The sequence below is a fragment of the Leptodactylus fuscus genome, chromosome 4, assembly GCF_031893055.1.
Source record: "Leptodactylus fuscus isolate aLepFus1 chromosome 4, aLepFus1.hap2, whole genome shotgun sequence".
In the NCBI taxonomy this organism is placed as follows: Eukaryota; Metazoa; Chordata; class Amphibia; order Anura; family Leptodactylidae; genus Leptodactylus; species Leptodactylus fuscus.
Genome location: NC_134268.1, coordinates 64348831 through 64420919, shown reverse-complemented (window position 1 = coordinate 64420919; position 72089 = coordinate 64348831). Strand labels below are relative to the sequence as shown.

The 72089-nt window shown below is 40.0% G+C and overlaps 2 protein-coding genes across 2 annotated transcripts in view; both read left to right on the top strand.

Moving 5' to 3' along the window:
• Window positions 1–13980: 13980 nt before the first annotated feature.
• LOC142200310 (desmoglein-4-like) lies at window positions 13981–41206 on the top strand. Its single transcript, XM_075270582.1, has 16 exons — window positions 13981–14144; window positions 25475–25510; window positions 26586–26723; window positions 27087–27248; window positions 27423–27567; window positions 28020–28186; window positions 29219–29353; window positions 29751–29936; window positions 31243–31514; window positions 32609–32760; window positions 32847–33053; window positions 33481–33714; window positions 35082–35209; window positions 37199–37244; window positions 38373–38608; window positions 40004–41206. Exons 1-16 carry the CDS (start codon window positions 14097–14099, stop codon window positions 41132–41134), a joined length of 3423 nt encoding a protein of 1140 aa, XP_075126683.1. The 5' UTR covers window positions 13981–14096; the 3' UTR covers window positions 41135–41206.
• A 28272-nt stretch (window positions 41207–69478) lies between these two features.
• DSG2 (desmoglein 2) overlaps window positions 69479–72089 on the top strand; it is a 20864-nt gene continuing 18253 nt past the window's right edge. Inside the window, exon 1 of the mRNA XM_075270576.1 lies at window positions 69479–69679. Coding sequence (XP_075126677.1) covers window positions 69629–69679 — 51 coding nt within the window. The 5' untranslated portion in view covers window positions 69479–69628. The remainder of the gene's footprint in view (window positions 69680–72089) is intronic.

Below are 72089 nucleotides of genomic sequence, written 5' to 3'. Positions count from 1 at the left end.
GGCACTCGCCAGGGTTGCCCGCTCTCCCCCTTGATTTTTGTCCTCACTTTGGAGCCCCTTCTCCGGACACTCAGAGCTAATTCTGCCCTATTAGGTGTTGAGATGGGGGGCAGACAAGTGAAAATAGCGGCTTACGCGGACGATCTCTTGTTTTTTCTGCGCGACCCGTCGACTTCGCTCCCGGTCCTGATGTCGGAGTTGGAGGTGTTTTCCCGTTTGGCTAACTTTAAAATTAATTATCAAAAGTCGGAGGCGCTTGACGTCTCGCTCCCCCCGGGCCTTAGGGCAGCTCTTACCCTTGCTTTTCCCTTCCGTTGGTCTCAAACTGCCATAAAATATCTCGGCGTTTGGATCCCTAGTTCTCTTGACGAACTCTTCTCCCTTAATTACCTGCCGCTACTTAGGACAGTCCGCCTTGATCTGAAAAAGTGGTCCAGAGGCACTTATACATGGTTCGGCCGTTGTGCCATTTATAAAATGAATGTCATGCCCAGATTTATGTATTTGCTACAAACCTTGCCCATCCATATTCCTCCTAGTTTCTTCAAATCGCTCTACTCGGATCTGATCCGATTTGTTTGGCAGGGTAAGCGCGCCAGGCTGGCGCGTACCACCCTGACCCTCCCGAAAAAACGGGGCGGCCTGGGTCTTCCTGATCCTCGCCGCTACTATGAGGCTGCTCTTTTGCACCGGGTTCTGGATTGGTGCCGTCACTCTCCCTTCAAGCAGTGGATCTCCTTGGAGGGTTCCTTTTCACATGTCCCGTTGCACCTGCTCCCCTGGCTGGACCCGGTCCCCACCCCTGCCCTCTCCTCTCACCCCACGATTGGGCCTACCCTCCGGGTGTGTCGACTGCTCTTTCGCAAGGACGGCCTTTCTCCCTCCCCTTCCCCCTTCTTCCTGTTTTGGGCTCTCCATCCTTCCCTCCGGGGCTTTCTCCAGGCCCTTTCCGCTCGTGGTTGAGGGCTGGTGTGCAGAGGGTCTTCCATTTCCGAGCCAATGGTCAGTGGCGCCCCCTTAGCGACATTCAATTAGACATGGCTCTCCCTGCTTTGGGGCCCTGGAGAGGGCTGCAGCTCACTCATTTTCTCTCCTCCTTCGCTGACCCGACCTCCTTTGATAGATCTCTTACGAGCTTTGAGAAAGCCTGTGTTGGCACTGGTCTTCAACGCCACTCCCTGTCAGAGTTTTATGCCCTTTTGGTCTCCCCTCCTCCGGACCACAGACCCTCTTTCCTCTCCAAGTGGGAGGCTGATCTTAACCTCTCCTTTTCGGACGCGGACTTCTCTAGAATTTTGGAGCTTGCTCACAAGAGCTCATTGGCCTGTAAATACCAAGAGGCGGGCTACAAGATCCTTACTAGGTGGTACCATGTCCCTTCCCTTCTACATAAATTTTTCTCGTCTGCCTCTCCTCTTTGCTGGCGATGTGGTTCGGAGGAGGGGACACTTCTCCATGTTTTTTGGAGCTGCCCAGTTCTGAGAGAGTTCTGGGATGGTGTCCATCGTTTAATGTCCCAAATTTTTCAGACTGATCTGCCGAATTCCCCGGCCTGCTTCCTCCTTCATCTGTCTGGGGTCTCCCGCAAGGCCTACCGGAAGTCTGCAGTTCGACACCTGATTAACGCAGCTAGGGCCTGTGTCCCGGCCTTGTGGAAATCCCCTAATCCCCCGTCTCTTTGCCACTGGGTTCGCAAGGTGGAGGACCTCCAAGCTATGGAGGATCTCACGGCGTCCTTACGAGATGCCTATGATGTCTTCCTTGGGGCCTGGACCCCTTGGATCCTCTTCCAGGGCTCTGACCAATACAGGTCCATTGTGGGCTGTGGGTGAGGTCTTGGAGTGGGTGTGTCCCGGGACTCCCCCCCCTCCCCCCTTTTCTCCTTTTTCCCTATTCCTTTCTCCTCCCTGTTGGCTTCCCCCCGTTTCTCTTTCCCCTCCCCCCCCCTCCCTAGCTTACCTCTTGTCCCCCCCCCCAGATGGTTTTCTCCTGTTTCATTCTGTTCCCCCTTCGTCCTCTTTCATTTTATGTAGTGACACGGTGTCGGCCGCTCCTCCCCCGTATTGTTGGTTGTGGTGAGGTTCGGCCTTTGAATTTGTCGGGCGACCCTCGTTATGGTTGGGTCCCCCGTGTTTTGTTATGTGATTGTTTTTGATTCATATATCTTTTATTTTCTCTCCTCTGTGACCTTGTTTTCATAAATAAAGAATTTATAAAAAAAAGAAATGAATGGATGCACCTGGTACTTCCGCTTTGATGGTGGCCGGCCGCTTAACCCCCCGCGTGCCGGCTACGTCCATTCATTTCTATGCGAGCGTGCTGTTCGGATCGGCTGATCGGAACAGTACTCGCTCATCTCTAGTGATAATGTGATCTTACACTAGTGTTTTGGGCACTGGCATATATCAGTAAAAGTGAGTAACATGAGTGGCTGGCACAATAAAAATATTTATATATTGAAACTCATGTAATTTTTCTGCTAAAAATGATTTTATTTTAATTGGAAAACAATTACCTTTTTACACCATAAATTATTATGGGGTTGGCCACTTTCAGACTAATATTGAGAGACAAATGTTATTGTTTGTATAATAAAAAGTTGTACAATTTTCCAATATACTGTACTTTCTGTATCAATTCCTCCCAGTTTTCTAGATCTCTGCTTGCTGTCATTCATTCTGTTACTTCTAGTAGATAAAAGTATCCAGTACTTTCCATAGTGCTGGGTTCTTCACTAAAACCAGAGACTGTCCATTTACAAATGAAACGCATGTCAATGACTTCACTGAGGCTTTTTTTCTGACAAATGGGAAATCAGTTTGATTTGGTTGGTTATGGGTGTTAGGGGTCATTCATATCAAGTTTTTAATATCCGTTTAGCTGATGTCATCATTGAATATAAACAGATGGCCCTCTGTTTATATTCAATGTTAGAAAAAAAGAAAAACTCCAATTCCATCCAATTTTTGTACACAAAAGTATAAACAACTCAAAGTAGATTTTTTTTTTGTAATCTACATCATTAGACTAGATTCACACAAGTTTTGGTTGGGGGTGTTCTTTATAATTTTAGACATTTTTGAACCTTTTTTGCAGCATGTTCAACTATTACTTTGAGAAACAAGGTTTTGTTGCATTGTTTTTGCCAGTTATGCTGATTTTTGCAGAACATGGTGTGTTATAGGTATGGTGATTTTAAAAACATACTTATAATAAGAGAGAGAGAGAGAGAGAGAGAGAGAGAGAGAGAGAGAGAGAGAGAGAGAGAGAAAATGCTGGGTATTTTTTACCCTCCAAAAATGCAAAATATGAACCATGTGTAAAGAAGCCTTTAAGGAAGAAGTACAGCTTTATGTGAGAACCAGAGGAGGAATACCTAGGCTGCAAGGAGATGTAAGATTAGATATGTTTATTAGGTTTAAAATGAACATGGAGATTTACTGATAACGTTCATGAATGAAGTGACATACTAGCAGTATGATTATTAGCCCTTGCACAAGAATTCAGAATGACTGAATTGTCCAGGGCATTTCTACAATCTACGGTAACTTTATTGAAGCATTTAGCTATAAACATATTTCTTATGTTGTATTAAATCATTATATACAATGATAGAGATGAGCGAACAGTGAAATGTTCGAAGTTCGAAATTCGATTCGAGTAGATGCTCAATACTCAATATCGAACCCCATTATAGTCTATGGGGGAAAAATACTCGTTAAGGGAGAAACCACTATTCAACTCAGGAGGGTCACCAAGTCCACTATGACACCCCAGGAAATGATGACAACACCCTTAAATGCAATTGGGACAGCAGGGGAAGCATGCCTGGGGGCATCTAACATGCCCGCGTCACTGTATTACATCGGGATCCCTGTCAGCTTGCGATATGCGGGAGCTGAATTTTTCCCATAGGAATGCATTGACCAGCGTTGATTGGCCGAATGCCATACAGAGTACAGCATTCGGTCAATGAACGCTGGTTCTGCCGGAGGCTCGTCTGTGAGGAGGCGGAGTCTAAGATTGGACCAGAATGGAGACTGCTATGGACCGATCTTAGACTCAACCTCCTCCAGCAGAACCAGCGTTGATTGGCCGAATGCTGTACTCTCTATGGCATTCGGCCAATCAACGCTGGTCAATGCATTCCTATGCCGAGATGTAGTAGTGCAGGCCATGCGCTCAGCTCAGCTACACCAGAGATGCAGCCGAGCTGAGCGCATGGCCAGCACTGCTACACCGAAGATGTGAACCCTGCTGCACACTCAGCTCTGCTGCATCAGAGATGTAGCAGAGCTGAGTGTGCACTGAACCCTGCTGCACACTCAGCTCAGACGAGCCTCCAGCAGAACCAGCGTTGATTAGCCGAATGCTGTACTCTGTATGGCATTTGGCCAATCAACACTGGTCAATGCATTCCTATGGGAAAAAGTCAGCTCGTGCATATCGCAAGCTGACAGAGATCCCAACCAGATAGAGCCCCAAAGAGCTGTATGAGTGACATTCCCACCTAAATAAAGGTAATCCCTAGCCAACACTGCCAGTACATCTATCCCTGTCTCACAGTCACATAGTTCACAGTCTCATATGAACCAGATATTAAATCCACTGTTCGTATAAATTGGAGGTCACCTGAATTAGCCAGCCAATTACTTTTTCCGATTTTATTCGATGCTTCCTTTGTCGTAGTTCCTGTCCCACCTCCCCTGCGCAGTTATTGGTGCAAAAAAAGCGCCAGGGAAGGTAGGAGGGGAATTGAATTTTTAGTGAGTTTGCCACCTGGTGTTTGACTGGAATCAAACATCTTGAACAGCCTGATATCCGATCGAACATGTACTCGATCGAATGCTGTTCGCTCATCTCTATACAAGGATAACACACCTAGTGGTTTTATAGTACAGATAATGCACACAGTGATGTCATACTTAGAGATAATGCACACAGTGATGTCACATTATATGTATAATAAACACAGGGATGTCACGGTACAGGGATAATGCATACAGTGATGTCACAGTACAGGATTAATGAACACAGGAATGTCACAGTACAGTAGGAATGTCACAGCACATTTTCCTAGTCATATAATAATAGATGATATGACTAGGAAAATGTGCTGTTTGTTTCTTAAATGGTTATTCTGCTACATTGAAGTTGTCCTTTATCAAATGGATAAAGGATTACTATAAGAAGGGGTGCATCCCCTGGGAATCACAGCGAACATATTTGCCCCATATGAATGGAGCAGAAGATTGTGCTTGTGTATTGCCATCCCATTAACATCTGAGACTGTGCTCCGCCTCCCTTCAGTAGTTGCACTAAGATGAATGGAGTAGCAATGCACGTATGCAACGTGCCACTCCATTCATACACGGCAAAAAACTGGTGGGGGCCCCAATGGCCTGATCCACACTAATCAGTTATCCCCCATCCTCTAACCTTGAAATCAAAGGGGTGTTAAGAAACATGGATAACTTATGATTCTGTATTCTGAAGTATAAAGCTTCATACTAGAACATAAGTTTAAGCATACAATGACATACACTGTGGCAACATGGATGAAATCCTGCGCATCTGAAACAGTCAATGGCTACATTATTCTTAAAGGTTAATCTGCAGGTGGGTATGTGTTTGACTGTATAAGATTGCTACCTTGTCCATGCAGTTGTCCACATAGATAAAACGCAATGCTTTCAATTTTGAGTAAAAGCATTTGGAATGGAAGATTGAACTAGTTATCCATAAACATAAAAGTCATCCAGACCTCTCAATTTTTGCAGGATAGCCAACTATCCCATAGGTATGGTGGCCTCCAAATGTTTCTAGAAATGACAGATAGGGATTAGGCATGTTGAATTTTAACATGTCCAATTCTTTGCTCCTGTGCAAGCCAAGTTGCTTTCAGAGGGCACATGCTGCTTTTGCTCTCCACTCTAGTCTCCACTCTAGTCTCCATATTTGGATTTGCCACAACATCCATGTCTAATCTTCACTAAACCTGATGAAGAGCATTAAAGCCCGAAACATTACTATGATATACTACTGGATCAAAGGTATCTATAAAATGGCCAACCCAAGCATGTATGTTGGTTGTGGATTCAGAAGAAGCAGCAGAGAGGTAAACAAGTATTATAGGGAATAGTTATTTCATATGGATTGCCACCTTTACCCTCACCCATCTTATCAACTGTGATACAGTGCTTCCCTGCACGCTATGGAAATTCAGTTAAACCAGTTACGTGATAAAGCAAACATTTTTTTTTACTATACATACTGTATATATTGGAAACGTTTTACATAGGTCACTTTTTTCTATTGTTCGATTAATTCACATAGTCTTTACCTTCTTCTGTACATACTGTTAAGACAACATTATAGAGGTCATCTTTTCTTTCCATTGTCCCCTGAGAGCCGCACTGCTCACTGTTTCCTCTTGTTACATACTTAGCACACCTTTTCAGTAACTCAGCCATATCATTTCTGACTTTAATTGTTAAATACACAGAATATTAATATCCATTCATCTCCTTTAGGTTTTCCTTATGTACCGTTACAGATCATTTACACGCTTTGTGTTTGTAGCAGAGCTCAGCTGTTGGAGCAGACTTTAGTTCTTCCTGTTGTATCTCTGGCAAACACATTATTGGTCACATGATTGGCACACATTTGGGAAATGTCACACTGTTAGTATAGGTTTCCTTTCTAACTGGAGATAAAATTTCAGCTGAAGTTGCAAAAACAAAATGTGCTATGAGGACCTAACCAAGATTGTAAGATATACAAATAATATAATATACCAAACTAAAAAAAACTAAGTGTTTAAATAGCAATATATTTACTAAAAGGAAAAGATCCAAACATTAAGGCAGCATTAAAGATCTAATACAAGTTATTATGGCCCAAAATGCCATGGTTATTAGAGGTTATTTCACCCAATAGACATTGGTCTAATAACCATGGAAAATCTAATAATTCTAATAACCATATAGAAAGTCTTCTAGTTGATCTTATTATGTATGAACTAATTCTTGTTTAGGAAATTCAGGTGCCGGCTTCTACACTTTTACTTGGGTGCTTAATGGAATTGTGGTTTATCACGGTTACATAAGTACCTATATAGTCTTTATGCTGCAGCTCTGCTTGTTCAGACTAGCTGCTGTGTATAAGTACAAGCTCACCAAAAGTTTACAAAAAATCCAGTGCACAGAGAGATGATTTCCATTACACTAAGGGGACAGAATGTAAATCAATTATACGCCACTAAAATTAATGGTGTCCCTATATGATGTCCATATGCAAGCACACTTAGGGCTAAGTATGTATGTTATTCCAATGCTGCTGCCAGACTCTTCTTGAGGTGGCTCATCTCCTAGGAAACAAACTATTGTGCCTAAAGATTCATGATGCTCAATCCCTCATCCTGCATCATCTGTCTAGGTTGAATTGGAAAGTCCCTAAACTCACACAAGACTGGTCAACTGGTACCGCCAATATTTATGTTATGTGTACAGGAGCCTTTAGGGTTTGACTTAAAACATGAATCCAAAATTAAAGACAATTCAAAATATATTAAAGCCAACTCAGCACCAATAAGAAGCAGTCAGTTCAGGAATCAGTGGCATGCAATACATCGACAAGACCGCTGCAACCAATCATTGGCTTCAGTGGCCTCGTGCCATATATACTGTACAAGCATCACCCCAGATTGGCTACAGTGATCGTGTAGATGTACAGCATGTCACCACTTCAGGAAACACCACAAAGTAACAACTGGAAAACTATTCACAGATTCCAGTCAGTGCTCTTTTTTGTGTCTTTACATGCCATTGAAATGCCAAATATCATCCGAACAACAAAATTCTTTCCATTGGTAGATTTTTCATATGTAGGTATAAATTTACATTTTTGGTTGGACAAACTTAAATACAGGGCACAGATTACTGCATGTAAGAGATTAGACAAGTATTTGTAAGATTTTTCTTGGTTAAAACAATTATGTGGCAGGATGAATTACAATCTGTCCAATCCGTTTTACCCCAGTTGGTAAATGTTAGAAGCAGTGCACTAACAACAATGAATATTAGATTGTTTGGAGATGCCTGTAAAAGTCAAATGTGTACTGGTAACTGTAAAATAAGTCAGTAATACAGAGGATAATTGTCTGATATTTATTTTTCCAAGATTGCTGCTTGCCTACTTTTTAGTTAAGATGTATTAGGCCAGCTGTAATCTGTGACTATAGTTTGGCTACCATGTCTACAGGGAGTCAGTGGTAGTCTAAGGCCCAGTACACAACTGCGTCCACATGAGGACCCCCCCGAACAAAAGCCTATATGCGTTAAAAAGCATTTACCTAAGAAACGTTCACGCCTGGTTTCCGCCCGAGACATACAGAGAGAAAACTACTGCTCTGTATGTTTGGGGCATAAACTGAGCGTAAACCTCATGGACCCCATTATAGTCTATGGGGTCTATATGTTTTCTTAGGTAAATGCTTTTTAACGCATATAGGTTTTTGTTCGGGGGGTCCTCAAGTGGACTCCCCGAACGGAATACAGAACACAGATGTGTACTGGACATTAGACTACCACTGACTCCCTGACTCCACTGACTCCTTTTATAGTCTATGGGGTCCATGTGGTTTCTTAGGTAACCACTTTTTAATGAGTATAGGATTACATTTGTGGGTCCCCAAGCAGACTCTCCGAACGGAATACCGAACGCAAATGTGAACGGGGCATAAGACACACTTCCTGTCTCATCATTGGTATGGGTTGTTCCCTCACCTACAGCTCTTCTTTGTTTAGACTTGCTACTGTATATAAGCACAAGCCTCCCAAAAGCTTACCATGAAGGCATTGCATTTAATGTCTTTAAATATGGTTAATAATCTGCATTATACTAAGGCAAGCCTACTTTATACATTTTTTCTGATCCATCATAGGATCAGAACAACGGAATTAAAAAGTAATATAATAGACAGATACAGACAAAGGACCACTCTATTCACTTAATGTAAAATCTAAAATTAAAGTATTCTTCCACCTTGTTTGTTTACTTTTCCAACAGAGGTGAAAATTGTAGGTGCAGAACTTTCTCCTCCATTTGTAAAGTAAAAAAGACAAAAGTAAGCTTCAGTTTTTTTGTTTTTAACATTATAGTGAATGGTGAAGGATGCGTTCTTCATTCTTTTACTTTTTCAGTGAATAATTTTTCTCTTGCAACATTCTATAAGAAAATATTCTCTAAAATTTGCTGTTTTGAGTTTTTTCTTCTACACTGGCTAACTATAGATAACAGTTTAACGTCAATGCTATCCTAAATTGTGCAGTATTATTACAATATTTAGAGAAAATATTGTAAAGTAAGACCATGCATTAGGAGAGCCAAAGGGCTTGGACTCCATAAACAAGGCCAGGTCTATAACTCCATAAAACACCAATCTCTGTATCAGGTGCTAATTAAATTTGGCTTATAACCCTATTTTGTATACATGGATGAAACTTCTTTATCTCAAACTGCAGGCAAATAGACCCTTCCAATGGAATAAGCTCCTTTATTTTCAGCTTGGGGAGAAGAACCCCTCTCCTGACTGTTGCTTGTATTAGTTGCTCACTCTACATATAAGACAGGATCTTACTGACATAATTACTAATTACTGACATAAACATAGGAGACAGTATTGAAAAGGATTGGCTGTAAATTCTTTTACACTCCTCGGAACCTGTACCCAAAGGGCTTATCCCTAAACTCTGCTCTCTAAGGCTCAATTCACATCTATGTTTGGGTTTCTATTCAGGGAGTCCACTTGCAGACCTCCTGAATGGAAACCTATCCACATAAAAAAGCGGTTACCTAAGGAAACCCACGGACCCTATAGACCAGTGGTCCCCAACCTTTTTTCCACCAGGGACCATATTCAGCAAGACAATTTTTCTATGGCCCGGTGGGGGCGGGAAGGGGTGTGGATGGGGGCAGGGAATGGGGTGTGGTTGGGGGGGTGTTTAAGCATGGGGTTGTAAATTAGAATCATGTACATTTGAAAACACAAGAGAAAGTTTGGTAGACAAGTGTTGGGTGGAGCCAAGACCCACTGCATGTCCTGCATAGTACTAGAATCCCGGACATACAGCGGGTCCCGGCTCAACCCGCACTTTGCTCACCTTATCCTGATGAGCAACAACCAAGCGCCAGTGATATTCAGTGACAGTACGGCAGGCCGCGTCCACAGTGGAGCTCTGAGCACGGCCCTCCGCTCTCCTTGTTATGTTGTGGAGACAGCTGGCGGGTCCTGGCTCAGCCGAGGGCACTCGCCGGCTCCACAACACTGATATCCAATGACAGTACGGCCGACCACATCCACAGCAGAGCTCTGAGCACGGCCCTCCGCTCTCCTTGTTATCCCACTTGTGACAGGTAGTGCGCCTGGGAGAGGTGAATGGCTGTCAGCCACTGGACCTAGAAGACAAAACGGCAGACCGCGGCCACAGTGGAGCTCTGAGCACGGCCCTCCGCTGCGGCCGCGGTCTTCCGTACTGTCACTGGATGTCAGTGTTGTGGAGCCGGCGAGTGCCCGGGGCTGAGCCGGGACCCACCATTTGCCCGAGATATTATACTATACTGGACAAATCCCTGGTCCTGGCTCAACCCCGGGCACTCACCGGCTCCACAGCAGCTGCTGACTCTTCGCCGCCGGTACGTGGACCGATGCAACATGCCCCGCGGCCCGGTACTGGTCCGCGGACCGGCGATTGGGGACCCCTGCTATAGACTATAATGGGTCCGTGTGGTTTCCTCTCAGTTTCCACAAGAAAATGAGGAGAGAAAAATGCTACTTGCAGGACTTTTCTCTCCACATATTTCATGCGGAGAGGGGAATGGAATGGCCCAAACGCAGATTTGAACCAGGCCTAATGGCCACTTTGATATCAGTCTGTAACTTGAAATTGAGAAGTTACAAAAACCTCCAGAGCAGGAAGAATACTACCTTTATTATTTGTTAGGTCGTTTAAAGTATCTAAGTACTTTGGTAATGGAGGACAGCATATCCAACACTGAAGCTTATTTGATGTGCAACTTAGGTCACAGCAAATACAGTCTAGAAAAGTAAAGTTGTCTTCAAAAGTTCTTGAAGGTCCAATGTAACTAAACTGGTACAGCCCTTTACTCAGTTTTCTTCCAAAAGTAGTGTCTGTAATATTATGTTTGTAATATGCTGTTTAGGTGATGCTATTCTTCATGTAGAGAAAGTTATCAAATAAATCTACAGCTTTCCTAAGCAATGGAAAGATGTTCTTATTTTCTATGTACAAAGATGACAGCTCATTGAATATGATGTAGAGTATCATACAAATGATCCAGTATTTGGCTGTCCCCATGGTGTGCCTTCTTTATGGGTCTAACAGAAAAGAGAGCATATTGCTATCCAGAGTTGAAAAGTTGAAGAACTGTGATACCAATATGGTCATTGCTGATTGGCTGTTTCTGCTCCAAAATATTGGTGCCATTGTAAAGTGAGCACACCCACAGTGAGCACACCCTCAGCGAGCACACCCTATGATTGTCAAAAAATTGACGCTATAAGATGACATTATTGTAACACGTGAGCATTGTAAAGAGAAAAATTACTGTATGTACAGATGTGCCCATCCATATCTTAGCTCCAATTATGCTCCGGTATCCCAAAAAACAATTCAATAAAATATCAAAACATGTTAGCAAAAACCTTGAGAGGCCATAGATCATAACAGAGCTACTGGGTGACCACACACATACACATACAGTCCTATGAAAAAGTTTGGGCACCCCTATTAATCTTAATCATTTTTAGTTCTAAATATTTTGGTATTTGCAACAGCCATTTCAGTTTGATATATCTAATAACTGATGGACACAGTAATATTTCAGGATTGAAATGAGGTTTATTGTACTAACAGAAAATGTGCAATATGCATTAAACCAAAATTTGACCGGTGCAAAAATATGGGCACCTCAACAGAAAAGTGACATTAATATTTAGTAGATCCTCCTTTTGCAAAGATAACAGCCTCTAGTCGCTTCCTGTAGCTTTTAATCAGTTCCTGGATCCTGGATAAAGGTATTTTGGACAAACAATTCAAGTTCAGTTAAGTTAGATGGTCGCCGAGTATGGACAGCCCGCTTCAAATCATCCCACAGATGTTCAATGATATTCAGGTCTGGGGACTGGGATGGCCATTCCAGAACATTGTAATTGTTCCTCTGCATGAATGCCTGAGGATTTGGAGCGGTGTTTTGGATCATTGTCTTGCTGAAATATCCATCCCCGGCGTAACTTCAACTTCGTCACTGATTCTTGAACATTATTCTCAAGAATCTGCTGATACTGAGTGGAATCCATGCGACTCTCAACTTTAACAAGATTCCCGATGCCGGCATTGGCCACACAGCCCCAAAGCATGATGGAACCTCCACCAAATTTTACAGTGGGTAGCAAGTGTTTTTCTTGGAATGCTGTTTCTTTTTGGACGCCATGCATAACGCCTTTTTTTATAACCAAACAACTCAATTTTTGTTTCCAAAATGAAGCTGCCTTGTCCAAATGTGCTTTTTCATACCTCAGGCAACTCTATTTGTGGCGTACGTACAGAAACGGCTTCTTTCTCATCACTCTCCCATACAGCTTCTATTTGTGCAAAGTGCGCTGTATAGTTGACCGATGCACAGTGACACCATCTGCAGCAAGATGATGCTGCAGCTCTTTGGAGGTGGTCTGTGGATTGTCCTTGACTGTTCTCACCATTCTTCTTCTCTGCCTTTCTGATATTTTTCTTGGCCTGCCACTTCTGGGCTTAACAAGAACTGTCCCTGTGGTCTTCCATTTCCTTACTATGTTCCTCACAGTGGAAACTGACAGGTTAACTCTCTGAGACAACGTTTTGTATCCTTCCCCCGAACAACTATGTTGAACAATCTTTGTTTTCAGATCATTTGAGAGCGGGCTGTCCATGTTCGGCGACCATCAAACTTAACTGAACTTGAATTGTTTTGTAGAAAGAAATGGTCCAAAATACCTTCATCCAGGATCCAGGAACTGATTAAAAGCTACAGGAAGCGACTAGAGGCTGTTATCTTTGCAAAAGGAGGATGTACTAAATATTAATGTCACTTTTCTGTTGAGGTGCCCATATTTTTGCACCGGTCAAATTTTGGTTTAATGCATATTGCGCATTTTCTGTTAGTACAATAAACCTCATTTCAATCCTGAAATATTACTGTGTCCATCAGTTATTAGATATATCAAACTGAAATGGCTGTTGCAAACACCAAAATATTTAGAACTAAAAATGATTAAGATTAATAGGGGTGCCCAAACTTTTTCATAGGACTGTATATTACACAATGTGGCAGAATATCATGAAATCATGTTATTTTGAAATGCTGGTGATCTTGTGACACTTATAGTATATAGTTATGTCTTGCCAATAGGAAAGTAAGGAAGGACAAACATGTACATTCATAAATAAGACCTTTCAGGTTAGTGCAGAAAAATGTATTGTCGCACTCTGAAAATCAATGTATTTGAGGACCTGAGGCTAAGCACTTATATAGGGAAATATACCTTACTTCTTTGAGGACCTATAAAATTAAGAAATAATCAACAGTAAATAAACTATATGGCTTGTGATAATGCTACATATGGATCATCACTGGTTACTGATACTTAGCGTAGAACAATTGGCACCCCAAAACATACTTTTTATTAAACTGAAATAAATTGCACAGAATGATTTGTCTATAATGATTAATTTGTAGATTTGTCATAATGCATTACTTGGGAATGGTTTCATAGCAATAAGATGCAAGGTGTGTCTGAATAGTGAATTATCCAGCTGAAATAATGATGCTGTCATGTGTTTCAGGTGAGACCAACCCAAGATTATGGGTGGAGAAATAGACAGTGCTGTACAGCATCCACGCTCATCCCTCACTGAAGGAAACCCTTAACATCTACTCGTGAGAGCAGCCAAGAGGGAGCATCCCTTCACTCTATCTGTGAGCTTGGGATACACAGCAGGTTCACCAGGACTGTGCAAGGACAGCACAGCACAAACACAATGGACTGGAAGATCTGTGCACCTTTTAGTGTCCTCATCATTTTACTGGTAAGTTTTCTTTACAATCCTATTGAAATGTGTCTGGTAATTTAGGGTAAGCCTAAGACCTAACACTCAGCTGATAGATATAGAAGGCATAGCAGAGCTGTCAGCTTCTTATGGCTTCACATTCACAATGCCTGATATATAGTTCTATAGTTCTAACCAAGAATTATGTATGCAGGTGCTGGGATCGGATGCAGCCAATGGCTATCAGTAAACCTATTTTGGGCTTTTTACATGTATATTTCCCGCTTACAGCATTGGTTCCCATTTATGAACAGCCATAGATTGTGAACATACATTTACAGTGTTTGTGCTCACAATATCCCACAGCTTTGTTTCTTTTTCATTAATTCCGTGTTGTTCTAGATGATTGGATTGTTTTTACAGGCAGACAATGCAGCAATTCAAGACCTCTTATATCAATGCCTCCTATGTGCACATCCAAAACTTGTTATTGCTATTGTATTGGTCCATAACCATTCTAGTTATCTAATATATTCAGTTCTTCTATAATAAAAACTAATTGGACTGATCAATTTTGATGGAATCAACATATACAATGGATGACGAATATAATTTTGCCATGTATTGTTTTGGTTTTTTCTGCAGATCACGTTTTTTATGTTTCTTGTGCATTGTTTATTAAGCCTTCAAGTGGCCAGTTTCTATGCATTATTCTTTGACATTTCCATAAACTGCAATATATTCTATTAGACTGCAGCCTAATGTAGGTGTTTGTTTAGCCCAGTGGTCAGAAGCCACATGGGCCACACAGCACCTCTACTTTGTGGCTCACCATAGGAGTCCTGAATTATTGCTAAATGCGATGGAATTAGCGTTATTGCACAAATGGTCTAAAACGATAAAACGGTGCCAGTGTGCATTGTATAACACTACAGTTAAGTTTCACACTGGAATATCTATCAGAAATTTTGCAATTTCTTGTTTTTTTCATATTTAGAATGTCTATTTTTCATTTTTGAAGGTGAATGTGATTCACAAGGTATAAAAGGTTACGGACCTTTGGCTTAGTCAAACATTGCTAAATTGTTGTCAGTACTAGAAAGGCTAAGAGTCATATAATAAACCAACAGCAATGATGCAAATAAAGAGAAACACCATTCGCACCACTTGCCGGACAGATCATTTTGCCTAACTACTACCTTACGTAGGCCTCCTTCATTAAATTTTTCACCATTTAGTGATTTTACAAAAATGCCTTGAATTTGAATACTTTTTACTGCATTTTACAAGTCTTTTGAATGACATTCCTTAGTTTGGTAAATTTGGAATTTTGGCATGATGGAAAAATGGCATGCTGCGTTATGAAGAAAATCTCACTGACCCAAAAAGGCAAAGAAAGGTCACTAAAATACCATTAAAAAACAGATTGTAGTGCAATTGCTCTTTCGCGAGATACTTAAATGTAAAATCTGGGCCTATTGTCTGAGAATGTATTTTCAGGGGTCCATTCCACCTTCAGCAAAACTACACATAAATCCTAGTACATCAGTAATACTTTGGTGCATGAGATAATATATTAATTCACTGGTTGGGTACTTATTGAATAATAGAAAATAATTTTCATGTTTTGTTGAGATGATGGGCGATACACAAGCCATATGGTAGAATAACCATTAATATTATGACACAATGTAATATGACCCGTAGTGTTGTCAGAGTTCATTGTAAACCTGTGTTATGTCGTATAGCCATAGCAAGAATCATAGAAACCTGGTTACATAACAATGCACATTTCATCCCCCAAGGATCCTCTGACATCTCCTTTCTAAATGATACAAACTAATACATCAGTTCTGTCAGTACATGTCACAGAACCAAAAACTGAATGCTATGTCATTCTGCCAAAAACAAGATTAAAACTGATGAAAACTGTCGCCATTTTATGTATCAACTCAATTTATCAATGTATCAATTCAATTTTAGGCAGAATTTTTTTTTTTAATTTGGGAAAATAATGTTATCATTGCTAAATGTAACAGCATAAATAAATAAATACATACATAAAATAAACAAATAAATAAATATATAAATAAATACATAAATAAATAATAAATAAATACATAAAATAAACAAATAAATAAATACAAAAATAAATAAAGCGGCTTTCATATGCATGGAAAATAATTGGCAGCATGCTAATAATAATGAAGCGATGACTGAACATGTTGAGAATTGATACAAGCTACGCCCAGGATTTATAATTACAGTTTTGTTAATCGGTGAAGCTCAACAATAGCTAGGGAAGCAAATGACACTATTTGTACAAAATGTGAAATGTGAGAGTCTTTGGTATGTTACGTTTTCAGGTCTTGACAACTGAAATACCGAGGCTGCAGTTATGAGTGATCCCTTCATTGTATACCACACTTACAAATTGTCAATTCCTCGCCCTTTTTGGATTGCGCAAGTCGATAGGATCTCCTATATGACAGTCAGAGATTAGTGAGGGCAATCTTCAAAGTCTAAGACATTTCTTCTTTACTTGACATGAATCTTATCTACTATGAATTACAAAAATGTGTTTGTGTGGTAAAGAATATAAATATATAGAAAGAGAGCTGTAGTTAATGTGATATACAGTATAATGACAGATGACATCATGGTAAAAAGAATATCGTTCTCTATGGGGAGACCTTCCATTTACTCATGTGTATCATATGGGTTGGAGAATTTCTCCTTTTCTTTTTATCTGAAAAAACATGTAGAATGTAGCTATTATCTTTAATTATGTGAAAGTAAGCGGGGGCCGGCTCATAACTCCGCCATCTACTGCAGCCTACGCTACACTACTCTGCATATAGTAAATAAGTCACTTATTTGTGTGGTCAGCCCCTTGGGTATATTCTTCAGCAACCTGCATACCGATGGATTGTTAACTTGTATCCATTTGAGACTAATTTGAGGTGCCTGTAGATATGACATAGGGGTGAATAGCTACAATCCATTCTGACATCCTATTTGTCACTTACATTGCAGTTAATGGCTATCTCCCAGCAGTAGTCATGTGATTTATGTCCCCATGAGTTTCAGACTAACAATACCCTTCAGTTTCAGAATAGGAGGAAGTGGTAGTCTTGTGGTATGCTGACTCTTGTAATAGATATCTGTAACCAGCATCCACTCACTTGTTCCATTCCCAAGCTGGGCGAATTCTCTAGAAGAGAATGCAAAGTATAACCAAAGAGACTGGAAATATTTATTTCTATTGGTTAGACCAAACAGGCACTTTCTATACTCCACAGTGAGAGGGGGATGGGGGGTTACATAGCAGCTGTCCAGTCAGGAAAGCAAAAAAATGTTTGAGTAGCATTGACTGACCTAGAAGTCTTCCTAAGACCTCGTGAGGTCTCCACAAGGAAACACAATATCCTAGTAGATATACAATAAAGACACTCACCTATCCAACCAATAATCTCTTCTGCCATGACCAGGGTCAAGAACCCCCGAAACAGCTATCTGAAAATGGGTGTATTTTACATAGTAAGAAGACCCTAGCTTATATCCTGTGTCTTGTTGGAAGCCTATGGGGGTTGCTACTTCTAATAGGTGGCACTTAAGGGCTCATTCACACAGAGTTTTTTGGCAAGGATTTTGGCGCTGAATCCGTGTCAGAATCCACGTGGAAAAAACGCCTTCCCATAGAATTCTATGGGTTCCGCTAGCTTTTATTTTCCCGCTAATGGATTTTTTTCCGGTAGCAGAAAAAAAGCTTTTTTCCGGCAGATTCCACCAGCAAAAACCAACGCAGTCAATGGTGGAATCGGCAAAAACCGCGTTTAAAATCCGCTAGTGTTTTTTTCAAGGTCCATACATTGTGCTGCAGGAAAAAAACATTTCCTAATTCCTGAAACTGATTTTTTTCCTCGTCATAATCCTCGCCAAAAAACTCAGTGTGAATGGACCCTTGGAGACTATTTTTTTTCTCCTCGATCATAGCAATTGTCATTCACTTGTCCTCAGGGAATATTGCTTGGCCTATAAATCTTCCTGTGCCAGTTGCAAGTCTCAGAGAAACAGAACTTCCCTAGAACTTCAGTAGCTTCTGTCTCAGCTATTGCCAGGTAGAGGCCTGATTTGTGCACTTTTCTCTCCTAGTATATCTGCCCTATACATTTAAGACAACTTGGTGAAAATGATCTATTCCTTCTTCAGCTAACTAAAGTTCTTAATATTGTATTAACAATACAATATTATACAATATAACAATAAATAAGCATGCCTTTTATTTCTTGCATTTTATTTTCTGTTCATTAAGATCAGATGTAGAAACTTTATCCAGACCTTATCATGAAGATACTTTTGCAAGCTCTCAACCCAAATGCAGTACATAGCCGTACCACTCCATACCAATGCAATAAAAAGGTTAAAGTCCTGTGCTTATTCACATGTCAGAGCCGTGAAAAAGTAACTTAGCGTCTATTATCTAGAATCTATTATTTAAAGATCGGTTACGTGGACCAGTAAGAAACCAGTCATGTGAATAGATCCATTATTTTCTAACAGGGCATATCCATTCAGAAAAACACTAGCAAACATTTCCAAAAGCCTGTCTTGTGAATAAGCACTAAGAGCTAGGAGAGAGTCCATTGTTTTGACTTTACCAAAATAAAGCTCTTATTGTGATTGACCTTATAAAATAGGGCATTACTCTTTATCCTATTAATTATTTTTACCAAAATAAAGTTTTAAAATTCCAAAAGCAAGAAAAATTATTATAAAATGTTGTCCTTGCCTAGAACGTGTCCTTATAGTAATGTTTTTGCTGGTGGCAATAGGCCCAGATGCAAAGATCCAGGATGCTACGATATAGGGAATACTTTGTTGCTGACCTCACACCAAAGCTGCTTTTAGATACCCATGAGATTATCTAAGGCATGTAGCCTGGAGATGTATGATTTACATTCTCTAAAAAACAGTGGCCCTGTTAATCCTAAAAAGAAATTACCCAGGTAAACATCAAATGTAAGAACCCCAGGATTCAGATTTATGGACCCTGTAATTTGGAGCAGAAGATCAGGGTTATCTGTTCTCACACACTAAATAGTAGGTTTCTATTGTAAAATTGTAAATGCTGCATATGTGCATGTTAATAGGGTAAATGAATTGTTATCTACTAGGATATATATTGACATGTACACAATAGCTATGTAAAAATGTATCATGTCATGTTATCGAATCACTTAGGAGGACAATATTGATGGGAGGTCAAAGCTGGGACACACAATGACTTCTAGATTTAGAGAAACATTGTCAGGCCATAGACTACACAGGGCCAGAAGCATCTCAGGAAGTGCAGCGATAAAGGCATAAGAGAGCCACAGCAAGTATTACCAATATCTCATGTGATATAACTGCTGTATGGCCAACTTAAATGGATTTCCAGTCATTTTAAACTGATAGTTTATCTGGGAAATTGTTAGTATAAGGCATAATGTAGTCGACTGAGTGTGCAGCCCAAGGGGATTCCAATTTTTAATGTCACTTGTATGTCACTCTAATGTCACTTGGATGACAGATGACATCCACGTGCCTTTAGTATTACAGTGATCTCAGCCATTCCAGTCCACCCCCATACGTTTTCATGGGTCTGGACAGAAAATGCTGCACGATCATCAGAATGGAGTGGAGCATTGTAAATCCCCTCTGCACACTTGAATTGACTGGGTCAGGCTTCTTACCCCACCAACTAACAGCTGCGAGGACCACAGCCCTTACAGTCACCAAGGCCCTTATGGTCTATTGATCTTTGGGAGTGCCAGGAATTGGACTTCCATGAATCTTATATTGAAGCCCTGGAAGCACAGAAATTCAACCCAGCCCTGCAGATAGATAGGTTAGATTCACCTGAATCAGACAGTGTTTCCCCCTTAAGAATTGGTGACTCCATTGCCAAGTTATCTCCTTTTTTGTCAATATGCAAATGGAATCTTTGGAGCAATGACATTTTTGTCATTACTCCAAAGAGTTCAGAAGGAATGCCCCCATTGCTCTAAAATAAAAATTAGACAAAAAATAGCAATATCTCCGAGCAACCGAGTCACCAATTCACAAGAGAAATACAGTGTTTGATTCAGGTGATTGTAACCTATTAGAGATGAGCGAACACTGTTCGGATCAGCCGAACCGAACAGCATACTCCCATAGAAATGAATGGAAGAATCTGGCACGCAGACTTTGCCGGCGGCTAGCCGCTTAACCTCCCGCGTGCCGGCCGCTTCCATTCATTTCTATGGGAGCGTGCTGTGAGCGTGCTGTTCGGAACAGCTGTTCCGAACAGTGTTCGCTCATCTCTATAACCTATCTATCTGCAAGGCTGGGTGGATATATTGTGTTCTGGTGACAAACTCCCTGTGAGGAACCACGGGATGTATGTGATAGGGAGAATATTAAATTAATGTACTCATAAAGTAGAATTGTTATGGCCAGGGTATTCTCTATATACTGGATATTTAGAAGCACCTGTGAAATTCCTATTATAGTAAATACCATCCTGCCCATTAGGATGTTATATGGCCACTACTAATAAGTGGGATTTCACAGTTATTTCTGAAAGCAATAAGGCTATCGCTGTTTATTATAAAGTCAAGACAATTCTAGTTAAGCGGTACACAATATTGCTGTTGGAAAATCCATACAATGTTTGTCATCTTTCAGCAGATCCGCCATCAAACTATTGAACTTTACGTAACGGTGGCTCAGTGGTTAGCACTGTAGCCTTGCAGCGCTGAAGTCCTGGGTTCAAATCTCGCCAGGAACAACATCTGCAAGGAGTTTGTATGTTCTCCCCATGTTTGTGTGGATTTCCTCCCATTCTACAAAAAAAAAAAAAAAAAAGTACATTGTGATCCCTATATGGGGCTCACAATCTACTTAAAAAAAAAAAAAAAATGTTTACCCTATTTATCTAATAGCAAGTATGAAAGAATTCAGTAGTTATTTATGAGGAGAACGCTCCATCTGCCTCTTCTGGCCATTTTCAAACTTTTCCATTTTTTAGCATCAGTAGCATACAATACTAACAGCTATTTGCTGACATTATTGAGCCATGATTGTAGTCACCAGGTGGCCACCATTTGAAGGAGGAGTCCGCAAAGCAAAAATATGGCCGCTACATCATCCAGTCTGTCTGGGATTACATATGGAGATAGAAGGATCACAGATGTAGTTCTCCAAGATGTTTGGAACAGCTTCCCTGCAGAGTTCCTTCAAAACCTGAGTAGCTAGAAAAATTGATGCTATTTTGAAGGCAAAGGGCGGTCACAACAAATATTGATTTCTGTTTCATTATTCACTTAATTTTAAAAATTGACAAAAAGAAACTATTAATACTATTTTTGAAAACATTCTTACTTTGTAGTAAGTAGTCTCTGGCACCAATACATTAGTAGTAGAGTCTTTATGTCCCATAAATTGAGAGGGGGGCTTTCTTATATCATATTTATCGAAGGCCCATTTTAATGCTGAAAAAGAAAATGTGATTCATCAAACTAGTTTACATTCTTCCATTACGCCATGATCCAATTCTGATGCTCACATGTCCATTGTAGGGGGTACAGGGGTCCATACGATTATTTGGCAATCTGCAACGTACTGTATGTTTTTTCTTTAAATAATGTTTTATTTCATTTTTTCAGTACATGTTACAGTACATAACACTACAATAAACACACATTCCACAAATCTTAGGTAACATGGAAGCATTGAGAATGTCAGGCACTATAGTTACTGGCATGCAATACTAAGTTTGATAATCCATCAACCAATAAAATGACAATAAACTCTACTAAAAGTCAAGAATGTAGATATCATATATGAACGCCTCCAGAGAAATAACAACTATTTTGAGCTATACATGTAGATTATATTAAACCTATATCTTAAAAGCTGAAGTACTGTGTATTCTGACACCTTTTTCTATAACCAGCAACGAATTTCTAAAACTTTGAGCCTTAGTTGCTCATGACCTGGTTGCTGGTTCACTGGTAAGTTTTTCTAAGGACCCCTTTTGGAGTGGACGGACCACAGTATATGAACTGACTGCTTATTTGCTTCCTAGGTCCTGGTATAGCCCACACCTTGACAAATTGAAAATACAAGGCATATAATCTAAAAAGAATATCCACTAAATGTGAATGCTCCTATTACATTACAACAAAATATGTGCCACATTGTAGTTACATTAACAGTATAATTGCTCTGTTAACTTCCCATACAATAATGATAAGGGCCATAACCAGTAACCATGGGACACAATCTCAAAGTTTGGAATGGGGTTCCTCTCCATCATGACTATCTTCAGTTGTTTTCAGTTTTCCCTGCCCCTTCTACTGTCCTTTTCCGTTATGTAGTGTACAATATACCATAATAGCTGTTAGGACCCATGGCAGCTGTTATGTCTGCTACCCTGGTAGTTACACCAATGAATGCTGACAAGTTCCCCACTGTACTTTGTAAAACATCTCAGGACAATGTTATGAATTTACTTACTCTCATAGTGTTAGACATTAGTGTACTAAAATTGCTTTAAAGAAAGCTATTGATTCATCCCTGAATATGTAAATCTATATTTTAATGTAATAGAATAGTTCATATGAGATCATATAAATGATTGCTCTAGTACACATACTGGTAGTCCTCCTACTAGTTGACAAACACGACTATAACTAAGTATTCATTGTGAAGATGGGAGTGGTGGGTGGAACCCAAGCCTTACTCACCATTCATCAAACTCCCTTGCAATTGATGACTGATGAAAGCTGCACAATGCCAATAAATGATGCTTTAGCAGCAAGTCATGAGAACTTGTGCAAGTTTCAATGCAATTGCGTATTTCACAGTAGTAAAACTAGTTAAAAAAAGCCTTAGAAACCCATAAAAAATATATTAGATTACACCAATTAAAAGACATAATATATTTATATTTATGTTAAAAACAATTCTGATCATTGAAATAGCTATTGCTGTATTAAAATAATGAGAAGGACTAGTAATATTTAGCCTGAAGGTCTTCTAGAAGACATATCAGTGTGCTAGACAAGATCTCTGTTTGTGTCCACATAAGTTTTCATGCCTCATTGCTCCTATAACTAAGTTTCATCATAAGGACCTCAGTTCTCATAGTATTTAATGTGCTCCCATTCACCCTCTGATGTTCCCATTAGGGTGAATGGGGGCACAGATTTGTCTGGACACACCTACATTCTAGTGGTATAGTCGCCAGCCACTGTGATCCAGTGTTATCGTGTCTATTATATTTCTACTATTGTCATGTACAGGTGTATTATATAGTCTCCTATAGGAAATCCTCTACGTAGGTTGTTGCTAGTGGACAAATGCCCTTCATAAGGCCTAGTAGTATTTATTGTGGCACCAACCAGCTGCAAATTTGTTAGATACAGTCATAATTACAAGGTTGTTTTTCCTCATTTGAGCTTCTTCCACACCCTCCACCTTTAAGCAGGCAGGCTGTGGCTTAAAGGTTTTGACTCATAAATGTACGGCTGGTAAAAATGGGTGGTGTGCAAGATATATGCCTCTGGCATTCATCTAAAGCATGATTCATAATAAAGGGTGCGGATTGCTTTTCTCTGATGAGACCTGTGTTTGTGCCCAACCGAAAGCTTTTTAGCTCTAAGCAATTTCTCTGCGAACTTTGTTGTCGGTTTCCTTACTTCAGTACTTGATGTTATGCAGTACACATTGGATTTGTTGGCATCATGTTAACTGTATGATGTTTGATCATAGGGTGAGATTTATCATAAGGAGAATTTTTATAGTCAGTTTTCCTGGATCCTGCATTGGCACAATTTGCACCAAATTTAGTAAATGTCATCTAATTGATTGATAAATTTGTCACATCTATAAGTCTCACATTCCTATCCTGAGATGTTACTCCACTTTCTACACCACCCACTTACTAGAGTAAGATTGTGACAATTTTTGTGACCTTTTTGTGCCAGATGGTATAACCATGCTAACTTTGTAGGGGTGAAAAAATGCAAAATGAAAAAGTACCCAATTTTTTTCAACAAGTCACAAATCCTTATTTGCAACCTTTTTATACTAAAACTTTGAAATGAAGAATTTCAAACAATTTCTATTACTGTCTATATAAGGAAAATATATACTTAAAACTTAAAAGAAGGCACTTTCTGAACTTTTTGTATGGTAACTTTATGTTCACTGTAAGTCTTACCAAGTTATATACTAATAATGAAGTCTATGTATATTCGTAACTTCAAAACATACCACAAAAAGTCATGTCTATCAGAGCTACACATGACAAATCTGAAGCCCTGAGAATTCTCTACTCTCTACCAAAACAAAAACTTGGTATATGTTGCGGATGGATAAACACGGTCAAAGCCTTCATCATATTAATGTGCCACATCATCATAAATTAGCTATATTTTCTCTGCAATCGTGCACCTAGGTACAAATCTACACCAGCCCTTGTTGGCATAGATTTTGCCATCATGCAGGTGGTGTCCCAAATTGCCCAGACATATTCCTTTTAATTAGTCCCGAATTGGCTATTTACAACTATAAAACAAACCGAGTATTTGTGACTATTTTACACCACCTAGGCCCGGTTCACATCTGCTTTCGGGTTTCCTTTCGGGGAGTCCACTTGGGGACCCCTGAACGGAACACTGAACGCATTAAAAAGCTGTTACCTTCAGGAAACCAGCAGACTCCATAGACTATATTGTTGGTTTGAAACATTTGGTTTCTGCACAAAACATGTAGATAGAAAAGTGCTGCTTGCAGGATATCAGTATGCACACTTATGTAACATGTATGGTACTGGTGAAGATAGTCTTTAAAAAAATAATCTCCTATGGAAGAAACTGAAAAACAGTCATTTTAGTTGGTGAATTTCTTCCATCTTTTATCAGGGCTTCAATGGGATGATTTTAAGTGTTTGGTTGTGGTCTCTTAGCAATCCTACAACCACAGACCATACATTGAGTATAGTCAGATTAGTCAGATATCTGTGTGCAAATCTAGTTTCTTCTCACTAATCATCATATTACATATAATACTGTATATCACACATACAACTTACCTTTAGTGTCAAGGAAAACTGTCTTGTGTTTTCTACTCTAATTCTCTAGATTCTATCCATGAAACCTGCCCCTTCTGCTGTCCTATTTCATACTGTGCCTTATGCATACTGCAACACCATGTATCATCTTTTCCTATAGGTAGACTGAGCCTAAAATAATAAGAAAAGTGTTCTAGCATATTCACAGGTTACAAGAACAATTGTATTTCCTGTAGTAACCAAAGTATTTTCTGTTCTCTAGATATGTTCACAATGCAGCTGTAACTGGAGCACCCAGGTAAACAATAATATTTTTTACATCTATTACCATGAAAATATTGCCCCTTTTACAGCGGTTTTCCGGTTCCTAAAGCATGTTTCATACCTGAAACTCATGATGACCTCATGAGTATCTGATCTGTGGAGTCTAACACCCAGACCCTACACAGATCAGCTGTTCCTGCAGTCCTCCGGATGCCAAAAGCTGCTGCAGCAGACAGGATGTGGATGCAGTCTGCACATATTCAAAATATAGTTGTGGAGCTGTAGCCCCATCCACTGTATAGCAGCGTTGTCAGGGAATTGCAAGTCCACTTCTATTATTTGAATAGGAGCAAACTGCTTCTGCTCCTTTTCCACTGCAGCAGCTTCTGACACCCAGAGGCACCAGATCAGTGGATTAGTGCAGGGTCCTGATGTCGGATCTCCACAGATCAGATATTGATGACCCATCATGTATGAAACATGCATTAGGGCTGGATAACCACTTTAACTGAATGGAAAGTATTGTGCTATGTTATATAAATCCTGAATACACTGTATCAACATAGGTAAAATGTAATCCACCTTGAGTATAAGTTTTACAACTAACAAAGGATTGTCTACATTGAGAACAGTAGTAACAAACCCTCAACTATGAACTAATGCTGGCCATACACATCAGAGAGTTATGCCTCCCAAGAAAAGCAGGGACACTGCCATATACATTGCATTGAGCATGTAAAAATCCAACCTGTTCACCCCCTGCAGAGGTTGTGGGGCTGTCCCGTATTATTCATAAGTTTCTTGGCAGTTGAAATTAACGGGAACTTTAGAAAATCATTTTAACAAACTGATAAAGAACTGAAAGTCTTCATTGGTGGGGGTCCATGTGTTGAGACTCCCATGGCCCTCCTGCCAAATAAATCTTCTGACATGTCATTATAACATGGAAAAAGATTCCAAAAATGACAGTCCCACTTTAAAGACTCTCGTAAACCTGCAAAAATTAGGTTATTAAGAGAATACTTGTGATTACAATGTGCAAGCTCAACCAAAATCCATTTTAACAAACTATACATATCTGTAGTCACATAAATATATCTTTACTGCAGGTAAACGAAGGAAAAGATGAAAAAGGTAAAATAATATGGCAGAACATTCAATTAAAACGACAAAAGCGTGAATGGGTCGTGCCCGCAGTGAATATACGAGAAGGAGAAGACAACAGATATAGAAATCCTATCGCAAAGGTAACGATTTATCCTTGTTCATATACATCAAGAAGACTAGTAGGGTGTTAGATATTGTCACCTGGATTATAACTCTGTATACATAGAATGTTCTCGTTCCCACTGCATTTAAACAACGGTTTCAAACTTGCCATTGCTCAAGATGTTATTTTATGCAAAGTTCCACTTATTTGCATACTCATAGTATATGCAGAGAGACCTGTATACACTCCTATCTAGTGATATTCTACTATATAACGATCTAGTTAGTTTTCAGTTTGTCTTTGGGTTTCAGACAAGAGCAATCATTTTTATACATAATTGTTCATCCTGCAATGTGATCATTTTCCCAAGATACAAAATGTGTTCTCTTTGTGTTGGCAGGTCCATTCTGACATGGAGCTTAAAAAAGGTGCTATATTTTATAGAGTGTCTGGACAGGGTGTGGATCAGCCCCCCTATGGGATTTTTGTAATTGACCCTAAAACAGGATTCCTGAACGTGACTTCAGTTATTGTGGACCGTGAAGTCGTATCAATGTTATATGTAAGTTAACACGATTTATTGCACATGAAATAAGAGATTTATTGAGTTGGAAATGCTTTATGGCTTCACACATCAGATATTGAAGCAAATATGTTATCCTCTAGGTCTCCCTTAGTTTCCATATGACTGTGTTAAACGTTTATCCTATTTATTGTATGTTAATGTCTATTCTAGCTTACAGTCCATGCTGTGACAGCTTCCGGTATGGAGGTAGAGAAACCACTCTCGCTGCGAGTGAGGGTTATGGACCTAAATGACAATCCACCAATATTCTCTTCGAGTGTTTTTGCCGGCGCTGTAGAAGAGAACTGCAAAGCAAGTAAGTGAAGGATGTTTTAAAATGTTTCGGCTTCGCTGAGCAATGCAAAAATAAAAGATTCAAGTTGAAGTGTGGGCAATACCATAAAGGCAACCTCTGTGACTGTTTAGGGTGTTCCTGTTCCCTTCCCCATAAATGCTTCTCATCTCCACTAAATGCAAATATTTAGCAAACACATGGAGAATTCAAGTAAATGCAGATGACCTGCATTACCAAGCACAGCCACTATGCAATGGATGGCGCTGTGCTTGGTATTCAGCCTCAGCGCTCACCAGAATACTGCAGTCTATTCAAACAACTGATTGGTGGGGGCTTTTGTGCCGGACCCCAAATGATTAGATATTGATGGCCTAACCTAAAAAAAACGCTTTAATCTAAGGTCACACTTTGCAGAACAGACTTTGGCATAAAGCTCATACATTCATCTTCATTCTCTAATTTGTGTATTTTAGATACTCTAGTAATGCAAATCCTGGCCAGTGATGCGGATGAAGAAAATACAGTCAATTCTCTAATTGCATACAAAATACTAGAGCAGAATCCCAGTGACCCTCCAATGTTTATTATGAACCAACACACTGGACAAGTCTTCACCATGTCTAATCTTCTGGATAGAGAGGTAAGATTTAGATTGATATAAAAAATAAAAAGCAGGATACAATAACTTCCCCATTGGGGGCTTAGTCAATGGGGGGGAAATAAATTGTTTCCTACTGTAGATAATGCAAATGGCGGAGGCTACAGTCATGTGCTCTGCTGTTTTACATCCAAACACAAAATTGTACGGAGGCGAGAACCCCTCAAATGTACAGCATCATGGACTTAATGGTGCCCTAATGTAAATAATGATAGATGATAAGAAGCCTATATAGTTATCTGTTTTAACTGCTATATAACACAATTGACTATAGGATGAAAAGAGAGGAGGGGTTAGGGCTAGGGCTGCACAGGAACTTTTGGCAATGCATCATTCTAGCCAGACTCTGTGAAAAACACTGCGGAAAAAACATGTTTCGGTTGTAGTCTTATCCGCAGGGTTTTTTTTTACTCCAGCTCGGTACATGTGGCCTTGGTCTCAAAGGGTTTTTCAATATCCTAAGGATACTATAGAGCAGGGGTAGGGAACGTACGGTTCTCCAGCAGTTGCAAAACTACAACTCCCAGCATGCATACTTGCTCTGCTGTTCTTGGAACTCCCATGGAAGTGAGTGGAGCATGATGGGAGTTGTAGTTTCACAGCAGCTGGAGAGCCGAAGTTTCCCTACCCCTGCTATAGAGCATCAATATTTTACTGCTGGAAAATCCCTTTAAGAACAAAAATATAGCAAGACCAAAGACACATAATGTGAGTAAATCCAATTGCCTAGAGTTGGATTTTTGTGACACGTTGTGGTTGTGGCATCTTGCGGGTTGCAATGTGTCCACATTCACTATTATTAGGTACAATGTAATGAGACTGATGCAATCTTGCATTGTGTAGCTACATGACAGACATGACAAAAGGTATTTTTTTCCATGTGTTTAGTATTTCTTTAAGAATAATTCAAACCAATTTGAAAGCATAATGTTCTATATAAGAACTAAATAATATTTATGATGCTGTGATGTCTCTTCAGAGTAGGACTTATTCAAGTGGTGTTTTGTATTTTAGATGACAAGTTCCTATAGCCTTCTTGTTAGTGGAACAGACTTGAATGGAGCAGCAGGTGGATTATCTGGACAATGTGGAGCCAACATTAAAATTTTAGATGTGAATGACAATATCCCAAGACTTGAGTTTGACTCGGTGAGTACACCTTTCAATACAGCTTGTAAATATCATGTTAAAATTGTTAAGGCAATGCAGAGAACATGAAAACTGTTATACATTCAGATCACCTATTGATATAGAATGAAGTTAAACTTTTCCTTCTATATATGTCACTGTATATAGGAATTAAAAGGCATCTGGAAACAACCATGAATTTGCAGGGTTACATAGTACGGTTGAAAGAAAACATGTGCTATGGTTTTATAAAAAGACATACACAACTCTAGCCAGAATACTACTGCAATAAAATGGAGGACATTAGCAGGAAGCAGACATCTAAACTACTGACACACATTTCTACTATTTTATGTAATATCATAAAAATCAGATATACAGTAAATAAATAGTTCTTTTTTTTTTTTTAATATTTCAGTACAATGTCCAATTCAAGGAGAATTATGTTGGTTTAACTGATCTGAGGATGAGAGTTTTCGATATGGATGAAATGTATTCTGATAACTGGATTGCAGTGTTCGACATAGTATCAGGCAATGAAGGAGGATGGTTTGCAATTGACACAGATCCTCAGACAAATGAAGGCTTTTTGAGAATCGTCAAGGTAACTATTGGCTTGGTTGGGGTTCAAGACATCTTGGCTGACATTATGGTAAACATCAAAATCTGAAGCATTCATTTCATTGACCTTATACGATAGAGATGTAAAAAAAATCATCAGCTTTTAACATTATACACCATATTGTTCTATGTCATTTATTGTTATTATATAATATATGTCTGCATGTCACATAACAGATGAGAGTGGGAGGTTCTGATAATTGAGCACATTAGTCGTAGGCCTAAATTTGTTCAGTTTCTATTCAGTACAGTCACTCAGAAGTCATCAGTAGCAAGAAATGCCTGAAACAATGCCTGAAACTGAACAAATTTAGGCCTAAGACTAACATCCTCTTTTATCAGAACCTCCCACTCTCATCTCCAAAATTTCTTCTGAGTTGCACCAGTTCTCTGGGATGATCTACAATTGACAGTCAGATTAACTCCCAACTTCTACAGTTTCAAATGCATCTTAAAGACACATTTCTTCAGTCAGGCCTATCACATTAAACAATCTATAAACCTCTGTAGTTGCGCTCTCTAAAATTAACCCTCATCTGTTCATACTCACCTCCCCCATTACATTACCCTTACATTGTAAACCACCAATAAAAAAAGTTATTAATTCTGTAAATGTCACATATTGCTTGTCAATATCTGGGGGGGAAAAAACCTTCCGAAAGAAGTGCCCCTTTACTGATCTGTCCATCATATAAACTCATATTACAGAAGAAAAGTCCTTTAAGGGCATAGCTCACAATTAGTTAAATGAACTCCACGTGTACACATTCCGTCGCTGGATTAGGCCCAAATGAATGGGCCGGAGCCTCACAACGCGGACGCAGCCACAGAATCCACAGCAAGATAGGGCAGCTTGCTTCTTTTTCTGCTACTAGCAATGGGAGCCATTTTTGGCAGCGGATTTTGAGGCGGATTCCCTAGCCCTTAGGAGGCAGCATAGTTTGGGTCTTAAATGTGACAGGTCACTTTATGCACAAATATTTACCAGCTTCTGGGCCTGCTAAATATCGTGGCTCCATACTATTTTTACGACTGAGCCTTAACTATATGTTCAGGACACCACTATAATACATCGCTATGAATTGGTTTGATCAGCTTTCAAGAAACACAATATTCTGTTCTACTTGTCTATGAGTGACCACACAAGGGTTGCTATATGTATTGCATTCGTATCATAAAAATTTTGAAACCTTAATAAAATTCCAAGGATAATTAAGGTTGGACATGTCTATGTCATACACATAAAATAATAATCTTTCTAATTGTGTGTTTTTTCTTGTCTTATATAGGCATTGGATTATGAAGCAATGAGTTCAGCTAATTTAGGTATTGTTGTAACCAATCAGGCAGCTTTCCATTATTCTATCATGTCTGAATACCAAGCAAAAGTGACTAACATAAACGCTCAAGTAGAAAATGTGAGAGAGGGACCTATCTTTGTTCCATCAAACTACAATATAGAGATTCCGTCTGGAATGACGACAGAAGAGTTATTAAATTATGTATTGCTCACAGTTTCAGCTATAGACCAAGACACTGGAAAAGCAGCCACAAATGTTGTGTAAGTTACCATTTTATTATATCAACGTTTGCAATGAATAGTTGGCCACTAACTTTGCAACAAACTTTACATAGGTAAATAAAGAAGCAAATATAAGAAACTCTGTAATATCCAGTAGAATCTTGTAAAAGAAAAATACCTCTTTCTTCACTTATCAGGCTGTTTTCCTCCTTTTCCTTACTCACTCCTAAACTCTTCACTTATTCTCAAATTTCTGAGGGCTCCATTTTGGTCTGCCAAGATGGACTGTCAACTCACTTAAAGGGGTTGGCCACTTTCAGACCAATATTGAGAGACAAATGTTATTGTTTGTATAATAAAAAGTTGTACAGTTTTCCAATGTACTTTCTGTATCAATTCCTCACGCTTTTCTAGATCTCTGCTTACTTCTAGTGAATAAGATTTTGACTATGGTCATGTGATATACGGTCTATGATCACGTGATGAACACCCAGGTGCCTCTCGTTATAGTCATAGCACGGTAGTCAGACATCTGCCTGGTAATGAGCTGTGTGTCCATCACATGACCATGGACTGTATATCACATGACCGTGAGGAACTGATACAGAAATTATATTGGAAAATTGTATAACTTTTTATTATACAAACATTAACATTTGTCTCTCAATATTGGTCTGAGAATGACCACTCCCTTTAAGTATCAAGTTATACGTGTCCATGGAAGGCTAGGGAGAGGAGATGGGGAGAAAGAAGGAGCTAAGTGGGAGAAGAGAAGAGACACAGACATGATGTGGCCAGTAATAGTACACTTTGCCATTTTAGGACATCCTAAGGCAAAAGAGGAAAATCACTTTTTCACTACTTCCAATTGGAGAGTAGCTACAAAGAGAGTCCTCTCTGGAGGACCTGGTTTTCAGTGGACAATCCCTCTAAATGAAACTTTATAAACACTTACAGGATTCTATTAAGGATGATGCTTTGTTGCAACCTAAGTTTTCACAAAAATATCCATTTCTGTTACTTACTTATATTTACACAATCATATATCTTAATTGTGTTTTTTGTTTAACAAGAAAAACAACATCTAATAAAAGCTAGTTTGCCAGTGTTGTTAATAATGTGACTCCCAATAGGTATAAACTGGATGAAAACTCAAAAAAATGGCTTATAATTGATGAGAATGGCAATCTGAGAATGACTTATGAAATGGCTCGAGATACTGCAAGTGGTAATCCAATAAACGATGGCAAAAACGTCACAGCTACAATATTCGCAGATGACAATTGTAAGGCTATAACCATTACTCATGATTATTCTTATTTGTAAAATAATACGTCTTCACTTATTTTACATATTTGTGTTTTTTTGCAGCTAATCCTGCGCTAACATCTACTGCTACAGTTGGAATAGGAATGAGTACATCTTCAACTCAGTCTTGCCCTACGATTACACAAGAAAAGCGTATGATGTGTTTAGGCAATAAAAAAGTTATAATACAGGCATATCAAAATCCAGACCAAAGCCCTTTCACATTCGAAGTTACGCCAAATACCTACTTTACTGTTACGCCATTGAATGGTAGTTACTACTGTTACTAGTTTTCTTTATTCTATAAGCAATAATAATAATTACAATATTAATAACACCTACGCTACATGATATTGCTTTATATTGATTTCAAATATCATCTTCTGCATTAAATATTCTATTGCTAATAGATAGACTGTTAGGTAAGTGAGTACTGCATCGAGATAGATCAATGAATAGATGATAGACAGGCAGAAAAGTATGTATGTAGATAGACAGATTTATACAGACACACGTACATAGACATGTAAAGTAGATTTAACGTAAATAGATAATTCCACTGTTACCAGTTTTCTTTATCCTTTATACAATAATAATAATATTATACCTTCTATGGCTATCTAACAATACTCACATATGTACACATTTGTATCTAAAAAATGACTGAACCCTTTTTTTTCTTTATTCTTTTTTTTAGCCACAGCTATTACTTTAACTGGAGCCCCAAATCTTGCTAGCCAGAATTATTCTGTGCAGATGATCGTTAAGGATAAAAATGGTGTTTCTTGTCCAAACCCAGTTAATGTTGTTGTGGAAGGCTGTGAATGCAGCAATGGTGTCACCTGTGATGCTGTAAAACAAGCAGGCAAGAGCGTATCCCTTGGCCCTGCTGCAATTGGCCTCATGGTTCTGGGATTTTTGGCTCTTTTGCGTAAGTAGTCACAGTTTACCTCATCTCACATTATAAAGTAAATAAGCTTCAAGTCAGTTCAAGTCCCTGCTTTTTCATCATATCAAATAACAGTAATTTTATCCAACTCCCACAAATACATGCATGCCCAGCACAGTCAAGTGTGCATGTTTAATGTACTGAAAGGAGGCGTAAAAACTGCTTTATCATCAGTGGGAGACTTGGTAAATTTAATGAGTAAGGCCATGTTTTACCTAATGCATTTGTGCACCATTATGTTAGTTTAACACCCAATGGGCGGATAAATCTGATCAATAAAATATCAAAGGTCAGGTGGAGGATAACTAAATAAAGTTCTGTTCACATCTGCTGTCTCTGAATTATGTAAGAATGTCTATGTACTGCTTTATAAATGGTGATATTGCACTTGAAATTATGGCATATAGACTGGAGACAAATAGATATTATAATAGGATGGATGGATGGATGGATAGATGATAGATAGATAGATAGATAGATAGATAGATAGATAGATAGATAGATAGATTGAACCTATCCTGGGGAAAGTGCTAACCCCACAATCCCTTGGTCATTTGCCTCCGCATATGTAGAAAACCAGCTCTGTACAAGAGTATGGTTATCAACCTATCAAGAGACAATCGAACTAACAAAAGACATTCACTAACTTACAGATAATAAGACTGTTTTATGTCTTTTCTATTAAAATTCATATATAAAATATTTTGAACCATTCAAAAATCTAAGGCTCTGTTCCCACGGAGTAACGCGCCGCTCATTCTCTGACACGTATACACGTGTCAGAGTGAGGCGCTTCAAAACAGATCCCATGGACTTCAATAGGTGCCGGCTTAGGCGCGCTACACATTGAAATTAATGGGTTACAAAACCTCGACTTGATTTCAATGTGTAGCGCGCGTAAGCCGGCACCCATTGAAGTCAATGGGATCTGTTTTGAAGCACCTCACTCTGATATGTGTTTACGTGTCAGAATGAGTGGAAAGGGAGCCTTAGGCCCCATGTGACATCCCGCAGCGCTTTAAACATAAAGTTCGCAGAGTTTTCGTCCATAGACTTTCTGTTACAATTATACCTAAGGGGAAACCGCTGGCGTTTCCATAAGTATAATTGACATGCTGCGATTTCCAAAACTGAGCCGTATTTGGAAATCGCGGCGTGCCCGCATGGCAGTTTTTACCACAAAATGGGCATGGGATTCGTTAGAATCCCATCCACTTTGCCCATACTGTAAAATGCTGCGATTTTTCCCAGGCAAATTGCGGCGTTTCGGTCCCATGGGGCCCCAGCCTAACAATAACTATTACTAAGTATATTGCTAACATACATGTTACTTTATTCTTTTTTGACAGTGGCTCTGCTGCTATTGCCGCTCTGTGTATGTGGATCTGGTGCGGGGGCTAAATTTATCCCAATTGCACCTGTACATGATGGAGCTTTTCATCAATGGGAAACAGAAGGTGCCAAGCCTCAAGATGTGGTCAGTTATAGTTTTATATATATTCACATGCAGGAATATAACCAGCTTTAGCAGCAAAGTAGGATACCTGTACTACAGTAGCATTACTACAGTGGTTAAAGAAGACCTTTCATCAGATTGGGCACAGGCAGTTCTATATACTGCTGGAAAGCTGACAGTGCGCTGAATTCAGCGCATTGTCGGCTTTCCCGATCTGTGCCCCGGGTAAAGCGCTATCGGTCCCGGAACCGTAGCGCTTTACAGTCAGAAGGGCATTTCTGACACTTAGCCAGGGACGCCCTTCTGCCCAGCAGCACCTATCGCGCTGTACTGTGGAGCGGGAAGGAACTCCCCCCTCCCCTCCTGATAATACTCGTCTATGGACGAGCACTGTGAGCAGAGGGAGGGGGCGTTCCTCCCCACTCACACTGTACAGCGCGATAGGCGCTGCTGGGCAGAAGGGCGTCCCTGGCTAAGTGTCAGAAACTCCCTTCTGGCTGTAAAGCGCTACGGTACTGGGACTGATAGCGCTTTACCCGGGGCACAGATCGGGAAAGCTGACAGTGCGCTGAATTCAGTGCACTGTCAGCTTCCCAGCAGTATATAAAACTGCCTGTGCCCGATCTGATGAAAGGTCCACTTTCAGTAGAAATGAGAAAATACCATCTGTTACCCTCAGCCTTTTCTTTACATGCTGGATTTCAGTAGGGATCTACATTGTTTGCTCGCAGTGGCTAGAAATCTGACTTGGTCATGTGATGAGCACAGGTGTGCAGGCGTGTTACAGTATGTGTATTTCAGCTGTGCCTTGCAATGAACCAAAGTTCCTATGACAGTAGACTCACACTTACGCAGGGAGTGCTGGACTGCTACAACACCGGTTACACATGGAGATTGCTAGACCCCATTGACTATAGTGCAGGGCTTTTTTCTCTGCCAATTGCCGATGGAGTCTCTATGGGAAAATTGGTACTATATCCTTCAATTTTCACTGTCCACCAAGCATAATGTTAGACTTGCCAATGATGATGCAGTATAAGGGTGAATTCACACTGAGTAAACGCTAGCTTATTCTGAACGTAAAACACGTTCAGAATAAGCGGCGTCTAAAGCAGCTCCATTCATTTCTATGGGAGCGGGGATACGAGCGCTCCCCATAGAAATGAATGGGCTGCTTCTTTCACTCCGTGCAGTCCCATTGAAGTGAATGGGGAGTGCCGACGTATACGGCAAGCTCTGCTCATGCCGGAGTGTACACGCCGGCACTCCCCATTCACTTCAATGGGACTGCACGGAGTGAAAGAAGCAGCCCATTCATTTCTATGGGGAGCGCTCGTATCCCCGCTCCCATAGAAATGAATGGAGCTGCTTTAGACGCCGCTTATTCTGAACGTGTTTTACGTTCAGAATAAGCTAGCGTTTACTCAGTGTGAATGCACCCTTACAATAGAAGATGACACCTCCTGCCTAGAAAACGTTCCCATAGACTTCAATGAGTCAGCTTAAGACTGCTCTCTACTAAAAACCATATGCCATATAACTAAATACTGTTAGCAGAACAGAAGAGAAGCTCAGGCAAGATGACATCCCCATTATCATGTACAGATGATTTAAAAATCGATAATCAGAAAATAAAAAGATATAACGCTGTAGAAATAAATATATATTATTTATTATATATAATAATAATATTCTATAAATATATATTATTATTAATATCCAAAAGGTGGATAAGCGCATTTTTGGGGAGATTAGAAGTTGCTATACATGTAAAAGTGGAACAAACTTCATATCAACGAATATGGTTTTGAAATGGGATTTCCAACAAGCTTATATAGATGGGATTGTCAGGTGTCTTCTTATCTTTGCCGATATTGTGTATCATTATGTACTATTGTAAATGAATAGTGGAAGCATGTTTTATATGAATATATACCGTAACGTATAGTATTATAATGAAATATATATGAATAGCCACTAATAGTGAATCGTTCTTTGTTTCCTATTCAGGATATGACAAGCCCATTTATTACTACTGGAATGCCTGAATATTCTGGTAAGTTTAATAAAAATCCTATTTATTCAGACCATGATGCATTTCTATAATTTTCTGGCCACAAATTGTAAAAATGCACACGGTAGAAAAACACAATGGAGCTGCTTGAAAAATGCCATTAACCAAGAAATGGATGTCTGTGTGTGCCAGACTCTCCATTTTATGATTAGATCCCAAATATATCCATTACGACTAAATTGCCCAAAAATGTTTTGTGGTGGAGGAAAGGTACAGTCCCCATCTATACTCTGACCAGCAGAATGGGTGATAAATACGAGGTTGGTTCACAAGTACCAAAAGTTTAGGGGCCCTTTATTAATATTTGGTCCTCCCACAATAAATTTTGACTAGTACAATCCCTGTAGGTCGACATGTTGCCTAAGTAGCTATTAATAGAATTTCAAGGATTTACTTTACTGCCACATGGACTATTGTATGCAACAATCAGGTGATAACTCAAGTGACCATCAGATATTGTGTGGTGTGATGCTGTGTTATCTATATACTGTACTTTATAAGTGTTACCTTTCATTGTAATCCTGATACAACTACTGAAAATTGATCTCCATAGTACAGGAAGTGTCAGCCTATTATGAGTCTTATTTTATAGAGTAAAAACTGCAAGATTTCAGGATTGGTTTTAAAATGGATCGAAAAATAGAAAACTTTAAAAAAAATCACTATGTTTGACATAAGAACTTAAATTAAACAATAGGCCATTTTATGATCAGAGATCCCTTTAATGTTTTTGTAAATCCACTAATGTAATAGTCCTTTAAAAGATAGATGAGACAGCAGCTGGGATATAGATGTAGAAGATGTGTATGGTCTCAGAAAGATTAACTATACATTCAGTTTATCAAAAGTAACATATAACACATAATTTAGTTGATTGTATGGCATAATCTACATCACTCTATAAACACCCCAAACATTAAATGTTAAGGAACAGTTTAGGATAGGTCTACATATGTAGAATGCATGCAAATTGAATATATGCAGAGATTATGGAGACACATACTTTAGGTAAGGTGTATAATGAGGATACCTATAATAGTCATCTTAGCCAGTAACATGTTCGAAGGTTTGGTGTGTATTTTCTTATTTCTGTAAATTCTTATTTTACAGAAGTCAATGCCGGTAATGTAATCCAAGGAGTTGGTACAGCTGCAGGAAGCACAGTAGGAGCAGGAATGATGGGCGGAACAGGAATTCACTCTGCTACTACTGGGATTGAAGGAACCACTCTCCTAGGAGAAGGAGCAGGGTGGGGCGGAAGCAATATAGCCAATTCTTACATTGGAACCATGCCACCACACTATGAGGGATTGAACATGGATTATGTAGACAACTACTTCACTAAGGTAAGATGCACAGTGATACTAAATATGTATGCTGTTGAAAAAGAACTGAAGATGTTCTTTTTCTTTGTATCAAATGTATATTTTGCCTTACCCTGGATCAACACTGTAGGGATTGTAGGGTTATAGGTTGGACTTGATGGACTAATGTCTTTATCCAACCTCATCTACTATGTAACTATGTAACTGTATTCATATCAAACCTATTTTTCATCAAACATAATAACAAAATATTTATCCACAATTTAGTAAATTATTACCTCATGACCACAATACTATGAGATAAGTCAAGCAGATGTCTCACAAATTGTGAGACTTTTTCAAGTGTTATTGCCATTAGGATATATTTATATTGGCATGTTTAATTCATTAAACAAATGCCAATGATATTTCTTCTTAGCATGAACAGTTATTTCATGGAAGATTGTAGCATATTTAGGGTAAGGCCCCACGTAGAAAGCCTCAGCAAAAAAGCACTGCGGGAAAAAACGTGGTGGAAACACATTGCGCATATAGATAGATAGATAGATAGATAGATAGATAGATAGATAGATAGATAGATATGGAAACTGACAGTGTTTCCATAGGTATTATTGACATACTGCGGTTTACAAAAATGCAACCATTTTGGAAATCACAGCATTTCCACTGCAGGTATTTTTTCTGCAACGTGTGGATGTAATTTGTCAGAATCCCATCCACTTTGCAGGGACTGTAAAACACTGTGGTTTTTGCCGTGGTGATTCAGCCACGGCCAAACGTCAGTTTATACGCCTCATGAGGCCCCAGCCTTGGGCTGCTTTCACATTTTTTTACTTCAGGCATAGAATCAGTTTTTGTCAATAGGCTCCTAGCTGTCATAGTAACAGATTACCACTTAAATGATGGCACCCATATGCCAAGGCAACACAAGGGTTCATTCCCTTGATCAGTGTGAGCACTGATCGCCGGCTTTGCCAACGGGACTCTGCTGTGTAATACAGTGATGACCCGGCAACTATATTTAAACACCATAAAAGTAAGGTGGATGTTGGGAAGGGGTTAATAGGTATTTGGGATAATTTATACCCTATATATTGTACCACCAGAAGAACCACGTTGTTGGTTTAGACATTTCTCAAGTTGTATGAACCATCCAAAGGTAAAACACATGTTTAACAATAAGACTGATTAAGGCAAAGTATTAGAATCTGGGTATTACAATTTACCATAAAACTAATAGATAAAAGATAAAGTACGAGTATCTTGTGGTTTAATATTTACTACCTTGCTAAATTTGGAAAAAGATGTCAATGGATCAAAGAAATAGCATGCAGAAATAGTTACACAAGCTAAAGATTGTATTTAAAGTGAAAGAATATAAATATACATGGAATTACATGATTGCTATCATTTTAGAAAGCAGATTCGTATGCCAATGAAGATGAGAGTCGCCCGGCAAATGATTGTCTACTAATTTATGATAATGAAGGCATTGGAAGCCCAGTCGGATCTGTCGGGTGCTGCAGTTTCATTGCTGATGACTTGGATGACACCTACTTGGACACATTGGGACCAAAATTTAAAACTTTGGCAGAAATTTGCATTGGTTCAGAGATTGAACCAATGCCAAGTGGTGAGGAGCCAAGATTGTTTCCACACGTTCCAATGGTAGAAACGGAAACAAATGTTATAGTAGATGAATTACCAGTCAGTGTTCCAGTTAACCGATCTATGCCAGTTAGCAGCTCTACATATGTGACTGAGAGCACAATTTCATCTGCCAATCTTCAACCAGTAAGACCTATGCCCGAAACTTTAATCCCAGGTAATGTAGTTGTAACTGAGACTTACACAACATCAGGGGGCACACTGAGACCAGTTACCCGTAATATAGATCCAGGCCTTCCTACTAATATTTTAGTAACAGAAAGGGTGGTTGGATCTGCAGCACCTGCACATGGAGTATTTGCTGACCTAAACAATGGCTCTAATGTGATTGTGACAAAGAGGGTCGTCCAACCAGTCTCTGGTATAGAACTACCAAATCTGTCCAGTCTAACAGATGGATCAAATGTGGTACTAAGAGAAAGAGTTGTTGCACCAAATAGTTCAAGACTGTCTAATTCATTTAACATCCCAGATATAAATTTAGGTGAGGCACAAAATGTTCTAGTAACTGAAAGAGTGATACAACCCATCTCTAGTATTCAAGGAAATCTAAGCATTCATCCAGAAATGGGAAATCTAAGCATTCGTCCAGAAATAGGAAATCTAAGCATTCATCCAGAAATGGGAAATCTAAGCATTCGTCCAGAAATGGGAAATCTAAGCATTCATCCAGAAATGGGAAGTCTAAGCATTCGTCCAGAAATGGGAAGTTCTCAAAACATATATGTAACCGAAAAAACAGTTCGATCTGGTCCAGCCATTAAAACCCAAATGTTGAGCGCAGAACCTTTGATAACTCAAACCGTAGGTTCCACTTCCCCTAGTCTAACCCGCAGCAAAGTAACAAAGTACAGCACAGTTCAATATACTAAACAATAAATTTTATCAATTGCACTGGACATTGGTTTTAATAAAATTGAATTATTTCAACTGAAAGTAACACATTGATCTAGGACAAGAAATCCTAAATTTAATTCCTTCGGTCTTTTATTCGACTATTTAAATTGAATTGTCCTAAAAATAGTTTTACAAGTCTTACAAATATAAAGAAAATAGGGTTAGGATAAACCAAATTTACTATTTGCCAATTCCTTTTAAATTCTTCAACAAATTTGTCTTTGTTTTTGGGCAATTTTAGTTCATGCCCCACTTTATGTAATATATGTAAATTAAAATTGTGTTACTGTGCTGTAAATATTAGATTCCAAACATATTGCATTTACATTGCCTCCTACTATGTGTCCCCAACTATAACTTCTATACCACTATGTAATAAAACAGAAAAAAATGTTTAATGTATTTTCTTAATAACAAATATTTTTATACACCTCTGTTCCCTTATATTTGATTACTTATATATCTGGGGATGTTAATGTAACGACCCTTGTAATGTTTTTTTTTTTTTACTTTTAGAAAATGTTTAGTAAAATTATTTAAGTCCCATACTAAATGATGTTTTTAGAAAAAGCGAAACAGCAACGTTTAACGCTATCCGTATCTATTCTCTTCTAGTTATTGTATGATGGATTTGGAATAACTGAGGCAGTAAATATTTCATTTATGTAGTTTGTTCTAGTAAAATAAAATGGCTCTTAACCAGCTCTAGCATGAACAAAAGCTTAAGCTGCATATGATAGTTGTCGACTATTCATCTCGGTCAAGATCCCCTGAAACATTTGGGCTGAGATGATGATGCCACATCCGCCTGAAAAGGGAGATAAGCAGTGACAGGACACTTCTAGTGCCACTTATCCCCCGGATTACTTGGCTGACCATAGCAGTAGAGTAGGTCTGGCTGATCCCATACACATAAAGTATCTGGCAAATGCTGCATATATTACACCTAATCCAATATATATATAGATATAATAAGACAGCCTACATTTTTTCCATTGTCTGAAACTATGACATCAATTTTGTTACTTACGCTACTTTAAGGGGATTCATTTAAAGACTAACACAGAGGAAAACCAGTGCGGCTGACAATACAAACAATAAGATCTTTGCTTATATTCCTTTGTCCTTGGCTGGGACTTGGTTTTTCATTATATTAGTTTTAAGACCCCTGTGAATACTGTAAAGCAAATTGAATGTGCCCCATGTTTCAGGTATTTTAGGGGTGCAGTACTCAGAATAAGAACAGCCAGTTAGTAGCGCATCTAATGCAGTATTTGGACATTTTCCCTGGAGAATGACCACAATTTTTTTTAATTGTATGTATATATATATATGTATTGCTGTGTCTGGTTTTGTACTTAATTGCTTTATGCTTTTATTGTCTTCTTGTATGTCTATTTTCTCACTTACCTATAATGGCATAGTTTAAAGATTCCCATCTTAAGAAGTTATTTCCTATCCAACATGGTGGTCTGAGCAGCTGTGGACCTCCACTGATCTACACGCTACCCCCTATCCTATGGATCAGGGATTACTTTTAAGTTGGGAATACCCCTGTAAGTAAAAAATTGGGCATCAGCACTGCTTTGTAAAAGAAAAACAGCATTTTTCCATAAAATAAAATGATAATCAAACTCCAGCAAACAATAAACATTAACAAACTAACCTTCTGTGCCACGACATTGGCCGCTTTGATATATGTCCAATCTTACAAACATGAGTTTTCCTGCCCAGCCTCCTCCAAGACATGGCACCTGGACAGTGTTGTCAGTGTTGTCATCATATAGTTTATCAACTCATCTGTAATATAAATGCCATTGGATGGAAAGTTAATAAACATACAGAAAGATAGAAGGATCATTTCTGACTGATAGGATTGAAAGAACAGTGTCATGTAGACATCCATCAAAGTAAGTTGAATAGGAGAAATTTGGATGGTGAGAATATTTAAAATTTTGGAGTCTGGGAGATTGGTAGATTGATAGAGGTTTGTCCATGTTAAAAAAAAGTGAATTTTCAGGTTTTGTTTGTTTTTATGGTTATGGTTTAGCTTGTGGTTACAGTTGATTAGTTAATCGGTAGAGATCCTATTGCAGATCTGTATTTGCCACATAACAGAGGCTGAAATATGGTTTTATATTTCAGTATATCAGCCAGGCAGTAGACATGGCTACATAATTGGAAATGTATTCTCTTACGTTTAAATAGACAATGGGAGGGATTTATTATGTCTGATGCATTTTGCAACAGTCTTAATATTGTGAGTGCTGGCGACAGATACACTAGAATTAGAGGATGTGGCCGACCTTGATCCTTTGTTCAAAAGTTGTGAACAACCTACAAAATGAGCAAAATGGTCCATTTTTGACTTAAATGACTTTAAAAAAGGACAACTTTTGTACCAGAAAACAATTGATATTTTAAGCACATAGTTACCTACACTTTTTAACAAAAACATTTAAATAACATTAAATAAATCATAATTTATACATTTATATATAATTTATAACCCTTTAAACCAAACCAAAACACTACTGGGTTGGCCAGAATGTTTTTCATTTATGACCTACCCTTAGGATAAGCCATAAATATTCAATCGGTGGCTCTTCACAAGGATCAGCTATACGGAAACCACTGACAGTTATACTATACACAGCATGGAGCAGGGAGCAGCTGGATACGCTCCCTGTATAGTGATCGGGCACTAATACTACAGCTTAGGTCCCATTGACTTCAATAGCAGCTGAGTTGCAGTGATGCTCATGTCCAGTATACAGGACAAAGAGTCAATTGCCTCTGGCTACTGAGCATTGTATAGTACACGTGTTGGAAGAGGTCCAATAAGCTGATCTGCGTCGGTGTCCTAAGTTGGCCCCCTCACTGATCAGATATGTATGGCCTATTCTATGATCAGGCCATAATTAATTTTAAAAAACCTCTTTAAATACAGAAGGTGGTACTGTGCCATATTGGGTAGTGAAGAAAATTGTAGTATCAAATGTACATATTGTTAAACTCAAACTAATTTACTTGAATGTATTTACAATTTGTAACTACTACTAATATCTAGGAAAATATCCAAAAGAAACAAAAGAAAGTGTAGCAAATGGCTTGAGGCAGTGACATTGTGCTGGTTTGACGTCCAGCTGACTTGGCCCTAGTGCAAAATATAAATTATATAAGCTGACCTCTGATTTGGTTTTTGGCAAGATAAATATCCGCCAGTCAGATGGTTTAGAGTCTCCTGCCACGCTTCAAAACTATTATAATAGCCTTCAATAATACATAATATTATCTGTAGTTGCCTATATATGGTTTTTCATTGCAGAATCGCAGCCTTTTTTTGTTGCATATTTTGCTGCGTTTGAGCAGTGGATTGAGCAGAAGGTAAAAGTACTAGAGAATCCTAGATATTTCTCATTCTTTTTTTAGGCATTTTTGGCTTTGTCTCAAAAAACTGCAGCAAAAAAAAATGCAACAAAAAACTGTTTCCGCAAGGTGGGGCCTTAGCCTTATATAGCCCTTTTTGGATAGAAATGCTCTTTATTGCATCCTTTAACGCATAACTAAATTGGTACCAATAACCCTTGGCGTTGTGTGGTAATGTAGAATAAAGATCAGATCAAATAAATTAGATAATAGCATTGCTATAATTTGCCACAACCTTTCAAGGCATTATTCTTACAGCTGCTGTTTGATAAAGTGCAAGGAAGTAATTAAAGGGATTTTTAACTCCTAAAATAGTTCTTACTTGTCTCCTACCTTCTTATATTCAGCACCATTCCTGTGGTGCTGGCTACTGGATTGCCCTCTGGAATAATGTGAACATGGCAGTCAATAACTGGCTTGTAACTCTAGTGACTAGTGGTGCTGGAATGGCGTTGAATTTGAAGTATGGAAGAATGTTTTAAACCTTTGTAGAAATTTAGAACGTTAGCATTTAGGATAGTTATTTTGCTTTGATAAAATGTCAAAACAAAGAATTTATCTGTAACAATAGATTGGATACTTCTTATAAAAAAAAAGCATCTGCATTTGTATGAACTGAAACCTTATGCAATATTTTTGTATTTTGCAAAATATATTAATAAAGCACTTTTAAATAATTCTACATTTTTAGTTTCATCATTGACTTTTTTTTAAGGGTAAAATGCAAAAAAACACAGACATTCTTGTTGTGTACTCTAGACATGAGTGACTCATAATATTGTGTGCAATGCTATTTTCCCACTTTCATACACAATGGCATAAGAATTATGTGTGCAGCCATTGCCAGGTCTTTGTTCCGAATGATGAATTTAGCTCTTAAACATCCCATAAATGTTTATCCCTTTTATTGAGCAGTCCTGCACCATCTGTGTGACCTTGGGCAAGGAACTTTGTGCCTTGACTGCCAAATACACTGAATGGAAGACATTCATTTGTAATCTATATTTACAATGCAGCTGTGTATCTCAGTGGTGAAAGTCAGAATACAGCTCGGTATGACTCCGAGACAGCAAATACTAAAATATCTTGTCTTTACAATCTGCTAACATTATTATTACAATACATGTGTAGGCATGTGCCTAACCCATTACAAATGGTCTCAAATAAAAGGATTATCTTATGAGAGAAAATAGTGAGGGTGTGTTCATGCTAGCCTTGTCTTTTTGCAAAAAAAAAAAGTGTAATAACAAAAAAAAATGGGGGGGAGATACTTAGATAGATTCATTCATTACTATGGGATGCAATACTGACAAGGTATGTAAAACTTTTAAAAAAAAACACTCACACATACACACTAGTGCGGATGTGCCCTTATAGAGTACCTGTCACCAATCCTGGCATATCTGTTTTACTAAAAACTTGATTTTTCCATGATATAATTCTGGAGAAATTTTTCTTATAACTCCATATAGTGCAGCTCCTCTGCTAAAATTTTATGAATAAATTGTCAACTTGGTGTCACCATTTGAGGGTGTTTCCCTGCACATTCTGACACTGCTGCCTGTACCAGACTATGGAAGGACATATCCCTCTGACCAATGTATCCATACATTTCTAGGGGGAATAAACAGGAACAGCACAACATGCTCCTAAAGTGTTATGTATAGGAAATAAAAATGTTTACTAAAATAGACATGTCAGAAGAATTGACATTACATTTCACTGAGTTAATGGGGGATTCATCAACAGTGGCATCGATTTTCGACTATGTAGTGCCACTTGCAGCTAAAATAGCCTTGCCAGTTTTCCGAAAGTGGGTGAGCATAGCCGGGCCTTCATACAATGCAGTGTTTTAATAATTTATGCATGAAGAGTGGCATAAAGGGCATTAGAATCTATAGCACAAGGGTGCCAGGGGAAGTAAGAATTAAGAGTGATCTCCATAGGTGCAGGAGACATCAACATGGCTTAAAATGCAAAAGGAGAAAACTATTGAGACTGGCATTTCATATGCCCCTATTAATAAAGGCCGCAACTGGCACAAGGCATGACTCATTTATATAGAAGCACTGGCCATAAATCAGTCGTATGCATTTGGATGGTTATCTACATCAGTTAGGAACTAGCGTAGATTTCGATTATATCTCCCGCTACAAAACTGAACGTGATTATGTCAGGCCGAGGTGGTGAGTGAGGCATAGAACGGGGGTTGTGGCGCATGTTTAACGCAAAAAAGGGCTTCATGCCATATTTGACTGGCATAGAGGGATTGATAAATTCCCCAATGTGTCTTGTGCATATAACCTTATATGTCTACAGATTGGGCTGCCTAAATACCTGTTAGATAACATTTCTTTGCTTTCTGTTGGTTAGTGGCACATATATTCTCCTCTCTACAATCCGATCCACAAATTAAGAAAAGCTGGAACCACAGAAACATAGAAGAAAACAGAATAAGATGACATTGACTCTGTCCTTATACTTATCAATTAAGGAAATTAATTAAAATGAATACAAGTTTTCATTATTTTGGACAAAACATTGCAAACTTTACTGATATTGTTCATATACGTAACTTCCTATTAACATAGCTTTTCTATTAAGACCATTCATTTTAGAAAACATTAATTACTAAGGTATTATTTTTATAATTATTCTTATTAATATGACCATATTTCTTTATGAAGCCATTATCTTATTATACCTTTAGTTGTAGTTTAATATACTCCTGCTAGCCACTGTCCATTATAACAATCACAGTTTCCCCAAAGAAAGCAAAGCCGCAGGTACTAAAACTAACATTTTATTGTAATGACCGGGCTTTTGTTTTTGGAAGACATCACCAACAAGTGAAGATAGTATTGGAATAGATGCACACAACAGGTATGATATTCATTCTTCTCATAAAAGCTAATCATAATACATTACAATGAAACTAATAAAGCTTTCATCTCTCTGGACAGATCTCATCTCTTTCATCTCACTGAACAGCAAATAATGGAAAATAACACCATCACTATGGTAAATCATTTTCATATTTATACAATATCTTATATGTAACATCTAAGTTGTGTGGTCTCGTTTCAATATTTTTACCTTATCAGGGGTACTGCATGTCTGGCTAAAAAAAAATTGTTTCCCCGCAGGCAGGCAGAAGACACACAGCGAAGGTCACCTTTGCAAACCCATTCAAGTGAATGGGTTTTAAAACTGACTGACGGGTTTCCGTCTCCTGTCCAGTTTTGCAAGGCATAAGACGGAAACCTGCCGGATTGCACAAACTAGACAAAGAGCGCAGCTGTGAACAGCCCCTTAGAAAGGTCCTGCTTTGCAAAAAAGATGATTTTTTGTTTTTGTTGCAGATTTTGCTACGCTTTTTTTTAACCAAAGCCAGGAATGGATTGAGAAGTATTAGAGCTTTTTAGATATGTCCATTCCTTCTGCAGTAACTACTAGGCTTGGCTCAAGAAAATCTGCAAAATCTGAATAAAAAAAGCAGCGTTTTCACAACAAGGAGCCTCAGTCTTGTAGAAAAATATTGGCAGTGGACATGCTGCGATTTCAAAAACCATTGGGTTTTTGTAAATCTCATCATGTCAATTACACACATGGAACGCCAGCAGGTATAATAGAAGAAGAAGGTCCGTAGAGATAAACTTTTTCTGTGAAAAGTTAATTCCCGCCACAGTTTTTTCTGCAGCACTTTTTGTTTTGTTGCGACCTGCTACATGGGGCCTTACCTGCGTTTCCACTGTGCTATATTCTGTAGCAGTCTCTGAAGGTCCATCTGGATCCATGTACCTGGTGGTCCACTGGATTACAACAACTTTAATGATTGTAGTTTGGTCTAGGCTAAGGCCCCAAGTAGTGAGGCACAGCCACAAAGTGATGTGGGAAAAACCAGAGCAGTAACACTTTGTGGTTTTTCCTGCAGTACTTTTAGTCAAAAGTCCCATGTAGTGTCCCACAGCAAAAAAGCAAAGTAGGAAAAAGCGTGGTGGAAAAGCATTGAGGTTTTTCCCACAGTGTTTTTCACAGAAAGTTTGCAGAGGTTTCCTCTGTGGACTTTCTGCTTCAATTAAACCTATAAGGAAACCGCTAGCGTTTCTGTACGTATAATTGACATACTGTGATTTCCAAAATCCCAACGGTTTTGGAAATTGCAGCGTGTCCGCAGCGCATATTTTCCCTCAATGTTTGGATGGGATTTGTATGGAGCATAAAACGCTGCATTTTTTTCCGCAGCGATTCCATCATATGGGGCCCAGTCTCAAATAGGTTTTCCCACTAAAGCTACTTGTCCCCTATCCTGCGGGATCTCACCCAAACTAATCTTGAGAACAGGGATCCTGTGTCTCTCCGGATAAACAGAGAAAATATCACAAATTCACCAATATGGGACTGTTGGATATAAACAAGTTACAGTGCCATTGTCAATTTCATACAAGGGAATTAAAAGCAATAGACAGACTCTCCTTTGATCCATACATTAAGAAATACAGAGCCTGAGTTCAGCAAGAGCCTCAGCAATTGGACCCTCTCTAGTTAGACATGTGTCCTCAATATTGTGAATGGTTAGAAAGTGTCTTTAGTGAGAAATCTGCTGTCTGCAGTCCCTAATGTAAAAATGAGATTAATACAATTCTGACATAAAGTATACATGAAGCAGGATGAGACTTCTGTCAAGATAAATTACTTCACAGACGTGAGCAAGAAGAGACAGTGTTGCTTTCAGTCTGTATATGACCAAGAGCACTTCTACAACCTGACAGAAAATTTATGAGAAAAGAGCAGTGACTCTTGCACTTCTACTTTTGTTTTAAGATCTGGTATTTATACAACCAGTGACCCTGAGGATGTTTACAGACCAGCTTTAAGATAGCAAAACTTCAACCCTACACAAAGCTGAGGAAAATTCAACAAATAGGTAATATGAGGCATTTCCAGTGACAGTGGTGGTGCAGGTCTCTATACTCATTCTTGCAAACAACGGAAAGCAAGAGAGACTCCGCCCTAAGAGGTCTACCCTATAAGGTCTGCCCTAAGAGGTCCACTCTAAGAGACTCCGCCCTAAGAGGTCCACCCTAAGAGACTCTGCCCTAAGAGGGCCACCCTAAGACACTCCGCCCTAAGAGGTCCACCCTAAGAGACTCCACCCTAAGAGGGCCACTGTAAGAGACTCTGCCCTAAGAGGGCCACCCTAAGAGACTCCGCCTTAAGAGGTTCGCCTTAAGAGGTCCACCCTAAGAGACTCCGCCCTAAGAGGTCCACCCTAAGAGATTCTGCCCTAAGAGGTCCACCCTAAGAGACTCCGCCCTAAGAGGTCCACCCTAAGAGACTCTGCCCTAAGAGGGCCACCCTAAGAGACTCCGCCCTAAGAGGTCCACCCTAAGAGACTCTGCCCTAAGAGGGCCACCCTAAGAGACTCCACCCTAAGAGGGCCACCCTAAGAGACTCCGCCTTAAGAGGTCCGCCCTAAGAGGTCCACCCTAAGAGACTCCGCCCTAAGAGGTCCACCCTACGAGGTCCACTCTAGATGGCGGGCACTTCCTGTCAGAGCACATGCCTGGAATTCAAAAGTTTCTTGTCCAGCTAAGTTTGAAAAATGCAAGTTATTGAATATCCTGTTCATTCTGCAGGTGGCGTCGTATCAATCACTAATACTATATAAGTAAGCTAAATAAATAAACTTCCCCTTGCAATAAACAGGATTATTCAGATGGCAAAGGCTAATGCAGATTTAGACGTTTCCTGCTCGTCCACCAGTAGCGGATGGAGGATCTATGCCTCCTCACTTTGTATAAGGGAATTAACCCTTCTTATCCTTCTTATCATTGCTGTCCAGGAGACGTAAGAGTTAATTCTCCTACACATGCTCTCTGTAGCGCCTCACCTCTACTATGTACCCATCTTGACCTGCAATAAATATTTCTGTCTTTGTCTGTATTTAACCTCTTTCTCCCTCTCTCCTGAGCGGTATACATGTCAATCCTTCAAAAAGATAGGAGTTTAACCCCTCAGGTGCACTGCTTTTACAGTCCAAGTCAAGTAATCCCCTTACAAAATATTTTATTATTTAAAAAAATACATAAAATTGCTATATGACTGGTTCCTATAAAAATATAACTTGTCCTGCACAATGCAAGGTTTTATACTATTGGTATTGGACTAGCTTACTGCCTTCTATATTCTGACATGTAGTCTTCACTTCAGATGTATCGTATTCATTTTATATACAGTAAATGGATCTTACAGATTTCTTCTCTTTTTTAGGACATACATTCTTCAGAAATTGAGCCTGGCGTGGCGATATATTTGATCAATGCATTCTGCAGGTGAGTTTGAACAACCAACTAAACCAGATAAGTCACTTTTCAAGGAGGGATTTACCTGTCAGACATAGGTGTGGCAGTATCAGCTTTCTTGGAGGCTGGCTGCTAGCCACTGTCCTAATTTATACAGAGAGGGCAGACAAGAATGTGAGCAGTGATTTCTTGACTGATTATTCCAATTTTAGCCATTTATCTATGAGATATACCATTAATCTCTGACAAATACAGGTCCCAAATCCCAAAATATTTCCAAAAGACCCTCTGCCACAAATTGATGCAACCTCATGCATGCCTCTGTGTGACTGACGTGGATCTGTTTATCCTCCCCATAGGCACAAGGCCTTGTCCTCCCCCTGTCATGTCTATTGTAGTAAATATCTGCATTCTCCACAAATAACTAGTTTGGGGGATCTTACCAATAAACGTTACATTGTGCCATTCTTTTATTATTCCTCCTGTTAAAGCAAGAATAAGTTGACAACTAGGTGTTATAAATATGGCGTGCAGCGGCACAGCCTGTCATAGCACTTAATGGACTGTTCTATCTATTACCATTAAGTGTAGTGTTAAGAGCTAAAAGATCTGTTTTGCTGGACTTTCGTTTTTTTTTGTTAAAGGGATCCTATCATGGGATACCCTTTTTTACTGACTAGCACGTAGGAATAGCCTTAAGAAAGGCTATTCCTCTCCTACCTTTAGATGTCTTCTCCACGCCGCCTTTGGGTAGAAATCCTGATTTTCTTCAGTATGCAAATGAGTTCTCTTGCAGCACTGGGGGCGGTCCCCAATGCTGCAAGAGAAATCTCCAGCGCCGCCTCTATCTTCTTCTGGAACGCCCTCTCCCTGTGTCTTCTTCCGTCCTGGGTTTCAATCTTCTAGGCATGCGCAGTCGGCTCTGCCATCGGGCCTCAGGCAGAGCCGACTGCGCATGCCCCATGGCCACCAGAAAACACTGAAAACAGCCAAAAGTAAGACATGACATATTTTGATGGTCCGAGAATAGCCCCCGTTCATTAACATTGAATTTAATGCTGCCATGTGACATTTGTTAAAAAAAAACAAAATGCCATACAGCCATTATTCACAGTTGTGTGAATGTAGCCTGCTGCAGAAAAGACTGTGGTGGAAACGCATTGCCTTTTTTTTCCGCAGTGTTTTTCACAGAAAGACCACAGAGTTTTCCCTTTCTGTCCTTTTTATGCCTATATGGAAAACAAAGTGTTTCTCTAGGTATAATTGACACCCTGTGATTTACGCTGGGTTCACACTAGCGCCCGGACTCCGTTCTGAGCTTTTCGTCTTCTGCATGCAGAAGACGGAAAGCTTTCAGAGCGGGTCCGGCCGTGATCACCAGTGAGCGTTTTATGCTCTCCGCCGCGAAACCGGTTTCATGGCGGAGAGCATAAAACGCTCACCGGCGCTCACGGCCGGACATCTTTCAAACCCATTCAAATGAATGGGTTTGAAAGAGTCCTGCAGGTTTCTGTCTCCTGTCTCTGTTTTGTGCAGGAAACGGAAACCTGTATGAACGGAGACCGGGCGCAGATGTGAACGAGCCCTTACAAAAATTCGCTGTTTTTTGAAATTGCAGCATTTCCATTGTAAATATTTTTCTGCAATGTGTTGGTGGGATTAGCCAGAATTCCACCCACTTTGCAGGTACTGTAAAATGACGCAATTTTTGCTGTGGCCAAATCACACCGGTTTTGCAACATGGAACCCCAGCCTAAGACTTCTTTAATACCTAAGTGCTTAGGTTAGTGACTGTGAGGCAAAACCAGGAGTGGATAAGGTATAATAGAAATATTTGCACATGTTCTGTGTTTTCGACCACTCCTGGTTTTGCCTTATAGTCACTGATGCAGAACACTGACCAAATCAGTGACATGTGAATATGGAATTACTCAGCATTCGATAAGTTATATGCTTCACCTTCAGACTACTTTTTCCTTATTTATTACTTTATATGAGTATGTCGGTGGAGTGGATTTGTCTTTTTTCAGTTTATAATTCCTGCTGTAGAAGACTCAGGGTTACATTTATGATATCAGACAGGTTATGAATAGCAGTGGTTGCATTACATAGAGTATGTGCTTGTCCCACTACCATGTGAAATAGCTGGCTACTTACTGACTGACACTCCCACATTTAACACTGCACTGTTACATGACCTGAACAACACACTTTATAAAAGCATTTGATTCAGGACATGGCAGATCACTACTTTCTTTGGGTTTTATAACACACACAAGGCAGGGAACAATAGTCTTGTCTGTAGCAGTACTAAACTATTTTCTGTATTTAGGCTCTAGTTTGTATGAAGCTATAGCAGAGCATCTATGGAGGTGCAGGGGACGTTACAGAGGACCTTTCAAGTCCTCATCGATGTGTTGTATTATACATATTATAGCCGACAGTGCACTTTTCCGGTATGTGCCCCAGTAATGGAGATATCAGTGCCGCTACTTTAGGTACTGATATCTCCCACCATCCGAAGGACGAGCCTTACTGCTCAGCGTTCCTCGCAGCCCAGTGATGGCACTGAGCTGTAAGGCCCACCCTGGGCGGAGAGATATTTTTAATTTTGGCACCAATATCTCCTGCACCGGGGCAAGAACTGGCACATACAGAAAGCTGAACTGTACTACAGCCAAACCAGCCGCATTCTACTAGTGTACAAGTCCAAGATATAACTGATTGAAGTGACGCCCATACACCATTCACAGTGAGATGCAAAAACAACTCTCAATAAAGAAGCAAGAGAAACAGTGTCAAATGCAGGATTTCACAGAAGGGATCCAAAATTTGTAATTAAAGTATATTATAAAATTTATTTATGACATAAAGACTGCCAGAAAATCACAAGTTGTCCAAAAGTTTGGTTACGCTTTAAATAATCCCTGTGCTTTGTTGGACATTTCTGTCAACAGATCTTTTAAAGCAACTTATAATAGGCTCACACTAGGGCTAAGATCTCCTTTGGGATACCTGACCAATGGATAGCCAGACCATTCAAATAGCAATTACACACAGAGCTCCATGGACCTTATTGACTACAATGGGGTGCATTAGAGGGCCACCATTTTGAAACTAAAAGTGGCCCATAAAAACGTGAACAACATCCTTATCTGTTGCAGTTTTGTAGGCCGTATTGAGAATATTTTCTGAGGCGACCGGGCAGACACAGCTGTCACAGATCTGAAACATCTCATAAAGTACAATGGCAATTCATGGATTATTTAAAGTATATGTTATGCGTTTAAATAAAACCACAAGCTACTGGAGTGCCATGTATTCTCATGTGGATGTATGACCCTGACAGGTCTTTACTGGCTCTCTACAACAGACGCTAGGTTCACACCTGCGTTCGGGTTTCTATTCTGTAGGATCACTTGGGAACTTAAAAATGGAAACCCAATCGACTTAAAAAGCCTTAGAATGGATTGCAGGACAAGCCTACATTTTATATTCACTATTACAGGCTAAAATGGATTATCACAGTTCCACATAAACATTAGCAAGACAATTATTGAATAGGATTGTTAAAGGGGTATTATCATCTCAGGAATTTATGACATATTCACAAAATATGGTAACAGATGTTTGACCTGCATGTGAGATCTGCACCTATTGAGAGGTTGTCTAGACTTGCAGCTACTGTAAGCGGGCAGGCTCAGTATGACAATTCTTAGAACTGCCATAGAAGTGGTAGCACTGTGCATGTGCAGTCACCCCTCTGCTCACAGTGCTAGCATATTGGGATTGGGAAACCCCCATTCTTGAGATGGGAAGGCCCTTTTAAGACCCTGACAGTTGTGGACTACATTTATTATATTCAGCTTCAGTAAATTAAGTGTATCATGAAATGTAACCAAATTTCTTGCCTATTTAGTATATAAATTTTAATGTTTTTAACATGGTTGCTTCTCGATTTTGAATGAATCTTCATTATTTATGTGATGAATACCTAGGAGGTACATGGTCCTCTACAGGTTCAGTGATATAAGCAGGGACTGGTGAAAATGAATACCATTACTTTTCAGTGGAGAAAAAAAAATCTGCCTAGTGATTTCCCATGTTAGAAATAGAAAGACTCGCCATTAAAGGGGTTAATCACTTTCTAATATTGATTTCATATTGATTATTATTAGATTTGTGAGGTTCCAACCCCAGGGACCCCTGCTCTTCTGGGGCAGCTCGGCTCCCTGTATTGTTGGGAGCCATGCTGGTCTCTTGTAAAGAGTGTAGCTGAGGTTTTAGGTACTGCAGTGATGCGATATTGAAGTTTATATTGCACCTCTGCAGTGCCCAAATCTGCTGCTACACTTTGTAAAGTGAATGAGAAGCATGTAAACATTACTGGGAACCACACTACCCTGAAACATCTGATCTGTGGGGGTCCTGGGTGTTTGACCCTTGCAGATTTAATATTGATTATCTATCCTAAGGATAGGCCATCAAATTTAGAAAGTGGATAACATCTTTAAAGCCACAAGACAACTATATGAGTTATCACCCAGTTTCCTTAGGAACTGACATAAACCAGTTTATATTTTTCATTTTTGGGATAAATGTCCGCAATTCAACTTTTTGCAGAAAACAGTGGCTAGACCCAGAAACTAGAAAATTACACTCAGATTCCGACATGTATATTAAGAAACTGTCGAAACAAAAGTTGACGTAAAGTTTGTAACTATAAGAAAAACTAAATATTTAAGAAAATGGTTTTTACTCCATAGCCGACTGTTCTGTATTTTTCATCTCCCTCCAGCTATAAAGCGACGAATACAAAAGAAAACAGACTGGTTTCTATGGGGATTCGGTGACTCAGAGCCACACCTATGGTTACTGTACCTGCAGGTTAGTGCAGCATGTCTATAACCTGTGTACTGGCCGTCTTACCTTTATATTGCTGAACAAAGGTCTAGTTTAATTCCCCTTTGTGTTATTGATCTCTATTCAAACCAATGGCAATACTGAACACATCTAAAGGCAAAGTATGATTGTAATATACAAGAAATAAATCACTCGGAAGTAGGAAGGGTTTCGGTAAAAATATAGTAAATCTGGGGCACACATCCACCCATGTTACTTACATAATATCGTACACAAAAGTAAAAAGCTAAAAGTAAAAGTTCTGTTAGACCTCTTCTAGTCTATGAGTAGCTTTTACACAGTCATCAATATCAAGTCCTAAATCATGAGGTGTGGTTCACAGCACATTTGTTCAAATTTGGGCATGTTTGGGCAAATATGGCATTCTCTTGGTATAGATATGGCAAAGATATATCGGGATCCTGCAGCCACAAATGTATTGAAAAGAGTCAACAGTGTGTGTGTGTGTGTGTGGGGGGGGGTGTAATGCGTATACAGAAAAGCAAGTACCATGTGGTATATATTTTTTATCACAGTAGCACAGTTGTGTAGTTTGGATAAATATAAGGTTCCATGCATCGTGGTATTTCCCGCAGCGCTTTTCACAGAAAGTCGGTAGAGGTTTTCTCTGTGAACTTTGTGCTTCCATTATACCTATAGGGAAACTGCTGGCGTTTCCTTAAGTATAATTGGCATGCTGCGATTTCCAAAACTGAAATAGTTTTGGAAACTGCAGCGCGTTCGCAGTGCATATTTTTCCGTAATGTGTAGATAAGATTCACTAGAATCTCATCCACTTTGTTTTTTCCGCGCCGTTTTCGCCATGTCGAGCCCTGGCTGGTCATCTCCAGCTCCACTTTCCTTTCTTTAATCCTCCATTTTCTATATAACATACTCTTATTCTCTGCTAGTGTGCATGTACATGGCTAAACCTAAAGGGGTTGTCCACTCAGAAAATCTGTATAGTGAAATGTTCTTCAATTTTCCAATATTTCTTCTGTATCCATTCCTCATGGTTTTCTAGATCTCTGCTTGCTGTCTTTGTTTACTTCTAGTGCAGGGGTAGGGAACGTACGGCTCTCCAGCTGTTGCAAAACTACAACTCCCAGCATGCACACTTGCTCTGCTGTTCTTGGAACTCCCATGGAAGTGAATGAAGCATGATGGGAGTTGTAGTTTCACAGCAGCTGAAGAGCCGAAGGTTCCCTACCCCTGATCTAGTGGATCAAAGTCAGTCCATGGTCATATGATGGGCACACTGGTGCACAGCACGTAACTAGACAGAGCTCCGATCACTGAGCTACCATTGTAACGTGATGTGCACCTGTACCAAAAGAAACATTCACCTAAGGATACGTATCACACTGCGCCTCAGGTGACTCTCCTAGATAAGATGAGAATATTGATTTCTTGATCCCCTATCCACCTGGTGAGGTACCTGCTGCATCCAGATGGAGATTACATTTAGTCACGCTGTTTCCATAGACTATGGAATAGGAATCCCACTTCTGGCAGGGCTAGGCAATTAATCGAAAAATAACCAAAATTAAAGATCAGCTCAATAATAGATGCGAACTTGCTGACTTTGATCATTTCAATTATTTTGCATTCCTACCTCCTGTGTCACACTCACATTGGCTATAGGATATTTCGCTAACTGTACACTATCCAATCAGTATCGCCGAATAACCGGAACCAAAACTCAGTGGCATATAAATAGGGGGTGTGACATGTAAAAAGAGGAGTGTCCTAAGATAATGGTTCGTTATTGCAATCAAGGTTGAAAATGTAATTGATCATGATTTTGATTCGGGTCATAATTGCTAAGCTCTAACAACTGTGGGATATTTTTGCCACTGGCTATACCGCTTTAGACACTGACTTTTTTTTCCCCATCTTTTGGCAAGTCAGATCTTTCTCTTAAACATTTGGACTAGCTATTAGCAATATGATCATTTTTATTAATTATATCTTTTATATTATATTTTTTATACATAGGGTCACCTCTAGTAGATGAGTGTAAAGTGAATCCATGCTTGTATGTGAAGGAATTGCATATACTGCACTGCTATAATACACTGCTTCTTATTATAACAGCAGCAGGGTACAAGACACCAGTACAATACAAGGGGTCAAAGGTGTGGCTGAAAGGAATGTGACTTCCACAGCTTCCATCTGCAATACATAGAAGTTCACTATGCAACTAAGTGAACTGGTGCCAGAGAGGTGCAAAGCTTCTTATAAAGGTAAAGAATTGTTGTACCACCCAATAAAGCTGTGTTTCTAGATAGAATTAAATATAGAGAAGTGAGAAAACATTAGGACATATATTATATTCCCTTCCTGTGATGTTCTGTATCTGTCTGGTCACACAGAGAAATGATCAGATAGTGGGGATGAGTCAGACGGAAGGCATTTCTCTCTTCTGACATCACAGAGGTATCAGACAGTAAGGAGGCGAGGTTCACACAGTTTGAGACTTGTCCAGAAAACAAATTGCTGACAGGGCAAAAATAATGGTAAAGAGACAAACAATTCCTCTATGGCTGGAAGACGGAAAAATTAAGTTATGTCAATATCCCTTCATAAACCCACTTGTTTAATCCCAAAGCATGTGAGAAAACACATGGCATGTGAACCCTGGTGAAATAATCTTGAAGAAAATCTAGCTACCTATGGAACAGTTTATGCATATATTTGCCACTGTCAAAGAAAATTTCTAAAATCCAGGGCCTCTTCACACGGTGTAAGTGCTCGGCTCATTCCGAGCCGTACACGCGAACGCTTCTAAACACTTCCCATTCACCTCAATGGGAGCGCACGTAAAGCCGGCTTTACGAGCGCCCCCATTGAAGTGAATGGGAAGTGTTTAGAAGAGTTTGCGTGTACGGCTCAGGATGAGCTGAGTGCTTACGCCATGTGAAGGCGCCTTTAGTGTCAACTTACCATTTGGTACAAGTATCTGAGAAAGTCTGCACATTACTGCACCCCTATATTTACGCCAGTGCCTGTCCTCATTCTTAACCCCTACCTTTGCTCCCCTCCTACATCACCATATGTAACTGCAGTCAGGTTGTGTCAATCTCTGTGCTATTCCTCCCTAGGTTGTGCCATCATTAAATTACTACTCTTGCTACTGCCACATAGTTCAATGTGTACCCACATATATAATGTGCAAGTCCACATTTGGATATTTTGTGAAACCACCACAGAGCATGCTCCTATGTTACAATGGCCGTGCCTTTTTTTTTACAAAAGTCCCACCCTTTGGAGTGACATATCCCTTTTTGTGATGTGGGCATAAAATGTACTTGCCATGCCCCTTTTTGGTGGCGTGACTGGCACACTAAGTGCCCATGTCATGTATAATATGACCTAGAGCCCAGCGGATGCAGGAGCCCACTATGCCAGTATGTCAAGAGGTCCATCTTGTGGGAGCCTTCCAGACGTTTCGGGAAAGTTGACAAATATGATTCTATACAGGAACATACTTTGAGCAAGACAAATAAGATAATAATCTCCTCAGATGTTAGACATTCATTATAGGATTACATTTCACCGGTATTACTGAGGTGCAGATGATGAGTGACTACTGAGACACTTTTTATTTTTTATCTGGCATGCTGGGGCAGATTTACTAATACAAAAGCACCAGAATTGTTACTTGTACCCCTCCATCCTCTTCACTCCATTCTTTTCTACATTATTTTCACTTCTTCCTTATTTTATTACATAATATAACAGAAATAAAGAAGATGATGAGCTCAAATAATTAAGAATAACTACTAGTATACATCTAAGCAGATTGTTCTAACCAGAGACATGAGATTTTGTTGGTGGTCTAAGGTCATTGGTAGGTTACTGGAGGAAATGGTGATCCGACAGGTTGGATTTCTATCCAGTCACTCCCATTGTTTCTGATAAATAAGCTCCAGGCAAGGAAACAGTGGAGAATTTTTAAAGGGATCCTATCATACAAATGCTTTTTTTCCTCAGTAACACGTCGGAATAGCCTTAAGAAAGGCTATTCTTCTCCTACTTTTTGTTGTCTTCTCCGCGCTGCTGTTCGCTTGAAATCCCGTTTTTTGTCGGTATGCAAATGAGTTCTCTTGCAGCACTGGAGGTGGGCCCCAGCACTCAAACAGCACTGGGGGCGTCCCCAATGCTGCGAGAAAACTCTCTCCAGCACCGCCTCCATCTTCGTCAGCAACGGCCTCTTCATCCTCTTCTTCCGTAGCAGGTTTCAGACTTCTAGGCCTCGGGCAGAGCAGACTGTGCATGCCCACAGGCCATGAGAAAATGTCCGCTTACACAGTATTGTAAGCGGCCATTTTCTTGTGGCCTGTGGGAACACGCAGTCTGCTCTGCCCGAGGCCTAGAAGTCTGAAACCTGCACCGGAAGAAGAGGATGAAGAGGACGTTGCTGACAAAGATGGAGGCGGCGCTGGAGGGAGTTCTCTCGCAGCATTGGGGACGCCCCCAGTGCTGCTTGAGCACTGGGGCCCGCCCCTGGTCCTGCAAGAGAACTCATTTGCATACCGACAAAAACCGGGATTTCAAGCGAACGGCGGCGCGGAGAAGACAACAAAAGGTAGGAGACAAATAGCCTTTCTTAAGGCTATTCCGACGTGTTACTGAGGAAAAAAAGATTTTGAATGATAGTATCCCATTAAGGACGGGGAGATTTATAGCGGCACTGGAGTTGTGCTTGATACATGGCTTCTGGGTTCTGACTACATTATACAGCGGAGACCTGGGACTGGAGATGGAAAATGCTGCCATCTGGGTAGTTATTCCCATCCTGACATACACTACAGTGGATGCCAGAATTTAAATACGGTGGCTTCTCAGGAGCTGAGCTATATTATGCAGCAAAGAGCAGGTGCTAATGCCCGCAATCTATGCCCGCACAGATCACAGGCATTAAGGCCTACGGTGCGTCGGTCAAAGGTGCCTTTTTTTGTGGAGGCACTGGCACAAGGTACAAAATCTGGGGCCAACAATCAGTTGCTATAAAGGTTCTTAGGCTTGTCTCTCATTCATTTTTATTACAGGCTGTTAAAGACTCCCCAGGAGGTCTAATAAATACAGTAAAAAAAAACAAAAAACAAAAAAAAAAAAAAAACAATCATCAAAGCAATAGACATTCCTCAAAATAGCATAAGTAAAAAGTACATGTGACCCACATAAAAAAGAAGCCTTATGTACAAAGAAATATAAAAAAGGAATGAGGTATGGGTGTGACAGAATATTGTGACTCCAATAAATTAACGTAAATAAAACTATATTAATTTGGTATCCCTGGAATCGTACTAACCCATAGAAACATGTAATTTTGGCTGCATAGTGAACGCCGTAAAAATGAAATCTGTAAGAAAGTCACAAAAAAGTTTTTCTCTAATTTCACCCTATTTCGATTTTTTTTACATATTCAGTACATATGAGTATGAAATACAATTTGTCTGGCAAACATGAAACCCACATATGACTCTGTAAATGGAAAAATAAAAAAGCTATGGGGTATAGAAGGAGAGGAGTCAAAAATGAAAAATGCCTGAGGCAGGAGTAGGTTAAGGATAGTAGTGCTTTCACTGGCTTTGGCCCCCAACGATAATATTTTGGGGTCTGAGGGGTTAACATGGCAGCCAAACGGCCAGTCAACGGCCTACAGGCTGACTTGCCCTTTTTCACATAGGGAGGTGATGTAAAATGCAAAACAATATTGTAGTATATGGTGCAGGTGATCAAGTGATCCCAGATTCAAGTTAAATTCAAGTAAAAAAAGTTAAGCTACAAAGAAAGCTAATAAAGTTTTTTAAAAAGTATAAAAAATAATAAAACATTGAAAAAATAATATAAACAAAAATAATCATGTGCTGATAAGCCTGCACTAAAAATAACATTATTTTATACAGAATAGACTGTAAAACAAAAAAATACCACAATGCACAAATAAGTATAATTTGGTCAGCTCACTTTCCCCCAAAAACGCAACAAAAAATGATCAAAAAGTTGCACATACCAGAAAATGGTACCACAATTCGTCCTGCAATGGTTTCAACAATAAGAAGGTAAAAAAAAAGTTAGATATCAAATCTTTTTTTTTTTTTTGCAAAATGTAAAAACAAATGGTAAAGCACAATAAAACTGATGTAAAAAAATGGTATTGCCATTATTGTAATGACCTGTCGGAAAAAGATGCCATACTAATCTTAATACACAGTGAAAACCAATATATAAAATGGAAAAAAAAATTGTTTTATTTTCACATGGATCCTCCAAAAACATTAATAAAAAGCTAACTAAGGGTGCATGCACACTGAGTAACGCCGGGCGTGTATGAGAGCCGTACACGCCGGCATTACAGCAGACTGCCGAACACTTCCCATTCACTTCAATGGGAGCGCTCGTAACAGCGGCGTTTACGAGCGCTCCCATTGAAGTGAATGGGAAGTGCTCGGCAGCCCTGCTGTAACGCCGGCGTGTACGGCTCTCATACACGCCCGGCGTTACGTAGTGTGCATGCACCCTAAAACATTTATACGTACCCCAAAGTGGTGCCAACTAAAAATAAAGCCCATCCATTGAGTAAAGAATCCATAGGCTTTGGCTATGTCGAAAATAAAGTTGTTATGAATTTTAAAAGGCAGAGATGGAAAATATGAAAAAAGTTGCTGAGTCTTAACGTTCAAACCAACAGCTTTTCTGCCACAGGCAAATCGTGGTGTTTACGGCCCGTGGGGCCCCATCCTAAGACTAAAGCACCACGTTGTGGAAAGGCGACTATTTTTTGCAGATTTTGCAGGGTTTTTTTCAGCCAAAGTAACTTAGTCCAAATACACCAGCAGGTGTTAATGACCGCTCTACCGTTGAAATATGTTCACATTGAGCAGAAAAAAATGTCCTGGCTGCACGGAATCCTCCCGGACTGCTACTCGGGATAAGGAAAATAATTGCAAAAAGAAAAAAGTTCCAGCATGCCGTATATATAATAAAATTTAACTTTTACTGAAACATGATTAAAAACCTATAACAATAGGTATGGATCCATGTAAAAAACACAATATATAAGGCTTACGCGTTTCGGGTGTTCACAAAAAACGATCCCTTAGTCATAGCATACATAGTAATGAACTGACCTAACACTATCAGTTCATTACTGTAGCGATTGGGCAATTCAGATGTTCACTGCATCATAACTGACTATCATGTAGTGAATAGAGATGAGCGAGTAGTATTCGATCGAGTAGGTATTCGAACGAATATTATGGTAGTCTAAATACTCGTACTCATTCGAATACTATCGCTATTCGCAGTAAAGATTCGATTCAGAACCAGCGTTGATTTGCTGAATGCTATACACTATAGCATTCGGCAAATCAACGCTGGTTTTACAGCAGGCTCATCCTTGCTAGTCGGAAGAGCTGGCAGCTTGCTGTTACAAGGGAGCTTACTTTTTCTCATAGGAATGCATTGACCAGCGTTGATTGGCTAGTGTACAGCATCCGGCCAATCAACACTGGTTCTGCCAGAGGCTCATCTGTGAGGAGGCGGAGTCTAATATCGGACCACAATGGAGACTGCTGTGGTCCGATCTTAGACTCCGCCTCCTCACAGACGAGCCTCCAGCAAAACCACAATTGATTGGCCGAATGCTGTACACTGGCCAATCAACACTGGTCAATGCATTCCTATGAGATAAAGTCAGCTCCAGCATAAACGCAAGCTGCCAGCTCTCCTGACTAGCAAGGATGAGCCTGCTGCAGAACCAGCGTTGATTTGCCGAATGCTATACACTGTACAGCATTCGGCCAATCAATGCTGGTACTGCAGAATGAGTAAAGGCCGGTTCACATTAGCGCTTGCCTCCTGTCCGGAAGGAGTCCGCAGGAGGACCCCCCGAATGGAATATCAGCGCAACCGCAAGCGCTGTGCAGCTAAAGTGCACGGACCCCAGACTATAGACTATAATAGGGTCTGTTCGCTTTAAGTGTATAGCGCTCCTCCTAAACACTCTCCTCCTGCTACTCGTGGACTTGGTGACTCTCCTTTAGTCTAATAGTGGTCTCCCCTGAAACAAGCATTTTTTCCCATAGACTATAATGGGACTCGATATTCGATCGAGTAGTTGAATATTGAGGCTTTACTCGAAACGAATATCGAATCTTGAATATTTCACTACTCGCTCATCTCTAGTAGTAAATCCTATACGTGTCGTGTACGAGTACTAAAAGCTAGACAGTGTAAACTTAGACTAGACAGTCTGAAACTGCACCAGATTTTTCAAAGTGTCTGATGCTGTTTGATAAATCTGGCGTATTCTTAGACTATTTAAGTTTACACCTCTTATTAGTAAGCCTAAAAGTTTTTGCCATATTTTTGGCACACAAAGGTGCAAATTATTCCAAGCCCCTTTTCTGTAAGTCCATGCCACGTCAGGTTGGAAAAGTATCTAAGAAGTGTCTAGGAAACTTGATAAATGTGACGCACAGCATACTAGAGAGTTGTTTGGTACAAATTACTTCAAAATTCTGCAGCATTTTGCTTAATAAATTTCCCTTAATGTAGCAAACTATCTGGGCAGAGGAATGCCCAGATACAATACACCAGGGGTGGACAATTAATTTTCCCATGGGGCAAAATGAGAAATTGTAACGGTTCTAGAGGGCCATGCGCGACGTGGCAAATTTAGCTCCACCCACTTCTCTGCTGACTCCGCCCATTCTCAATCATTTTTCCATTTTTCCCTCCAAATATTCCACAGTATAAAGTCCCACTCCTGGTGCACCAGTATAAACTAGCAGAAACTAAAGGGGACATTAAACTGGGGCAGCTGGAGGGGGACATTAAACTGGTGGCAACTAGAGGCAGATATGTCCCCCTCCAGCTACCCCCCACGGTTTAATATCCTCCTCCAGCTGCTCCAATTAAATGTCACCCTCCATCTGCCCCCTAGTTTAATGTCCCCCCTCCATGTGCATTCAGTTTAACTGCCCCCCTACATTTGCCCCTAGTTCCCCCCTCTTGCTCACACATGCTGTCTCTTCTCTCTTTATCATCCAGCAGCCCCCATTGCCGGCAGCTTGCATCAAGCACAGTCCTGTGTGGCTCCGCCCACTAACGAGTCATAGCCTATCCTGTTGACATTGCCCAGGTCTGCAATACACCAATGTGGTGGCAGGTATTGTTCTCAGAGCTGAAGTCTGCAATATTTACCCTCAAAATTGTTCTCATTCACTGACAGCAAGCAGAGACCCTGCGGCCCATTCACTGATACAGTGGAACACTTTTGTAGGTTACAGTGTCCTAGAATTGTCTTTTTAGATGTTAGGCTAGGTTCACATCTATGGTGTTCTGCATAGGAGATATAAAAACGGTGGAAACCCGACAGAACCTATTATAGTCTATGGGGTCCACGGTAACCGCTGTTTTATCAGATGGGTTCTCCGATGTTCGGGTCCCCAGTGGATCCAAATGACAGAGAGCCCAGCGCTAGTATGAACCTAGCTTTACATTTCTTAAGCAATTTTTATACCCTTGACATGTTTTACACTTATATGTTCTAAACGTGTATGTTTTAAATTCTACACTTATGTTTTACGTGTTCTGCACCGATATGTTCTATGTATGTTCTACACTTATACATTGTACATATGTACACTTATGTTGTATTTATGTAGTACACTTATATGTTGTATTTATGTTCTACAGACATACACTTATACATTGTAAAAAAAAAAATTTTGAGAGAAGTCCTCAGTAGTTGATACCTTTATTAATGGCTGGTATAACACAATATCTGAAGGCAGGCATATTTATACAGGAATGGAGTGTTAGATGCAAAATAGATGGAAAGCAGAACATGTAAATAAACAGTTCAAAAAACATATATATCAGTTCACAGGAAAGTTCTCTGGGTTTATGGTTCCTTTGATCAGTCACGTGGTGTCTAGTTGTTGTAAAATGTCATAAAACCCTGTGACTGGTTTCCTTATACATTGTACACGTATATGTTGTATTTATGTTCTACATACATACTTATACATTGTATTTATGCTGTACACTTATATGTTGTATTTATGTTGTACACATGGCGGGCTTATACTACAGATATTGGGGGTCATTCTTCTTCTCTCCTGTGCAGATTTCGGCCACCACCCCTGGCAGTTCCTACATGTCCTGTATTCCTGGCTCCTGACCAGTACTGAGGCCACTTGTTATACATCACACAGCAGCCGCCATGTTTCCGTGACTCATTTCTGATCTGCAGGTAGCACCAATGTAGTCACCAAGGTCTCTTGTAAACAGAGAGTAAAAGTTCTCTCAGAAAGTGCAGAGCCCCTCTAGTTTCTGACACACCTAGGCCTACATCATGGATGACATCAGTGTGAGGCAGGGCGGGAACTATTTACCTGAGCACAGAGCACTGGAGAGAGCATAGTCCGCCCAGCACTGCCCTCCTCCTGTGTCTGGCTCCTGCCCCCTCCGCAGTCACTACACCTTTCTTCCCCTCACATTAGGGCTCCATTTTCTTCCCTGCACTGTGCCGGGCTCCTCTCTGTACCTGGAGCTGAGGACTGACTCTCGTCTTCTCCTGACTTTGTGCCCCCTCCAGTGGAGCTGAGAATGAAGCGGACCCCTGCAGGAGGAGGCTTCTCCATGATAGCCCTGCTCATGGTGAGTGACCAGCAAGCCCCGGAGCTGTACACTGAGGTGTCCCCGGGCACACCCTGTCACAGCCAGGTAACCTGTGCCTGTCAGCATGCTGGGGGTAGTAGTCCTCTCCCAGCAGCCTATGGAGAGGGATTCCTCAGGACTTGGAGTCTGTTGTGTTGTCACTTTGTACTTAGTAACACTTTGTAGTCTTACACAATGGGATGAGTTTCAGGAAGTCTGGAAACCTGCCCTGATCCTCCTTTATCTCCATGTTCTTCAGTCCTGTACTTGGGTTTAGTGTTGTGGTGAAAGATTATTGTCATGGTATATACATTGATAACTTACCGTCTGATCCCAGCCCTTAATATGACAAGGATCTAGAGATGTCACTGGGTCTGGAACAGAAAAAGAAATCCTTGTTCCTTCTCATGCCTCCTTCTGACAGACAGGGGGCGTATGTGTAGAGATCACAGGATGGTCAATTGGATCTGAAATCCTGACCATAAATATATAGTATGACGCTGATTTACTGTACATGGGCAGAGGTGATGTAAAGTCGGGTCCTGGAGTAGGTTTGGCTGTGCCCCTGGTTTGCCCATTGATACTTTGTAGTCATTAGTCAGTGTTACTTCCTGAGAAATATGTAAGGAATGCCGGGAAACAAAGGCCCTGGGAGGCGCGGATACATTGTATATCTCTCCTTTATCACATATACTCTGTGTATTGTTTGTTGTTTTTAGTGCATTTAGACAATATATGAGCAGTATAAAAGTCTTCAGACAGGATTAATAGTTTGTACTGGTGGCATTCTCATACGGACTAAAATGTTATAGAAATAGAATATTCTATATATCACTATTAGGACTGGACAATTAATCACAACATAACAGAAACCAAAAGTCCGCTCAGTTATCTAACTGTGAATTTGCCAAAATCAATTATTTCCGTTCAGATATTTTGCATCCGCCCCATCCTGTCTCCTGGAATGAAACATGCCGTTTTTGAGCCAGAAGAGCATTTTCTGTGTTTTTACATCTGCACATGGCTCAAAAAATTGCATTAAAGACACCTTGTGTGGTGCTAGGCTTAGGCCTCATTCACACACGCCCTATTTGACATGGATTCTAACATACGGTCACATCAAATCAAACTGCCTTTAGGCCCATCTGCATGGGTAAAGATCTGGATTGGAGACCAGATTTCTGATGCTAGGATTCCCTGCCTCTATGTGACTTTGTTGTTCTGTATGATGTAAAGAATAGGACAGTAGAGATGTGGTAAAGCAGGGACTATGATGCAGGGAGATCTGGTCTCGGGACTGATATTGTGCTGGGAAATCCAGCTCATGTATAGGTTGGATTTTACAAGTCTGTATTCCTCTATGTGTATGGGACCTCACGTGCAGTATTCAGCTCCAATAACTGGAGTAGAAAAGAGGGCACAAGTCCTAATTTTATACTTCCCTTTCTTTTGGAGCTGCTCTTGTTTTAGATCAAAGGATTGTTTTAAAAAATGGTGGCAGAACTGAATGTGTGATTCCAGCCCAAAGTTTTTTTTGTTTTTTTTTACAAGCTTTTGACGGCTCAGTGATGCCTCTAGGGAAGACCCTTGAAGAATGTTACCACACCTTGTAACACTTACTCTCTATGACATATGTGAGATATACTGGAGAATTGTATATTGGAATTGTAACCGTTTGCATTCTATATTTTATACTAATCACATCTATATCTTGCTGTAGAGCTTTAGGGAACACCTTTATGTTTTTTTAAGCTAAGGCCCAACGTAGTGAACCACAGCCAGAAAAATGCTGAGCAAAAGACAGCGGCAGAAATGCATCACGTTTTTTTTTTTTTTCTGTTGCATTTTTCGGACTTTCTGCTTCTATTATACCTATACGGAAAACGCCAGCATTTCCATAGGGTATAATTGACATGATCACATCAGAATCCCATCCACTTTGCAGGTAATGTAAAACGCAACGCTTTTTTCCCATGGGATTTTCCGGAACTTATTAATGCCCTATGAATACGTGATCGGTGGCAGTTCATTTGGAACCTCACACACCAGCTGTTTGAAGCAGCCGCAGAATTCGCTAGTACTGTGGCCTATTCTTTGTGTCAGTGACATCACATTAATCAGTCACATAGTACAACAACCGCTCTGTCCCATTCAAGAGAATAGGACTGAGCTGCAATACTAAGCACAGCCCCTATGCAATGTATGGCACAGTGTCTGATATTCAGTGAGGAGTTCACCCAAATGCTGCAGCCTGCCCCCACCCCAGCTGATCTGTGGGAATCCTGGGTGTTGGACCCCCGCCATTAGTTCCCCAATATGTCTCTGTTATTAGCCTCCCTGCACTCAGGAATTGCCTGATAACAGAGCAGGGCTGTGCCATCTGAAATAAAGCTGTGGCCAGTCTTTACTGCCATTTACTGTCCCTAGGGTGCCACAGACACTAGCCAACCTCCATGGTCAGGCAGAAGCTGTAAAGCTCCTCTCATTCATGATAAGCCTAAGGGGGTCCTTACCTGGGCACGTGGACAGGGCCGCTCTTCATAAAAGTATATTCACACTCTGCAGATAAAGTGTAACTCCCTTTTTTATTTCCCGCTATTGTGTCGGGAGTGTTTGGTGACCATTTTTGGAATACACTTTATTATCTAAATGTAAAATATACTGTAACATCCTCCTTAGCAACCCTATAACTGAGCTGTTCTTAGGGAGAGTCTGTACACAGTTATATTGAAGCATTTACCAAAAGGGGGCTTAGTCCCCCCCAAATAGCTGTATCTTCAGGTTTATACTATCCAAAAAAAATGGTTCTGGTATCATAAGAAAACTGAGATTCTTTCACATGATGCCAAGAATCAAGAACAAGCTATAACAGAATCTGAGATAACATTAGTGAAAAAACTCAGTCAGGAAGTTCAACATAAAACTCAGCAGTTTGTTCAGGCTGCTTAAAAAAAATCACATTCCCCCTGTGTTATTATCTGGCCCAGCACTGCCCTCCTCCTGTGTCTGGCTCCTGCCCCCTCCGCAGTCACTACACCTTTCTTCCCCTCACATTAGGGCTCCATTTTCTTCCCTGCACTGTGCCGGGCTCCTCTCTGTACCTGGAGCTGAGGACTGACTCTCGTCTTCTCCTGACTTTGTGCCCCCTCCAGTGGAGCTGAGAATGAAGCGGACCCCTGCAGGAGGAGGCTTCTCCATGATAGCCCTGCTCATGGTGAGTGACCAGCAGCCCCGGAGCTGTACACTGAGGTGTCCCCGGGCACACCCTGTCACAGCCAGGTAACCTGTGCCTGTCAGCATGCTGGGGGTAGTAGTCCTCTTCCAGCAGCCTATGGAGAGGGATTCCTCAGGACTTGGAGTCTGTTGTGTTGTCATTTTGTACTTAGTAACACTTTGTAGTCTTACACAATGGGATGAGTGTCAGGAAGTCTGGAAACCTGCCCTGATCCTCCTTTATCTCCATGTTCTTCAGTCCTGTACTTGGGTTTAGTGTTGTGGTGAAAGATTATTGTCATGGTATATACATTGATAACTTACCGTCTGATCCCAGCCCTTAATATGACAAGGATCTAGAGATGTCACTGGATCTGGAACAGGAAAAGAAATCCTTGTTCCTTCTCATGCCTCCTTCTGACAGACAGGGGGCGTATGTGTAGAGATCACAGGATGGTCAATTGGATCTGAAAATCCTGACCATAAATATTATATATAGTATGACTCTGATTATTTATACAGGGCCCTAATATGGATCTTACATGGCCAGAGATGGCGTAAGTTGGGGTCCTGCCCTGACTTCCCTGTAGATCTGGCTGTGCCCCTGGTTTGCCCATTGATACTTTGTAGTCATTAGTCAGTGTTACTTCCTGAGAAATATGTAAGGAATGCCGGGAAACAAAGGCCCTGGGAGGCGCGGATACATCGTATATCTCTTCTTTATCACATATACTCTGTGTATTGTTTGTTGTTTTTAGTGCATTTAGACAATATATGAGCAGTATAAAAGTCTTCAGACAGGATTAATAGTTTGTACTGGTGGCATGCAGACTAAAATGTTATAGAAATAGAATATTCTATATATCACTATTAGGACTGGAAAATTAATCACAACATAACAAACCAAAATTCAGATATTTTGCATCTGCCTCAGCCTGTCTCCTGGAATAATTGTATAATTAATCATTTTATGTTGCAGCCGGAGATTGTCCTTTTATATTAGGAGCCATAGAGAGAATAGTATATTATATGTGCAGTCAGAGATATTCGGGACATTAGGGCATATAAGGAACCTTGGTAATAAGTCGATCACAGCGAGTCCGATTCCTGATGCAGTCAGGGAAACTTGACAAAGTGCCTATTTCGTCTAAGGCCCCACGTAGCGGGCCGCAACAAAAAAGTGCTGCAGGAAAAACCGCGGCAGCAACGCATCATGGTTTTTCCCGCAACAGTTTTTACAGAAAGTCTGCAGAGGTTTCCTCTGGAGACTTTCTGCTTCCATTATATTTATAGGGAAACTGCCAGCGTTTTTGTAGGTATAATGGACATGCTGCAATTTCCAAAACCGCAACAGTTTTGGAAATCTCAGTGTTTCCGCTGCGTGTATTTTTCTGCAATGTATGGATGGGATTCACTAAAACCATGTGTGGCGTTAAAATGCAGTTTTGAACCACAATGTGTGAATGTACCTCTAGGCAAGCCCTTTACCAATCCATTTGACTTGTCTATGTGCGGTTCACATTGTGCTTTTTTTTAAATTTTTCATAGTTTGAAATGTAGCACAACAACTGCAAGTGGATGAGCTTTAACTGCCAAAATGTTTTCAATCATTTTTGCTTTATTTATGTCTGTCTGTGAAAATGACGTCGTGTGCACAAGGCGATGCATGCATGTGATCAGTTTAGGTTTCCTATCACAGGCGATATCCTTCTGGAGCACGTGAATGTCCTGTTTCTATTCCTCAATGACAGATGGCGTTCATAGGCGGGTTAAAGTATCCGATCCCCAATTGGGGATCATGGCAGTTAATGGGTTAGCACCACCATGTTTGGGGCAGGTTTTGCTGCAGTGGAATTCAGACTAAACCACTGCTGGTTTTCTAGAATAACAAATCAGTAATAGACCCAGCATGTGTATGCTCATTCTAACAGCCCTGTGTGAATGGAGACTAACTCTCATAGGGCTTCCACAGATGTGGATATTGCATCTATAATTAACTGTAATATGAACCTTCCACTATAACACCTCTGAATTTAGATTACCATAAGGTTCTGTGGCAATCTACATTGGGAAAGGCACCAGTGCAATAACTCAAATAATAATACACCTGTCTATGGAAGTCCTGGGATAAATACACATACAGCAAGTGTCTTCTATGACTTTGTCTTATATTGGTCATTTCAGTCTGTTAAAAGCAGGAAAAATAAATCCTAGGTACATGATGAATCTTTGGGCAGATAGATCCTAATGATCAGATTATTGCCCGGCCTAAGAGATCACTTCCTCGGCTCTATCCATAACTAACATAGGCTTATGTAGGTGGAGAAAGTCTCCATCTCTCCGTCACCTCTGTAGTTGGTCTACTACTTGATCCATCTGCATCATCTGGTGGACAGAAGTCAGGACACTGT

Bases quoted from the DNA above. Each gene is read 5' to 3' on its own strand.
- LOC142200310 (XM_075270582.1), top strand. From the start codon at position 14,097: ATGGACTGGAAGATCTGTGCACCTTTTAGTGTCCTCATCATTTTACTG. The intron at 25,511-26,585 runs GTAAACAATAAT...TCTTTACTGCAG, and splicing joins GCTGTAACTGGAGCACCCAG to GTAAACGAAGGAAAAGATGA. The intron at 27,568-28,019 runs GTAAGTGAAGGA...TGTGTATTTTAG, and splicing joins AGAAGAGAACTGCAAAGCAA to ATACTCTAGTAATGCAAATC.